This window comes from Brassica napus, chromosome A4 (assembly GCF_020379485.1).
Source record: "Brassica napus cultivar Da-Ae chromosome A4, Da-Ae, whole genome shotgun sequence".
NCBI lineage: Eukaryota > Viridiplantae > Streptophyta > Magnoliopsida > Brassicales > Brassicaceae > Brassica > Brassica napus.
Window position 1 is genome coordinate 11,612,062 of NC_063437.1, and position 60,948 is coordinate 11,673,009.

Consider the following 60,948-nt stretch of genomic DNA (forward strand, 5'->3'; position numbering starts at 1 on the left):
TTGTAAGGATCTGATAGCAATGGTAGTGGATCCACAAGCATGGCCAAAGTTCGCAACCGAGCTAGAGGTCATTCAACTACTGAAGATGTGTTATCCGGACTTCAAGATCGAATACTTCCCAAGAGTGCAAAATGGAATTGCTGATTCATTAGCTAGGAATGCCCGATCTTTTCATAGGTCTTTGTGCTTTGTTGGTTGTTCTATTCCGACCTGGTTACCCAGGCCACCTCAAGTTTGAGTAATAGAATAGCCGTTTGTTGCCAAAAAAAAAATAAAAAAAAAAAAAAAAAAAAAAAATAACTTCTTTAAAAAATATATTATAGCTTCGATTAATAAAAATGTGCAATAACCTACGGTTCTGCTTTTTCTAAATATCTTCTTTTTGTTATTTGTTTTCTTCAAGTTTATATTAGCAATTCGCAAAGAATAAGGATCATTGATAAATGTTTGCAAAAACTGCGTTAGAAATCGTCTTCCCCTCATTTACCAATTAAAACCAGAAACAATGGAACATTTTGTATCCGTATAAGCTATCTGACTTTTCTTGTGGAATAGTCTTCAAAGAAAGAACTATATAAATTACCTTTAGTGATGTGACATTGTATACCGTTCTTCCCAAAATCTCATGTATTCACATTTACATTTGAGGAAATTGCCACGAACCTTCCTATAAATTTTCCCTTTCCCGTAGCATATTAAGAAAGGTCGGTGGAAGCCTGGAAGGGATGAAACCTTTTGTTTACTAAAAAGAAGAGGGGGGAGGGATGAAACTTGAAAATGAGATAGGCACTATTGTATTGAGTTTATATTAATAAAAATATATATGATAATCTCTGTTTGTATATATATAAATAAAAAAACAACTCTGTCAATGCCTTTTTGAATAAAAAGAGCTATTCAATTCATGAAGATATCATACATATTACAAAAACAAAAAGATATCATACATATTTCTAGGAAGGTTTTCCTAATTTATTTTTTTAAATCGTTCTTTAAAAAAAAATCAAAGAAATAATTTTCAGAAACAAAAATTCAAAAAGTTCAATTTTCATTCAGAAAAAAAAAATTCGATTTTTTTTTAAAAAAATACTTATTTAAATATTTCTAATATATCTATAAAGTATGTCGTAATTTTCATTTACTTCTTTAATAAAATCTATTTTGGTTATTCTGATACATGTACTATTTTATGATAAAACGGTTTTAGGACTACTATAAGGTTTGTTTTTTGTCAGCGGACTATCATAAGGTATTTTGCATTTATATTTGATTGTATATTTGTATTTATTTAATATGTTTCATTAAGAAACATATATTCGTTTCTCAAGTAATCTTTGTTAAAAAGCCTTGGTAAAAAATAATCTGTGTTAAAAGCAACATGTGAAAACAATATTGTAGGAGATAGATTTTGCTTTCTTTTCGAAGTGCATTAGACAATGAATATTTATAGTTTATACTATAAAAATGACATTTCATATTCATGTAAACATATCTTAATTTTTGAAAATGACAAATTTCATTTGATATTCACTTCTAAATTATGACAATGCTAAATGAAATTTCATATATATATATATATATATATATATATATATATATATATATATATATATATATATATATAAATTCAGATTTTAAATATTAAATGATACGATATACATGTAGATGCTGTGTCATTACCCATAGTGAAAAATGTAATAAAAAGGTATCTAGAAGATACTCAATAAATGATACGATATACATATAGATGATGTGTCCCTTATTAATATATATATTTTATTGAATTAGGGTAGAAGGAACATGAAAAATTTATTTTTGATAAATTCTCTGAACCTGAACCATTCATATGTCTGATTTCCTGAAACACTTCTGAGCCTGAACAATTTATATGTCTAATATCCGAGAAGACTCTTCTTTCCATTATAATCTTTCATTTTTATTGTAACAATGTTTTGTTTCTTTTTTGATAAGTAACAATGTTTTGTTTCCTTTCTAAGGATAATATTAGTTAAATAAAAATAAATGAAAGTGTGAAGAACCATTTTAGCTAACTTTTTCTGGTTCTTTTTTTTTCTTGGCAACACTTTTTCTGGTTCTAAACATGTAGTTATTGCATGAAAAGAAAACCCTAGGCTTATAATAATTAATAACGCCCTTAACGTTGACGCTAGTACAATGCTAATTAGGATGGGTACTTTTTGTATATATATATAAACACTAGCACGTGTGGTAAACCAAACATTATCATCCAGCGAAATAAGTAAAGGAAACCATTACGATAATATTTTTTTCAAATATATAATGGGGGCAACGTCAAGTGTTTGTTTGTTTTTAACGTCAAGTGTTACTCCTGAAACGAGCAAAGATGTAAACAATAGCTACAACTAGGAACATAATGATAGCAAAGTAGGGAGGAAACATGGGCATATTAGCTAAGTAAGCGGAGATAACGATTAGAAAGAATGAGAGACGATCATTATTTAAATTTATAGTTAAAATAGATTTGTTATTAATATCTTTATTATTATTTAGAAATGTTATACATTAAGTAAACTAATATAAACAATGAAAAAATTATTTGAATATATGGATCTAAAATTCTAGTATGACTATTTTGTAATAGATAAAAATGGTACTTCTCTTTTAATAGAGAAGAAGTCTCAGTGTTTATGACTCATGCTCGATTCATTTATGGCTTAGTTTTTTATTTAGTTTTTTTTTAAAATATATATTTTGTGAGTTTATTAATATATATATATATAAAAATATATATATATATATTATTGAATTAGGGTAAAAGGAACATGAAAAAATCATATTTGATAAATTCTCTAAACCTGAACAATTTATATTCTAATTTCCTGAAACTCTTCTGAGCCTGAACAATTTATATGTCTAATATCCCGAGACTCTTCTTTCAATTATAACCTTTCATTTTTATTGTTACAATTTTTTGTTTCCTTTCTTAGGATAATATTAGTGATACAAAAATAAATGAAAGTATCCATTTTTGGTTAAGTTTTTCTTGTTTTTAACATGTAATTGTTGCATGAAAAGAAAACCCTAGGCTTAGAACAACGCCCTTAACGTTGACGACTTGACGCTAGTATGTATAATGATAATATGATGGATTCTTTTTTGTATATATATACACTAGCACGTGTGGTAAATCAAACATTATCATCCAGCGAAATGAAGAATAAGTAGAAACATAGTGGACGATAAATAAAGGAAACCATTACGATAATATTGTTTTTTCAAATATATTTTATCAACGTCAAGTGTTTGTTTGTTTTTAACGTCCAGTGTTACTCCTGAAACGAGCAAAGATGTAAACGATAGCTACAACTAGGAACATAATGATAGCAAAGTGGGGAGGAAACATGGGCATATTAGCTAAGTAAGCGGAGATGACGATTAGAAAGACTGAGAGACGATCTAAAACGAAAGCCAGAACTGGACGTGTTCGGGGAAACACCGCGTTCGCCAAAAGGAAGAGAGAGAAAGCTGCCTGGTTGAGGAAGCATTGGATATGGATGCTGGTGCTTAGGTTTTGGCGTTGAGACCACGTCGATGTGTAGCTTGGTCCAACAGCAAGGAAATAGGTTAGAACGCATAAGCTTAGACGGTCCATTGCGTGGAATTCACGTGGAAGTGGGCCAGGTGATGCAGAAATCCTAATGGAAGGAGATGTTGGTGGAAGTGAGTGAGCCGCCGACTGAAAAAATAGCTGAAACATCTGAAATAGAAGAGTCTGAATACTCTGACTTGGTGGGTCCGACCATTGAAAACGTTGCTGGATCATCGGACATGGCAGGGTCAAGTTCCTCTGGCTTAGTAGATCCGACCAGTGAAAAAATTGCTGGAACATCGTAAATGGAAGGGTCAGGTTATTTTGACTTGGTGGGTCCGACCAGTGAAAGAATTGTTGGATCATCGGAAATGGAACGGTCTGGTTCCTTTGACTTGGTGGATCCGACGACTGAGAAGCTCGCTGGTACACTAGAATCGAGATGGTATCATCGAGTGGAGGTGGGTGACTCGGAGACTGAGACTGAGGAATCGTGTTACTATGTTGTTCTTCCTGAGTTGGGTGAGACGGAACTGAATGAGACTGATTGTTACTCCAACCCGGTGGAGGTGGATGAGCTGGAAATGGAGGAACCCTCATAGGAAACTGAGGGTTCAGGTAGTTCTGACCGGGAAGAGTTGAGTGCATGGGCGAATGAGTGTTTTGTTCTTGCTGGGTTAGGTGACTAGGAGGTGGAGGAACCCTCACCATAAATGGAAGAATGGGGTTGAGTGGATGTTCTGGCTGGGTTGGGTAAGCCGGAGATGACGAAGTCTGATTGCTCTGACTCGGTGGAGTTGAGTGGCCCAACAACTCAGAACCCATTTCGTTCACCGGAAATGAAGGGTTTGGATTGCTCTGATTTGTTGGTGGTTGATGACTAGAACAGACACGACCATGCGAACCGAGGGCAATGAATACCAAAATGATAATACGAAAAATCATGTTTGGAAAATGTATAGAGAGAGTTGATTGAAATGAATATGCAATATAGTTTTTTTTCCTCCTTCTATATATAGCCGCGTGGGGACACGCAGTAGCTAGCACATACGAAACTTCCTACCCCTTTCCTTCACAAATGTTTGTTATTTTTGAGAAAGGGCTTCTTTCCTGCACGAATGTTTGGATGATATGTTCTTCTTTTCGTTAATTGAAACGAACGCTGCAGTTTCAATTTTAATAAACCTACTAGATTGTCACCCGGGTTTTCAAAACACAAAATTATTTTTTTACAAAATTTATGTTTAATAATTTTTTTTACATTTCTGTTTATATATGTAATTTTTTTATTTTTTTGTTCATAAATATTTTATCTTTTATGAAAAAATATTAATTCTAAAAATAAAATATGTTCACTTCGTTGGATTTTAGTAACGTGTTACAATACTAATTTGTTAGAACTTAATAACATGATTACTAGGTTAAGATCCGTGCTTTGCGAGGAATAAATATTATATAAATTAGTTTTACGTATTATATATTCTTTTACATATTATTAAAATAATATATATATATATATTGATAATTAAAAACTCAGTGAATATTACGATATGATTAAATTAGTGCAAACACAGAAATAAATTTTATTAATTCAAACAAACACTTTTTTCTATTTTATATGATATAAAATAAAGTTTTAATGATATTAACATAGATATATAGTACATTTTTAATATTGACATCTGTTAAATAATAGTTTATGCTCATATTGTTTTTTGATCATTTGTATTTTTTTATAACAAAAATTTTGAATCACCGATAACAATTTTTTTGTGGGATGTTTAATAGTTTTAGTCATTTATAATTTAAAAAACATTATGAAAAGTTTTAAAACAAATATTAAGTTGTCAATATTTGTTCAAAATTTTATCAAAAAAAATCAAAGCAAATTTCGAAATTAAAATACATATGTATTTTTATATGGTAAATAATTTATTTTAAACAATATTAATATATTAATATTTATTAAGAGAGACTTCTTATTATATAATTTTGTAATCATTTGTATCTTGTTATAACAAAAAAATTTAAACCATGAAAAATTCAATGTGAGATTTTTGACAATTGTAGTCATTTATATTCGTTTTTAAAAATTTAAAATATAAAATATACAGAAAAATCTAAATTTTTACTATATAGTTAATGTGGTTGTTTAATTTATTTTAATATGTTAAAATTTTAAAAATGATAGAGAATATACTAATTTTTATCAAATCTTTATTATTCAAAATCATTAGTCATATATACTTTAACCCTATTTGATAATTCCCTTATTTTTATTTAAGGAAACAATAAAGAACATTAATAATCAATTTATAACTAGTTTAATAAAAAACTTATTATATATTTTGATGGACCAACATATTTTTTTAAGGATTCAATGATTGTGGTTATGACACGTGGCTACAAAAATGTTATAATGTTTTTCTTTAAATATATATGGGATGTGATGTAAAAGAAGATGTCAAAAAGCAACATGATTATGTGATATTAAAATTTTCTTTCTCTTGATATATTTTATATGAAGATGTCAAAAAATTTATATGAAAAAGACAATTATTTGTGCATACAGTAATGTAATGATTTCTCTCTCTTGCTATGTTTTTTTAAAAACAGAATATCAAAGTATAAATAAATTGTAACTTTATATTTAGCAACAACTTTGAATTTTAAGAAATATTTTTAAAAATATTTTTAAGATCTTGTTATATTAGAAAATAAACCATGTATTTATTTTTGAAATGTAATTTTTTAAAAATATATTATGAGTAAAATCGTTAACCACAGATTTGACATTATTATTTTAAAAGAATTCTAAGAAATCAAATAGTAACGTCATATTTCGTAAACACTTTAGGTAAACATTAATTATATATGACGATTGTTTTGATAAGATAGATATTTTTTAATTGGTTAGTAAATTATAGTTTGAACTGACATATTATTTATTGAACTCTTATTTGTTCAAAAGAAAATAAATTACAGGTTATTTGCTTAAAATAAAAAGAACTGACAATTTATCATTTAGGCACTAAAGTTAGCTTCCTACATGAAAGGACTGCTTCCTGGTAAATGACAATCGGCCATCTGGGAGATTTAAGGTCAAAAGCTGACTTATTTTTTCTTCTTCGAAATCCCCCGCTATTATGCATATGATATACCAATATTTGAATATATTTACACAAAATAACGATAAAAGTATGAATAGTAAAGCTTTATGACTTATCTGTTATACGAGCATCCACATGGCCTACAATCTTCAACTAAGTAGGAAATCTAAAGAATATAAAAATCTGAACTACTTGAGCGTGCAGTATGTTAAGTGAGCTTCTTAACTCAAAAAAAAAATATTTTAATAAAGTTTAGTTATTGAGTTAATTTTAATGTTTTGAAAAAATTGACACATGATACTTTAAATTCAGAAGAGTATTTTAAGAACACTCTTTTAAAAAAACTTTTTAGTGTCTTTTTCCTAATTTCTATATTTTTTCTTTTTTTATTACTTAGATACTCATTAAGTATCAATTAATTGAGGTGCTCTTAGAATAAATGAAGTGAAAATACAAAGATGAGTTCTTAAAAAATAAAGCTAAATAATACAATAAACAGAACAAGAAAGATAGAGGAAAAAAAAGTTGAGAAACAGAAATTTTTTTTTTTTTTTTTTTTGAAAAGATTCTTCAAATTAAAGCATGAGAAAGAAAATAATACAAGCCCTAGGCCTTAGTGTTTTGTTAGTATCTAATGCTCAAATATTTAAGAAAGGCCCGAAGTTTTTGAAACACAAATTAAGAAGCCCAAACTGGTAATTAGGAGAAGATGGAGCAGTAAACGACGATATGCAGTAGCGAAGGATTGTAACGAGGATCGGTGGTGGTTCTTTCATGGAGTTGGGTGGAGAGAAGAAGAAATCCAGAATTGGAGCATGTTGGACGCCATAGTTGGGTTTGCTTCGCGAGAAGAGTGGATCTTGTTCCTTAAGGTTCTGTCAATTGATTTGCTTATTGTGTCCCCTGATTTGAAGATTTGATGATGAATTCTGCTGTTCCTTTCCTGCCAAATAGAATACATCACCAACTGCCAAACCAGTAGAATCAGACGACGCTGCCAAGCCGGAGAAGAGACGGTGAGAAGAGATGATATCGTGTCTGTCCAGTTGCGAGATGGAGTAAGACCACAACGGAGTGCAAGCGGTTTCCAGAGTTCCCAGCTGTAGTCGCAATTGAAGTAAAGATGATCACGAGATTCAAATCCAGAGCTACAAAGGATGCACGCCGGGGTTGCTTGCAGTCCCCAGGAGATGATCCTGTCCTTTGTTGGCATACGGTTAAGCATTGTTATCCAAGCACTGAAGCTATGTTTTGGTATTCCTCCTTTATTCCAAACCAATTTCCACCAGGGTACAGTGGGCGCATGGTTTTTAAGAAGGTAATAGATTCTTCCTGTTCTGTACCTTGTCCATTCTTTTCCCTCGATTTTCCAATAATAAGAATCATCAGTATCAGTAAGAGTGATAGTAGTCATAAAGGACTGAACCTCGATTTGAATATCTGAACGTGCAGGGCGAATGTTCCAGGCGCCATCAGAGTAAATGTCCGCTAGTGTCGCCGATAATGGTATTCCCATCGTGTTCGTGCGGCCAGGAGAGATGACATCCAAGAGCTTTCCAAATGGGGACCAATTGTCATACCAAAATCTCACTGAGGTACCTCTTCCAACTCTGATCTTTATCCACGTGTAAGCAAGATTGCTAGATTTTAGGAGCTTGTTGGTGAGCCACGATAATTTACTCTTGGTAGTTGCTGACCAAATGTGACTGAGAGAGCCTTTTAGTACTTCTTTTTTAAACCAGGCTACCCATATCGACCCAGAGCAAGTAAAGAGCATCCATATTAGTTTTAGAATGCAAGCAGTATTCCAGTTTACCAGGTCCCTGCAACCTAACCCTCCTTCTGATTTATCAAGAGTGCAGGTTTCCCAAGAGACTTTAGCCGAGTGACTACCCTCTGAAGAGCCATGCCAGAGAAAGGCGCTACAAAGGGAGTTTATTTTGTTAATGCACTGCTTGGGGAGAACGAAGGAGGAGGTCCAAAAGTTGGTGATGCCTGCGATTACTGTGTTGATGAGGAGGAGCCTTCCTGCAAAAGAGAGGGCACGAGAGCTCCACGAGTTGACCTTTGATTTGATTTGCTGGATGAGAGGGCCACAATTATAGAGAGAAAGCTTCTTTGTTGTAAGCGGTACACCAAGGTAGCGAACAGGTAGAACACCCGGAGACAGGCCCGTGGCTGAGGAGATGAGGTTGACCTGATCTTGGGAAATACCTGATGAGAAGAAGGAAGACTTCTGAACACTGATTTTTAGGCCCGAGTGAAGAGCAAATTCCTCCAGAATCGCGAGAACAGCCTGTACTGATTCAAGTGTACCATCAGTAAAGATCAGGAGATCGTCTGCGAAGCATAGGTGGGTTAATCGAGTTGAGCGGCACTTAGCATGATAGGCAAATTTACGCTCTTCTGCTCCCCTATTAAGCATCAATGACAAGCAGTTCATAGCTATTACAAAAAGGTAGGGTGAGAGGGGGTCACCTTGTCTTAACCCCCTACTCCCTTTGAAATAGCCTTGAACTGTCCCATTGTATCCGACCGTATAATTAGGAGTGCAGACGCAAGCTCGCAGCCAGCTCAGGTAGCGGGATGGAAAGTTGAGAGAGGCGAGGCAGATGAAGATGAAATCCCAGCTTAGTGAGTCGAAAGCTTTAGCAATATCTACTTTTATTGTGATGCGAGGTGGCCCTTTCGCAGAGTTGTACCCTGAAACAAGTTCAGTGGCCAGGATGGTATTTTCTACTAGCAGTCTACCCTTGATGAATGCCGTTTGGTTCGGGAGAATCAGTGGTTGGAGCAGCGGCTTCAATTTCCTGACAAGGAGCTTTGAAATTGCTTTGTAGAGAGTTGTACAACACGAAATGGGACGGTAATCAGTTATCGCTGAAGCTCCAGAGTGCTTGGGAACAAGAGTAAGAATTGTTGCATTTACCACCGACGGCAAGAAGCTGGTTTGAAAAAATTTGAGGATTGAGACGGTGACCTCCTGTCCAAGTATGTGCCAAGAAGCTTTGAAGAAACCCGAAGTCAGCCCATCAGGTCCTGGTGACTTATTTGGGTTCAGGAGGATGATGGCTTTTGAGATCTCTTCCGCAGTGGGAAGGTGATTTAGAGTAGTAGATTGAGCCTCTGAAACCCTGAAGTCTGTGAGAGAGTGAAACCATTGTGGCGTTGAGATTGATGCAGGCGGGGAGCAAGGCCCGAGCATGCTCTTGAAATGGTTTACAGCTAGCAGTCCCATAGCAATTGGATCAGTGACCAAGATTCCTGAGGGCAGAATGAACGAGCGGATTGAGTTTATGGCTGTTCTGACTTTCCAAATCCTGTGGAAGTATGAAGTGTTAAGATCGCCCTCCTTAAGCCAGTTTATACGTGATTTTTGTCGGAAGTAAGCTTCCTCAATTGCTTTTAGAAAATCAAGCTTCGCAATCATATCACGCTCCTTTTGAAACCAGGCTTGATTTGGGGTTTGTAGAGCTCTTTCCTGCACATCTAAAAGTAAACGGTTAGCAATAATAACCCTCTCCTGAATTTTTGAGAAATTTCTACTGTTTAGTGATTTTAAAACTCCCTTAATTGATTTCAGTTTCCAGCATAGCTCTCCAAGTGATGTTGCAATGCTTCCAGCAGCAACCCATGCTTCCTCCACCGTGACCAGGAATTTAGGGTGTTTGGTTAGGTAGTTGAAGAATTTGAAGGGCTTGGTACCAGAGATAGGGAGGGGCATAGCTAAGTCTAGAACACATGGGGTATGATCCGAGAAATCATGAGGGAGAAAAAGGGCTGAGCTGCTAGGGAAGGAGTTTATCCAGGATTGGTTAACAAGTAGTCTATCAAGTTTCTTGGCAATTGGGAGGTCAGGCTGTTTATTCATCCAAGTGTTGAACAGCCCTTGATATCTAAGGTCAAATAGTCCCATTTGCAAAAAACAATCACTGAATTCTACCATGTCAGAAGAGAAAGTGTTCACAGTGGGGGAAGAGTGCTCCGAGGGGTGGAGGATTTGATTGAAGTCTCCTCCAACAGCCCAAGGCAAAGAGTCCAGCGCCATATTCTGCTGTAAGTTTATTAGGTCAATCCATAGCTCTGTTCTTTCCTCTGAGAGATTTGAGGCGTATACTGCAGTATAAACGAATTTTTGGGTCGGAGGGATGAATACTTCACACGTCATTAACTGAGAAGTCTGGCTTAGGATGCGAACTGTTGCAGGATATTTCCAAAGTAGGATAATCCTTCCATCATCATCAGAAGTGTGGTTGCTTGCAAAATTCCAACCATTGCAAAGTTTCGCCATAGTGGAGACCAGGTTAGGCTCCTTAATATGTGTTTCCAAAATAGATCCAAATATAGGCCGATGAACATTTAACCATTGGGAAAAAGGCAAATGCTTGTCCGTTTCATTAATACCACGGACATTCCAAAAAAATGTTTTTGTATTCATAGGGAAGGATCTAGAGAATCTCCATTTGGGAAGGAGTTCTCTTCTAGAGAAACAAGAGGCAAACTATGGTGGGTTTGAGTTTGGTTTGGATTTGGATTTGGATTTAAGAGGGAAGAGGAGGCAATCCAGGAGGGAGAAGCAGTGTCAACATGGGCTAATGGGAGGGTAATAGTGGGGGCATTTGAAAGAGAGGCTTGTTCTTTAGAGATATAGGAACCAGCTCTGGGAGCAAAAACAGCAGGGAGGGCAATAATAGTGGTAGCAAGAGAGGTCTGGTCAGAGAAGGAAAGAGGCATATCTATGGTAGGAGAGCTAGGAGGGTCTAGAGGAGGAGATATGAGAGAAAAAGGGTTTGATAAAGTGAGGTTTATTGCAGGTTTGGGAGTGGGCCGAGAAGAAGGGGTTTTTTTGGTGGTCTCTGGAATGGATAGGGCAGTTTGAGGGGCGGAGGTGTTTATAGGAGGAGATGGGGAAGGCAGGGAACCAAAAGTGAAAACTGGTTGAGAAGAAAGACTGGCACTAGAGGGAGCAGGGGAGATGGGTAAGTTTTGGTGGGACTCTTCCACTACATGATATTTTATTGGACTGATTTTCTTTAAATTTAAGTTACATTTATTAAATAAATTATACCATTATAATATACTGAGGATACTATATTGAGAAACCACACCGATGATGATGTTCTTACATATAATGATATAGACACAGTCTTTTTTTTTTACATATTTAAAAAGTATCTAGCTAAGTCAAAGCCAATGTGTATGAATAAGACATTCCTTTTCCCTTTTTTGCTGTCTTCTGGTTACCAATGTGTTCGAATAAGACTGATGTCTTAGTTAGAGTCTATGACGTGTTTGTTTACGTCATCATCCTAAACAGATTCAATCAAGACTGTTTAGGAAGATTGACTCCGGACACTACGTATAAAACTATCTGATTTTTTTTTTTGAGTATGAAACACCTGTGTAATCACAATTTTTTTTATGTTTTGTATTTCTTCAAGGTTTGTTCTAACTGTTTTTGGATTATTTATTTTGGAAAAAACGTATATTAATTTGTAATCAATGACGTCTCAAGCTTTACATAGACTTTGTTAAAAATAAATACATGATTAGTTTAATAATTTTGTAAATTAATAAATTTTAAAATAAGTTTTTAGAAAATTAAATTGTTGCATTGTATAATTGAAGATTTCTATTTAAACGATAACATTCTTCTAGCTAAAGTTACTCGATACTATATTTCAAATGACAAACTAAAACTGAGAATTGATTTTTTCGCTTTATGAGAATAATACGTGTTCGCCTGATTTTTTAGTTGGTGAAGAAAATGTTTTAGTATATATTTATAATAAAATCAGTTAATAACAAATCCGAACATTTAATCAAGTTAAAATGTAACTTTAAAACTAGAGTCTAGCCCGCATAATAACATGTTTTAGTTCTATTTATATTAATTAAATTATATTATATTAAATAAATATTAAAAATGTTATTTGATTTTTGTGCTGGAATTTCAAGATAAAATGTTATTTCACATGAAAATGTTCTTTAAATTTATAAAAATTTATCTTATTAAAATAGAAGTACTTTTAAAAACACCCCCTTAAAACTATAATTTATAAACCAACCTAACTAACTAATCCTAACTTTAATCACTTACTGTATTTTCTCAATTTAATACATAACTAGGTAACTTTCCTGTGCTCATGCGCGGATAAAAATTTATAGTGTAAAATACATAATAATTGTTTTGTATTTTACTTTTATTTTTATAATTTAAACTGATTTATAATACATATCTAAGGAAAATAAGTAAATTTATTTTGAAATTTTAATGTTATTATCTTAATTAAACACATGACTATGATATAAAAAATTTGATTGGTTTAACTATTATATATTTGATTAATTTTGTTAATTTTTTTTGTTGATTTTTTTACATATATAAATATTTCTATAACTTTATGTATAATTCAATAGATGTAGTTTTGGAAAACAAATAGTAAAAATGAAAAACGAATTTTGTAGTTTGATTTTTCTATTTATAAATTTAAGTCATTTTGTAGCTTACATGTAAAAGATTATATATAAAATTATTCTAAACATGTTTCAAAAAATATTATTCTAAACAATAATGTATTGTCGACTTAATTAAACTTCTGGTTTTGATTATTAGAATTTAGATCAGTTTGATGATCTATAACCAGGTTTTTATGATGATTTTATATATTAATTATATTTATGATTTTGATAGTCTGATGATTTATTTAATTTATTTTTAAATCGTAATAAGTTTTGTATGTTAACACTAATTGGAGTACAGAGTGACATTAACTAACATAAGAAATAATTTTGAAGTCTCATGCATGAATATGCATATTTATAAAATGATTGAATCATAATTAGTTAATATTTTGCTTTTATTTTTTATAAATTAGAAGCCATTTTGCAATTTATTTTTATGAAAATAAAATATAAGATTATTATGTTATTTAAGATATTTTTCAAAGGGGACTTCTTAGTATATATATAACTATTTTCGGCGAATTGGCTCTTTATATATATTGTGAAATTTGCAAGAAGTCAATTAGACAAAAAATCGTAAGTCATAGCAAATCTCAACATTTTTGTACGTATGTGTGCTGGATAGTACCTAAAAGTTTGATACTAAAATATTATACAGATCTTTTATATAATAGATAAACTTACATATTAATAGCAAATAAATTTAAATATTCAAAATAAAATTTAGCTTCAAAATTTAAAGATTCCTGAGTCAATTTAATTGATCATCAAAATTTAATATGTTTTCAAATATTCAAAATATTTATATATTTTTGAAATATATATATTTATCTGGGATGAAAGGTATTTACATTATCTTCAAATGAATAGTTTAAATTAAATTATATACTTTAATATAAATATAATATACATATAGATCAATAAAAGTTTTATAGAATAATTACGTATGTCTACGTGTAAATATGTATTAAAATATAATTAATGATATTTCAAGCAAAATATTTATAATTTATGAAGATAAAGGGAGGAGTTTTGAAAGCAATACCAAGATACAAACATTGTATGACTATGTTGATTCACTTGGAGTGCTAGAAACGGAAGAGTATAGATTAATCACAAACTTTCCAAGAACAGTGTATGGAAGAAACAAAGAGTCAATGTCACTGTAAGATGAAGGTTTGCATCCTCAAGCAAGTCTCTTCGTTGAGATAAACTAAGTTTCAGATTCTTCTGTTTCTTTTTCCTTAAGCCACTCTTTTTCAGTTTTTTTCATCTCTTTTAAAATAACTAGTAGTGTTGCTTCAGTGATCCGATGAACAAAATAACATATATACACATATATTCAGAAGTTGTGTCACATATTTGATATATTTAGTTCTTAAAATGACGAGGTTTCGCATTATATTTTTTTTTCTTGGTGTCGTAGTGAAGACATCAAGATCAGTCTTTGTTTCTAGCTGCAACAAATAATTATTTAGCTGGAGAAATTTTGTAGATAAAAAATGTGTTATATATTGTGAACTGGAAGAGAAAATGTATGAAAAATACAATCGACTAACATTTTTAAAAAGGTCAAAAATAAAAATATTGATAACAAAATAAAATACGTATATATTGATGGTAAGCTAACTAAATTAATGCTAACAATGATAATATAATAAATAGTAAAAATTATAAGAGAAAATAGTGAGAATAATACGAAATGATTTTTTTTGGATAAGTCATCATAACTTAATTATATCATTAATCATAATAAAATAAATACTATTATAAGTTCTGACAATTTTTTTTGCTGCTATCTCAACAAACGAGAAAAGAAAACATGATACATCAGTGTAAATTTTTAAAATTTATAATAAAATTTGCATTTTTAACATTTGAGTTTTGAACCATATATATTACCAATACATCAAATACTCCATAAATAATCTTTATAGCTAACAATACATCATATAGTTATGGTTGTTTGTTATCTTTTTGGTTTAGCCTAAACTTTAGTAGTTAAAAAAATAAAAAGAATTGAAGAAACACAAATAAAAAAACATGAATATATACTATAGTGGCTTTTCATTTTCGATTTTTTAAATTATATAATTTGAGAAGAAATGTATTCAAAATCCATTAAATTCAAGAAAAGCAAATATAGTGAACAAAGTAAAATATTTATATTTTAGTGAATAGTTTAAATATAGTTACAAATGCATAATTTCAAAAACAAAAGAAATAGTAAAAATAGTGAAAATTATATTAAAATAAACTAAATTTTTATTAAAATTTAAAATATGTTTATATTGTTTCGTTCATTTGCTTACCCGCCCGTAGGACGGGTCCGGTCCTAGTATATATATATATATATATATATATCAACTATAAATAGTTCAGTGTTTGAGTTTGTGTTCTATCTATTCTATTAAAAGAGAAGCAGTCTTGAAAAATCTACTTACAAAAGGTTGTTAGACTTATTTGTTAGAAATTTAACATGTCTTCTTTTATATAGTATCAATAATATTAACAGAGAATAAAACATTCATTAATAGCAGAATATTCTTTTGGTTTTTGGGATTTAACTACATTTAAGCTAACAATAAAATCAACCAAATTAATTATACTTTACCCCACAATAATAGGTTAGTATGGTATTTTACTAAATACAAGAGCGGTTATTTAATATTTATTCATTTCGAATTTTGAATCAAATAACAAAGAATAAATATTTTTTCTAAATGTGGATTAAGTAAACATACTAAAAATGCACTAAGATTTTTATACTAATCAACAACTTATCTATATTTTTTCTGTAATTCAAAATCATTCAGAACTAACAGAAATAAAAGGGTATAGATTAACAAACAAAATAACATCTAATTACTTTTAAAAAACCTATGTATCAATATTCAAAATAAATCATTCAAATATTATGCATATATTCAATATAACAAAAAAATTCTAATATAAACTAAAATACTATACTGTAAACCATATATCATATACATATTTGAATATCATTTATTTTAATTTTCATCCATCATAAGTCTTTTTTTGAATATTCCGTAAAACCAAATAATAATTTTACCTAAAAATTAACATAATAAATTATTAAAGAAAAATATTATTAAATTAACTTTTAAACCTAAAAATTAACATTTCTTTTGAATATTCCGTAAAACCAAATTAAAATTTTACCTAAAAATTAACATAATAAATAATTAAAGAAAAAATATTATAAATTTAACTTTTAAACCTTAAAATGAAAACATAAACTTATACTAAGTTATTTATAACAAAAATAAACTAATAATGTTATATCAATAATTTTTTTTCTGTTGACATTTTTTCGAATGATATAATAAAATTTTATTCAATTTTAGTTTTCTAAATATATGAAAAATTTAATCAAAAAGTTTTATCATGTTTTTTTGAGTTTATATGAGATCAATCGGTATCGTATTACAGGTCAATAGCAAATTTTTGGATTATTATTAGATTTATTATATTTTTTATAAATGCGAACTGGATTATATTCTGGGTCGTCGAGTTGCAACCATGAGTCGGGATTGGATATAAAAATGATGCTTCAAACTCAAACATTATGATAAAACAACTTAAAAATTATTTATTTAATAAAAATTAAATTCAAGAAAATTTTGTCAAAGGGATCAACAAAAAAATATCCGCGCTTTCGAAGCGCGGGTCAAAATCTAGTTGATATTATTAATAAGCCATCTAGTTCGTTCTTAGACATAGTCGCACATATATAATTTCAATATTTGTAGATTATAAAAAAATATGAAAAAGATGCAGAAATAGAGAAAAAAATAAAGACAAAATTATATGTAAGATGCAGTAACTCCTCTATTGGGAAGCAACAATCAATCAACATACATAATTTTTAGAAGAAAAACAGTAATGAATAAAAACTAAACATAAATATTGTTAGAATACAGTATTCAGTATAATATATGACAAAAGATACTAAAATTGTCAAAAGGAAGAAACAAATATCTTTTCCAAAATGGATTGGATCTTATTAAGATCTTCAATTATATCTCATTTGTTTTCTTATCAAAGATTCAAAATGAAAAAAATGAAACAAATAAATAAATTAAAAGAGCAAGGGTTCTAACCTACAAACTATAAGATAGAGACAAAACTCAGAATCCAGTATACTAAAGCAACTTATTAGCGCCCCTAACTTTTATATAAACATGGTGCCTAAAGCCCTTGGTTTACGGGCTTTCGCACAGGGCCGGCCGCAATGGAGGTTGGACCTTTTACTCAACGCACCCTGACTGTTGGTAGTTAATAGGTGGAACTAAGAGCAACATTATTGCTGGGACAAATTTTAGGTGTCTTAGCATTTTTTATTATTATTTTTAGAATAAGAGATATTGTTAAGAGACAATGTTAAATATGCAGATTATTGGTAGAAACTTTTATGTTGTCTCTTAGTAAAAAACATATAAAAGAACTCTAAATTAAGAACAACAAGAACAAGAACAGAACAACAACGTTTGCTTATATAAAAGAACAACAATAACAGAACAACAAGAACAAGAACAGGCCACACGGTTTCAACTTAAAATTAATTGAACAACAAGAACAACAACAGGCCACTCGTTTTAATTGCCAACTTGCTTCAACATTAAATCTGCATCAACATACAGATATTACATGAGCGATAATTTCGTATGGGAAAAGAACCTGCAGACATAATCCAAACAAAATCGATCAAACTTGCATAATCACGAAAAAAGTATTAAAATATCAGATGAGCAAAAGATGAGACGTTACGTCTCCTGGCTTGATGATAGCCTTGATTTGGCTCAGCTTAGGAGACAATGCAGTCCTAGACGCAGAGCCATTCCCAAACAGAGAAGCTTTGAGACCGAGATCATCCTTTCTCACGAGTGACCGAGATCAAAGCTGCCGAGAACCCATATAACCTGATTAAGTAGAACCTCATTAGCTTCAATTGCATCAATGGCTCCTTCCAAAAGCAACTTCGTCACAACCTCATTGAAACGAGCAACAACCTTGAAAGATAAAAAACGAATCTATGAGAACTCAAAAGCCTGAAAAGGTGAAGACTTTGCGAAAGTTGGAGAGCTCAGGATGCCGAATCGAAGCCCTTCCCCTCTAATCAGCGACCCGGTGACATGTCGAACAGCGTCAGTTACGAACGACGAGCGTAGCTCCTTCTCTACAATGAGTGGTGACGCGAAACCTAAGGACAATGAATCCCCAGAATCCAAAATCAATATAAATCAAAAATAGACGAATTTGGGATGATGCAGAGTGCAAAAGTGATTACCTTTAACAGGATCGCCATCGATACAATCCAACCCGCTTTCACTACCGGAAGCTTTCTCCTCCGCAGCTTCATCTCGTCTCTTCGTGCCGTCGTCGGATTGGAGGTTCCAACCGGGAGAGAACTTTCGCGCGAGAGAGAGAAGAGAGAAACGACGAAGAAGGAACACACCTCCTCTGACCTTTCAAGTGCCTACACGTGTCAACAAGAAACGCCTCATCATGTCCCTAATTAAAAGACGTTTCTTCCATAATTATGTATTTTTTATTTTTTTTTTCCGTCTCTTAAGGAAGGCGATAATGGTGCTCTAAAGGTGTTTGTGGGACCAAAGAGATTTTCTAAGCGCCAAAGAGTTTTGTTTTGCATTATGTCCAAAGGAAATGTAAGACTTTGATCTATTCAACAAGTCGAGATTTTTCTAAAGCATTCTTATAAATAAACAAACATAAATCATATACTATTTTGTAGAAATGTAACCTCATCAACAAAATGCAAGTGTAAAATCAACCAAACCCTTGAACCACTCTTTTACATAACTTCTGGAAATCATTGGGGGGCAAGGTTGATGTAGCCACAATCGCGTAAATCAAGGGATTTGAGGTGAGGACAATTCTCAACAATGGCGTTTAAGCCGGTGTTTGTTACCCTGTTCCCAACAAGCTGGAGGTGGTGAAGACCAGGCATTGTTTTAGCAATTGCCAAAGCATCATCATCAGACTCGTCCTCCAAGTAGTAGCAACCCACATTGTTTAGCTTCAGAGTCTTGAGAAGCGGGCAGGAAAGGCCTATAGATTCCAAATCCAATTCCATAAAATAGAAGTAAGAAAGTTCAAGGTGTTCAAGCAATTTGAGCTTCATGACTGCTCCCAAAAGTCCCACATCCGTTATGCCATTGCACTCAGTAAGTACAAGCTGTTTCAGGTTGCTTGACCTGTATCCATACCAAAGTCATATAAAAACACAAACTATTATTTGCAACCAACACATAGAATCAGGAATCAGAATTTTAGGGTTCGTTTCACCTGTCGGCTATGTAGGCGAGGAGAGAATCGGTGCCGACGTACTCAATGTTGATCTCCAGCAAGCCTCCCTGGCTTAGATCAACGGCGCGACGGCACATGGCCTCCGCGGCATGATAATAATCCTTGGCTTCATTGTATTCTCCCATGTCTCGCATCTCGATTTTCCGCCACATCAGGGGGTCTTGACAGACGCGTCGCCACGATCTGCACACGTGCCGAGCGTTTCCTAGTCTATCGGGCACGCTAAGACGGTGAAGAATCGAATAGATCAGCTCCGATGGAAGCTCCGCCCAATTTATAAGTTTTGCGTTTTTCATCTCACCGGAGACAAAGAGGACGAATCAGTTTCTGAAGGTTAAAGTAAAGATTGTGTGACTCTCCGGGTCCCTCTCTAATTAAGTTCCTAGTGATAAACTAAATTTACGAAACAAACCCAATATTTCGAGTGAATATTGGGCCTAAGCCCATGACTGTTTAACGTAGTTAGAAAGATGGAAATAGAAGAAGATAGAAAAAGGAAGCATCACTCGTTGGATGCAATCATCTCGTGGACTAATAACAGCAACAACAGTTTCATCGTTTGGGATGTCGCCCGGTTTTGCACAAAGATTCTTCCCAAATCTGTAGAGTTCGGCAGGAATTTCTCAGAGTTTGTGTCGGAGCTTCGCCATCATGGTTTTCAGAGAATCGGTTGGTTCGAGTTTGGGCATATAAACTTCGTGAGAAGTCGACCTTGGCCTTTGAAGAGGATGGTGCCGAGCAAAGCTTGGGACGAAAAACTCAAAGCGAAGAGAGACAAAGCCAAAGCAAAGAAAGCTAGAGCCAAAGTTGTTCGTCTCCTGGAGAATTTACAAATCTGATTATTCTTTACGTGTAATGAAACTTGGAAATTTCCGAAACAATATTAGTTCTGTTCTATTTTCGAATTCAGTAGATGTTTGTATGATGATGATCTCTGCCTTATCTTGTCTCCAAATCTTTGATTCTTAATAGTTTTTTTTGCCTTGCGGTTGTATTTTGTGCCTCACTCAAGTTTGGATCGAGTTGAGAAGTAGAGAATGATAACTTGTAAGTTGTAATGATAAGAATTTCATTAGTGCGACTGAGAGAACAAGTAGTCAGTCTCAAATTGTGATCTGAAAAATCAAGTAAAGAAATGTAGAGAAATCCTGAAGTTGATAAACAAATTAACTTATTAATAAAAAGTCTACTCAAACACACAGATTCAGGATGATCATATATACTAACTCTGCAAACGCTGAGCAAAGAAGTAATGATAAGTTTATGTAAGCTTCGCAGAGATGGCACATGATGTGGAAGAACGATGGAGCTTAAGTTTTTTTTTGTTTTGTTTGGAAGTTGTTGCAACTATGGAGTACTCATGAAGCAATTTGGTTCTTATACATTATCTGCATCAATATTGATTTAACCTCTATGGAAAGCGTAACCTGCATCTGCTTCTAGATCATGGAAAAAAATATTATTTATTGCTATAAATTATGTAGTGCAGAGACTGTGGACCAAATTTTCTAGAAACTAAAAAGAGAGTACAGACATGTATACCTCTTTTTTTTTTATAAGAGAGAGAAACGAACCGGCCTAATTCTATTGATAACAAACATGATGGGTTCTAATTATATTTAGATTTTAAAGCCCAAACTCGTTATATTTTGGCAAGGGGCCTAACTTTAGGCCCATGTTTCTAATATACAGACACAAACGGCACAACCTATCGCCGTTTCTTACACCCTAACAATTACATCACCATGATCCCGCTTATAACCCCTAGCAGAGCTGCGTCGAAACAGAGTCCTTCTCTTCTCTGAGTTTATTATACATTTCACAGGAAAAGTTCACTTTTCTTTTCTTCCTTGTGGGTTTTAGAGAAAGATGAAACCTTCTCAAAAGAGAGCTCGCAAACTCAAAACACAATCAGCCGAAAACGCCACCGGCGAAGTTAAAGAAGCTTCCGTCACACACCTGAACGAATCTCCGTCCCCTGAGCCTCCCGAAACCAACCCCTCTCCGCCGCGACTCAACCGTGTGAGAGGCAAAAAGCGCCGACAGAGCAACAACCCATCCGAAACCACCGAGCAGCAACGCGGCGGCGTAGTCAGCCAGAGGTCGTCTCTTCCTCACCACCACCACTCTGATTGCAACAACAATGGGACGACTGTTTCAGCAGCAGCAACAGCGGAATCCACACCTGCTGCTCCGAGCTGGGAGACTGTCGTGAAAGTTGTGCCATCGATGGACGCTGTGGTGAAAGTCTTCTGCGTCCACACTGATCCTAACTTCTCCCTGCCGTGGCAGATGAAACGGCAATACAGCTCCGGTAGTAGCGGTTTCATCATCGGAGGAAGAAGGGTCTTGACGAACGCTCATTCCGTTGAGCATCATACTCAAGTTAAGCTCAAGAAGCGTGGCTCCGACACTAAGTATCTAGCTACGGTCTTAGCCATTGGAACTGAATGCGACATTGGTAAGTTTCTTGTTGTTTTTAGTTTTGTGTTGCAATCAGCCCTGTGAATTTTGGGTAGTTCGGGTAGGGGACTAGAGGATCCATTTATTACATGACCTATGTTCAGTTTCGGTTCAGGTAATTTGGGATTGGGTTCGGCTAATTTTGGATTTGGTTCAGTTCGGATAGTAAAACTAGGAATCAGAAAATACTCGGAATAAAAACATTTGGATACTTTCGGGTAGTTTAGATATTTAATATAAAAATATAGGAACCATTCTGGTATTTATGGGTTTCAGTCCGGTTCTGGTTTTGGATATTTAGGTTCGGTTCGGTTCATTTTTTTGCCCAGACCTAGTTGCAATGGTACAGTTTCTTGATTGTTTCTTGGGATTATTGCAGCATTGTTGACAGTTAGTGATGATGAGTTTTGGGAAGGAGTGTCTCCTGTTGAGTTTGGAGATCTACCAGCTTTGCAAGATGCTGTAACTGTTGTTGGTTATCCGATTGGTGGAGACACTATCTCCGTCACGAGCGGTGTTGTTTCTCGGATGGAGATACTGTCTTATGTACATGGATCCACAGAGCTTTTGGGGTTGCAGATTGATGCGGCTATAAACTCTGGGAACTCTGGTGGTCCAGCGTTTAACGACAAGGGGAGATGCGTGGGCATTGCGTTTCAGTCGTTAAAACATGAAGATGCTGAGAACATTGGATATGTCATACCAACGCCTGTGATTGGACATTTCATTCAAGACTATGAGAAGCATAATAAGTACACAGGTACATTTTAAAGTCTCTTTGGTGTTTCTTTCTATATCTACTACTGTGTCTCATTACTTGTACTTGTTTTAGGCTTTCCTGTGATTGGGATTGAGTGGCAGAAGATGGAGAATCCAGATTTGCGTAAGAAAATGGGAATGGAGTCTCATCAAAAGGGGGTGAGGATAAGGAGAATCGAGCCTACTGCCCCGGAGTCACAGGTTTTGAAGCCATCTGATACCATCCTTAGCTTTGATGGAGTTAATATTGCTAATGATGGAACTGGTAATGATTTCTTCTTACTACCAATTAGTGAGTCTGAGACATTCTTGGCTTTATGTTCTTGTTTGGATTTTTTTGTGTATAGTTCCATTTAGGCATGGAGAAAGAATTGGGTTTAGCTATCTTATATCTCAGAAGTACACTGGAGATTCTGCTCTTGTGAAGATCCTGCGTAACAGAGAGATTCTTGAGTTCAACGTAAAACTTGCAATCCACAAGAAGCTAATCCCTGCACACATAAGTGGCAAACCTCCTTCTTACTTCATCGTTGCTGGCTTTGTTTTTACTACAGTCTCTGTTCCTTATCTTCGCTCTGAGGTCTGTCTTTGACTCTCTCTATATCTTTCTATCTCACACGCACTGTAACCATTTCCCATTCTATGTTTTTGCAGTATGGAAAAGAATACGAGTATGATGCACCTGTCAAGCTTTTGGAGAAACATCTTCATGCAATGACTCAATCCGTGGACGAGCAACTTGTTGTAGTTTCACAGGTTGGTTTCTTTTGCGCGATCAAACGTTATTCTTTGCCTTTGATATCGAAATCTCATCATCCATATCAAATGCAGGTTCTTGTTTCTGACATTAACATTGGTTATGAGGAGATTGTCAATACCCAGGTTTGTATAAATTTGCATAATCATGTGTTGATGATGCTTCCATCAACTCTCTATATGGTGGTCTGTGTAGGTTGTTGCTTTCAATGGCAAACCTGTGAAAAACTTGAAATGTTTGGCTGAGATGGTGGAGAATTGTGTGGATGAATACATGGAGTTTTATCTTGATTATCATCAGGTATGAATGATTCTCTCTGATGATCTGTAGACATAATAACCTTTTAGCTAAAATCTCTCTGGGGTATTTTGTGGACAGATTGTTGTTCTGCAAACTAAGACTGCAAAAGAGGCAACTTTAGATATTCTGACCACACATTGCATACCTTCTGCTATGTCTGATGATCTTAAGACTTGAATAAGAAACCGAAACAGTGGCAGCCATAAACAAAGCATGTAAGGAGGAGAGATTTTGCACCATGGAAGGCACACAAAAGCAAATACAGTCATGGAAGACAAGCTTTAAAAGCTCAAACCATATCTTTTGTCTTCTTTGATTTTTGTTTTGAATTCGACTTATTTGATCAACAAAAGATGAGAGTCAAAATCGTAAAAGAGTAAAACGCATGCAAAAACAAAATGGTCTCTAATCTCATTTGGTTCTCTGCAAAGCGTACAAGTTTGTATGACACCCAATTGTCTACAATGTTATAAAAGCATATTAGGTAGAATAGATGGGGTGAACCATACTATCTTATGCCATCATGCTTGCTACACGTTATCGTTGAGTTCGAATCAGGTCTCATGTCTTTGTCTAAAAAGAAGAACAAAATCTCTTTAAATTCTACTCGAGCATTAGAGTTTCGAATCTTTCGATATAAAGATCTTCCTTACGAGGTTAATGAATCAAGTGGAACAAATACAGTATAAACTTTATCAAGTATATTAATATTGAATAAACACAATAAATTATAACTTTCGTGTAAAATATGAAGTAGTTCGGTAAGATAATAAACTAATAATATTAAAAGTTGTTACCTAAATATATGGTTATATTAATAATTAGTATATGTTTAAATTTTATATAACATATAACACAACATTTTATCATTTTTTTCTTCAAGATAAATTTCATCTCTAATTTTATTTGTTCATTTTAATATGTTGATATTACTTTATCGAATTACATATAAAACACATTTGTATTCTACCATCTGCATTACACATATATAAAATATTTAAATAATCTAATAAAAATAAATGAAATTCAAATTTATCAAATCTAACTAATGGAGTATATATTATTGTGAAATAAATATCTTTTTTTAATTTTAAATAAAATATTTTAAAATATGTAAAACTACTTTTTCTGTAACAATTTTATAGATTATTAAATTGCATTAATCCCATTATTATTAATTTGTAAAGTTTTTAATGTGTGTCTCATTTTAAAATATATCTCTCTCTCACTTAATGATGTTGGTGTTGGTGATGTTATGACTTGCTTTCAGTTTCAGGCTAATCCATTTAGAGAAATTTCGTTGTGGTACGTAATCAATTTTTTTGTAGTTAAACTATAGATTACAAAACCTAATTTTAAGAAATTAAACACGGATGTTAATAGTGTGTAAATCATACGGATCGTTGGGAATAGTTCTATTGCTTAAAGTCAGTACTTAAGTTTAAACAAAAGTTTTTTTTGCCGAAGAAATTTTTTGTTAAACAACGAGGTTTTCCTAGGGCCGGAGAAAAAGGCCGATTACTTAATAATCTTTTCAGGTTGTCAAGCATACTCAAAGTAGAATTTTTTTTTTTATAATCCTTATCGGCTAATCTGGTCAGCCTCAAGAGGAACACACTTAGTGATACATAGTGCACTGACTACCACACTGCATGACCAGAATTTGGAATACTTTCCGACTAATGTCAGGAAGTGAACCGATCATCTATTATGATCTACTATGTAAATCATTTGGGCTGAAACTCAGACTGACCAAGTAATGATTATTTAGTTCCCAGAGAGAATCGAACCTAGAACTAATGTGGATACACACGAAGCTCCAAAAGATTACCATTAGGTTACCACCACTTGGTTAACTAGAAATTTTTTGCACAAATGTTTCTAATCCTTTCTAACTGAGCCAGCTCATCTGGTTAAAATCAACAAAAAAATTCTAATATCATCTACATAAAATACATGGTTTAAAACTCTAACGATAACGACTATTCACTTAACGACTATTCACTTATCCTAATTCTACGGTATGCAGTTCTGAACTCGTTGTAGTTCTCCTACTTAGGGTATGACTGATTTCCTCGCTACCACCCACAAACACAGTTTTTATAATTGGTAGCGGTTATTAGTGTTTTGCAACAAGTAAACAGACTATTAATTTAAAATATATAAATTATTTTATTTGTGTATCACACATGACCGAATGTAGTAATCAATAGTCCAAAACTTAAGCATACATAGTACACGATATTTGTGTATCACACATGAACTAATTTAGTAATCAGTAGTCCAAAACTTAAGCATTCATAATATAAGATATTTGTGTATTCACACATGACCTGATGTGTAATCAATAAAGTCCAAAACTTAAGCATACATAGCACAAGATAGACAGGGACGGGGACCAGTTTTCAAATGGATACAAATTTTTTTAAATAAATCTACTGAAACTATGTTCCAAAAAAAAAAAAAAAAAAAAAAAAAATCTACTGAAACTAAAAGACTCAACTAAATTCTCGGGACCCATCTTCAAATGGATACAAAATTAGTTATGACCTATCTTCAACTGGATATAAATCAGTTAACGAATCTATGAAACTAAAAGACGGAATCTAGATTCTTGTTACCTTCAAAACAATGCAAGAAAAATACATTTGGTCATGCATATACAAGATGTTGATACGAAAGAAGAAGATATATGCAATATATAGGATTTCACTTGTATCCAACAGAATGCATATCTTCATGATAAGGTTTCATCTTCTCTGTTCTGTGTAGGAAACAAAAGCGACTGCTCAGAATCACTTATTGTTTTGGTAGTATCCTCTCTTGCTTTGCCCCAAATCACAGTATAAAATCCAAAGCTCAATATCACTGATCCAACCACACTGCCACAACACATAGATACAAAATAATATGTACTAATCACTGAATCTTATTATCCAACAACCAAAAATCTAGAACTATGTTTTTCAATATAGAGACACTATAGTTGAAAGTAAGAAAGAGAGAGATAATGGTACCTCCCTAGGTGGAGTGCATCTCCAAGGAAAATAGAAGCCATGGCAACTGCAATGGCAATAGACAAGGGCTTGAACAAGGATACATAGACCGGTCCCTTCAAATGCAGACCCCACGTGTGGATAACTGAGCCCAATGATGTATCAAAGAATCCCTAAAACAGAGTTTCAGCTTCAAAGCTTGAGATAGAAGATATATAAGAATATGTACTTAAAGAGAGTTCTAAGGTTTGATTACTCACCGAGTATATGACTGCAACGAGTGAGACTCCCGGTTTAAGCTTCCAGGAATTCAAGTCTCTTTCTACAAATAGACATACTAACGCTGAGATTAGCGTTGCACACATGTTGTAGAAGAGGACTACGCTTATTTCTTCAGGGTATATCTCCATGATCTGAGTCTGAAATCATGTACAGCTGCTTACTTTAGCTCAACTTTAAGCATTACCATCAAACGTAAGGCTTTAAGTTTATGTACTACCTGAAGAATATACCAGACTGAAAGAAGCAAAAACTGTAAAGCTAGCAAAAGGCCTCCAATGATCCAACTTGGCTCGAATGAAGTAAAAGATGTAGCAACAAGAAGCTTTGGGCCTTTATAAAGCACAATAACAAGAGCACCAGATATAGATACTATCGTGCCAATGATTTTTGCCTGAGTTGCAGAGCTTCTTAACATCACTTGTTCCATCCTTTACCGTCACCCGAGAAGCACAACCATATAGCAACACACAAATCTCATTTTTCAAAAAAAAAAAGGAAATAGAAGAGAAGAGAGTGGAACCTGAAGAAGACGGCAAGCATGAAGGTGAAAGCTGGTGTGAGGTTGCTTATAGCAGAAGAAAGAGTTGGGGAACTATATTCTATTCCTTTACAACCAGCTATCCGCGAGGTAAGCCTGTTTTACGCCAAGTTAGCAAACTAGAAAAAAAAACCCTAAGAATACTCATAGATCTTGAAACAGTTACCCAAGAAGCGTAAGTAGGAAAATCTTGAAGAAGAGAGGAGACTTGGCTGAAGGTAATCTTCTCTTCCTGCTTAAGTAAAGTAAAATTACATAATCTTGAAAAGTATTATATGATATTGAGTAAAGAGTTAGTTGAGAAGATCAAGCACCTTCCAAAGATGAGGGAAAGTGTAAATAGGACAAGCGTAGCAACAACATAAGAGTAGAAGACAAAGACATAAAAACTGAATCCTCTCAAGGTCGCAGCTTTGAACAGTGTGGACGATCCAACCGTGGTACACTCCACTGCGATCATTGCCGCAAAGGGCACAACATCTCGGCTGAAGTACCTCCACGCCACTGTTTCTCTCATGATATCCAGATTCTCAGAAATTCTCTCAAGTTACCTAAGGATTCATGAACTTGGTTATTAACGTCACCAGGGTTGTTGCTAAATTGTTTTTATATAAAACCAAGACATTTTCTCAGTGCAGGAAAATATCCCAACTTGACCATATACTTCACACCACAAGAATAATATCAGAATATTACAAGGACCCACGACAAGGACCTTCGCCCATTATATCTTTCAGCTAAAGAAATTTCTAACTTCCATTTATAAAATTTTAACCAAAAATATATCAGAAACCCCCTCGCATACGTTTTTTTTTTTTTATTCAAAAAACCCCTTCGTATACGTTAGTATTTATATATACATCTTACCAGAAATAAGAAGACATATTACTAAACATGTACAGTACAGGGACCATTTTCTATAAGGCCATCATTATCGCTAGGAGAATTTTAAGTCCTTAAAATAAAAAAAGTAAAGGACGCAAGAGATATCAAAGGACGAAGGACGAGCTGGGACGTTTCTTATATAACGACTTTTCCCCTCGATCCTGGTGTTTTTGTGGGTCCCCTGCCCTTAAGGACCAGCTGGGACGTTGCGATAATGTTGCCCTAAGAGATCCATATTTACAAGTGAATGGTGCAAGGACCCCACCTGCATCAATAATGCTCTTGTTGCATGATCTCATGCTTTTTCCCAAATCATACAGTAGAATCTAATGCACAATATAATTGAACCAATCACATTACCCACAACATCTATATGGCTAAATAATCAATATCGGTTACTACTGTCTCAAAAAACATATTGCAGTTTATACAGTGACATACCATAAAAATGTGGAGACTTTAAGTGTTGCTCATACCCGAAAATAATACAGAACTATATATGCAAGCTTAAGGAATATTGACTGGCCAGTCTTGGTGGATATTGAAGCTTCTCATGGAAAGATGAAATCTTTTAGCTCTGCTTTCGCCTATTGCATCAACTGAGTTTTGTTTTCATATGCTTGAAAATTCAGCTATGCACCATTTGCATTATTCTATTAACTTAAACCAATCCTTTTAGTGAATATTTTAAAATTAGGTGTTTAGCCCGTGCATACGGGCATATGTATTTATAATTACTTATTAATATATATATATATTATTAATTAAAATTATAATAATAAATTATCATAAGTCATGTGTTTTATGCTTTTTAATTTTTAACTTTTCTATTAAAAGATATTTTTTGGATAACAGCATAATATATATAGGAATTATCTTTTTATTTTAAAAAGTACTTTTAGATTTTGGATAACTTTTCTTATTAATAATTTTAAATCACTTATCTTATAAAAAATCTTAAGAAAATTTCCTAGGATAACAACTTTTAAGTTTTTGTTACAGAAATAGTCCTCAATGAAGAAAATCACCAAAATAAGTTTTATTAAAGGGTAAAAATGTAGAGTTAACTAATCTAGACGTAGGGTTTAGAATTAGGGCTATAGTTTTAGGGATGAAGTTTTAAATTAAAAAGAATAAAAAATTAAAATTAAAATTTTTAAAATAAAAAAGATTATTTTGGTCATTTTCTTTCTTGAGAACTATTTTTATATTTAGCTATTGAGAGGAAAGAATTGCCCCAGTCTTAAATTCATTTTTATTTTTAGCTAATTTATATATTTTATTCACTAAGCATATAAACGATATTAACCGCTCTAACCTTTAACCTGAGAGATTGTAAAAAAAAATAATTCGCAAATAATATTATAGAAGACTGGTATTGTGCAAATTTTTACAAATCAATAGTATTAAGGATTATCACTTGCATTAATCCAACAAGTCTTAGTCTCCAACGACGTGCGTAAGCAGCAAAGGTGAATGCTCAGAACCAGCTACAGTTTTGGTTGAATCCTCTCTTGCTTTGCCCCAAATTACCGTGTAGAACCCAAAGCATAATATCATTGATCCAATGACACTGCACACAACACAAAAATGGTGAAATTTAAATCAGCTATTATTTATCAATAAGCTTATTATTTAGATAAAATATTTATTACATGCTAGAAATGAAGAATATGGAAGATATGGTACCTCCCAAGGTGAAGTGCATCACCGAGGAAAATAGCACCCATGGCGACTGCAATCGCGATAGACAATGGCCTAAACAAGGATATGTAGACAGCGCCTTTCAGATGTAGACCCCATGTGTGGGTAAGCGCGCTGAACAATGAAACGAAGAATCCCTGAGAATGAAGTGTTAGTTGTTTAGCTTATAACATCATCTTCAATTGTTAGTTGATGCTCACCGAGTATACGATTGCAGCGAGGGATATATCTGGTTTAAGCACCCATGAAGTCAAGTTTCTTTCCAAAAATAAGCACACTGGTGCTGAGATTATCATTGCAAATAAGTTGTAGAAGAAGACTACTCTTATTTCTTCAGGGTATGTCTCCATAACCCGAGTCTGAACCAGATACAGCTACCGAATTTAGTAAGAAGTTCATGTGTCAAGAACAACTTAAAGTCTCTGTTTTGAAAAAAAATTCAAGTGATTATACCTGAAGAATATACCAGACTGATAGAAGAAAATACTGTGAAGCAAGAAATAGGCCCCCAATCATCCAACTTGAATCGGACGAAGTCAAATTCTGGTCAACCGAAATGGGTAGAGATGATGAAGGTGTAAAAGATGCACCAGAGAGAACCTTTGGGCCTTTATATAGCACAATTACTAGAGCACCAGATATAGATAGTATTGCGCCAATGATTTTAGCCTGACTCGCAGAGCTCCTTAACCTTACTTGTTCCATCCTTTATGAGTCACCCAGGGAAGCAGAACCAGTTAGAAACAGATAGTAACAAACAGACCTCACTTACACCCAACTTGTAGCCAACCACAAGGTTAAACTTGTACTGTAGACTCTGTGACCACTAATACAAGAACTTCAAATTTTACTTTGTATTTCATAGCAGTATATAACATGAGAAGTTATCTGTACTTTCTCTTCTATTTTATTGCATCCACTGGTGTCACGTCTAGACTACTAGTCTTGAGATTTCGTATGGTTAATAACTGTGGGAACAAGGTAAAACCTGAAGATAACGGCGAGTGTGAATGTGAAAGCTGGCGTGAGGTTGCTGATAGCAGAAGCGAGAGTAGGAGAACTGTATTCTATACCCTTACAAGCAGCTATCTGCGACATGAACCTGTTTCACACAAGTTAACAAAACAAAAACCAGAAATGCCCTTTAATCAAGACGCAGGTGTAGTATCACTACTACCCGAGAAGCCCAAGTATGAAAATCTTGAAGAACAGAGGAGATTTGGCTGGAGGCAATCTTCTTGACCTGCATATTTCAAAGTAATTTAATATTCTTGAAAAGAGCATGCATTAAAAAAAAAAAAAAAAAAAAAAAAAGAGCATGCATAGGGGGTAAAGAGTGGATGAAGAGATCAGTTACCTTCCAAAGATGAGGGAAAGTGGGAGAAGGAGAAGTGTCGAAACAAGATAAGAGTAGAAGACAAAGACATAGAAGCTCAATCCTCTTAGAGAGGCAGCCTTGTACAGTGTGTTCGCTCCAACAGTGGTACACTCCACCGTAAACATGGCAGCAAAAGGCACAACATCTCTGTTAAAGTATCTCCACGCCACCGTCTCTTCTCTAGCTCTTCTCATCACAGATCTCTTGGTATCTCAGAAACTCCCTGGAATCAAAATGAATGTAGACGCAATCATGGTGTTTGTTGGTTAACTCCACCACGTTTGCTAAATGGTCATTATTTTATTTAGAAACCAATGATATTTAATATTTTCAGTGATGACATCACTATGGAAATAGTCTTTTTTCCCATAAATAAATATCGCAACTTGACCAAGTACACTTCACACGGCAAGAATCGTATTTGAATATGCTTGGGACCCACGATAAGTAAGTTTTGCCATTTTAATATCTAAGTACCTTCAGAAAAAAAAATCTTCAGAAAGGTAATATTTTGATCAGTTTCTTTTCTTTACCTTCAGCGGCAAGTAATTTCATAATACAGATAAACAGAGGAGGACACATCATCGAGGGGACGAGCTGCTGAGTGCCACGTCGGATAACAACCTTAACAGTTTAAAGAGTAAAAACACTGTTAGTTATAAAAACATAGTACATAACAAAATCAGATTCATTAAGAAAATTGTAAGCATTCTATCATTGTGACTGTTGAATCTATCAGTTGACTCAAATAGAGAAGAAAGGTGAGTCTTTTGCTCTTGTATTGATACTTTCTTAACAAAAAAAAAGTATTGATACTTTCTTAACTCATTATTACATCATGATTGATACATTTGTAGCATGTTACTAGGGTTTAGGATAGGTCGTCCTCGATTGTAGACAGAAGCTGTCCTGGATGTTGACTGCTTTGCTTTATCTTTTGAGGTAATTTCCTCTGCAACTTCCTTTGTACCAACAATGCCTAGTATGCCTTTATCTTTTGTGCAGGTGGAAATCGACTGTTGAGAAGCTTGGTTTGAAGAAGAGATTTCTGGCTTCGAGCTGGGCTTGATGTGTTAAGGGCTTGGACTGTTGTCACTGATAGGCCCCCTCAAACTTGGTGAGGTTAATGAACCGACACCTAGTTTGATCCTGAGTGTCTAGAAAGCTTCAGCTGGAAGCGACTTCGTGAAGATATTGGTGATCTGCTGGTTGCCGGGAATGTGCTGAACTTCAAGAGAACCGGGAGCAATTCTGAGCAAATTCTTTCTCTGGCATAGTGATAGTCAAGAGCAAACATTATGTTTGGTCTTCGAGTGGAACGAAGGGATTGCAGAGAGCAGCACAGCAGAAAGGTTGTAACAAAGAAGAAGCAGAGTGGTGCGTAGAGGCAGTCCAAGCTCACAGAAAACAATACAGAGCCAGGTAATTTCCGCCGTTTCAGATAGTGTTCTGTATTCTGCTTCAGTAGAGCTTTTATACGATTGCAGCGATAGAAATATCTGGTTTAAGCACCCAAGAAGTCAAGTTGCTTTCCAAAAATAAACACACTGGTGCTGAGATTAGCGTTGCAAATAAGTTGTAGAAGAAGACTACGCTAATTTCTTCAGGGTATGCCTCCATAACCCCAGTCTGAAACCAGACACAGCTACCGAATTTAGAAAGACCTAAAGTCTCTTTTTTTTAATGAACTTTCCAAGTGTCTGTACCTGAAGAATATACCAGACTGATAGAAAAAAATACTGTGAAGCAAGCAAAAGGCCTCCGATCATCCAACTTGAAGCCGGCGAAGTCAAATTCTGGTCAAGATTAAAGTCTTTTCATTTAATCTTTAGATACCCACTGACAATCTCTCTAATAGAGAGAGAGAGAGAGAGAGAGCATTCTTGTGATGCATTTATTAAATGGGAACCACATTTTAAAGGAAAAAAAAATATAAAACAACTATTTTTGCATATTTATTTAAAATAAAGTTACAAAATAATTGAAACTAAAATTTTTATAAACAATCTAATGAAACTATGTAATATGTAAATAGTTTTTAAAAATTATTTCAGTTAGGTGTTTGTTTTATAACATGTATAATGATTATAATAAATAAATTTTGCATAAATTATTTAATATATTTCAGTGATATTAAAATTGTTATTTTTAGTTTTGTATAAGGGCGTTAGAAAACTAACTAATATCATTTAGAAGTGGACATGTGGATGAAAGGTTTCTGAAAAATATCTCAACAGTTTTCTTTGCAAGATTTTAAAATTAAATGAAACTTAGCAAAAGGAAAGGAAAAAGAAAGTGATTAAAAAGGAAACTCGGATTTTTTAAAATAAAGAAAGAAAAAAGAGCCGACGTTGAACCCCTCCTCTATATGTATATAGGTTATTAGGACAAGGGCACAGCTGGAGTCATCTGTTGAAGACGGAGTAATGGAAGAGCTTCCGAGCATGACCGTGAGTCAGCGCGACCAGTTTCTGGTGTTAAACGATGTCTTCCGGATATACAGTGACTTTGACGCCAGCGACATTGCTACTCAGATATTCACGTAATATCGATTGTTTCTAATTTGTGCTTGATTTGATTTTTTGGGGTTTTTTACTTCACAATCTGCTTAACTTTTGTAGTGATTTATAAGATGAACCCTACTGATCAAAGTTGTTGTTCTAGGGTGGAGATTCAGCGCGACAAGCAGTTGGATTATCTGATGAATGGCTTAAGGCATCTAGGCCCTTCGTTTTCGTCCTTAGATGCTAAGTACGTATATTTTCTTTGTGAGAAAAGCTATGCTTTGTAGTTGGTGTGTTGCTTTCTTGGCTAGTGTTGACGGTCAAAATTTGCTCATGTCCCTCGTTCTCTTCATTTAAACAGTCTCTGTGTATTCGTTGAGAGAACTTAGGTGTTCTCTTTGTAGTTTATGCACTATGTTTTGTTAGATACTCACATGTTCAAGAGTTTTTTTTAGTAAAAATTTCGGATGCCAGAAGATTGAGTTGGATTTTTTTTTTGGACAGTCGACCATGGATTTGCTACTGGATTCTTCATTCAATTGCTTTGCTTGGGGAGTCTGTGGACGATGAACTAGAAAACAATACCATCGACTTTCTTGGACGCTGTCAGGTAATGGCCTTTCAGGTTCCTTTGCTTTTTTTTAGCTGTCTAAGCCAATCGTGGAAACCTTCCGATTTATCTCATTCTTTATTTTTGTTTTGTTTTCTGCTCCTCAAGTTCATGTTTTTTTCATAGTTTGCTTTAATGCGTTGTTTGCCAGGGCCCTGATGGCGGATACGGCGGTGGTCCTGGCCAAGTAAGTATATGTCTATTTCTTGAAAACTTGTGGATCAATATCAGTTAGAAACTTGAAAGGAAGACCAGATCGTTATATTCTGTCAGATCTCTCATTGTTTAATATTTTAGCCGGTTTGTTTTTAATTTTTAATTTTCTCTCGTCCACTAGTAATGAATTTCTTTTCTTTCGTAGCTTGCACATCTTGCAACAAGTTATGCTGCAGTGAATACACTTGTTACTTTAGGAGGTGACAAAGCCCTTTCTTCAATTAATAGGTGGTGCATTCGTTTTTTTTTCCTATGATCAGTTTCTTTTCTAAGGGAACTGATATAGAAGACTTACATGTGTGACATAACTTTTCAGAGAAAAAATGTCTAGCTTTTTAAGACGAATGAAGGATCCAGACGGAGGTTTCAGGTTTGTTTCTTGAACTGACAACACTCTTTATGTATTATTATTCCTGTTAATATCTTAGCTTTAGTCATTTTTGTTCGTCAATTGTTGCTCGTCTCTTTTTCTATTATATGCAATTTGTTGACACCACTTAGTCCCTGCTCGTTAGGGTGCATGATATGGGAGAAATGGATGTGCGAGCGTGCTACCTTGCGATTTCGGTGAGTTTTATCAAAATTACAGTTTCTTGTTTTCACTTTTTGGGGACACCAAAACTTGTTAGGCTCAGTGATACCAACAACTCAGGGCTCATTTCGCTACGTTTATTTCATGGCTTGCATTTGTATATGGTTAATGGTCTAGTTATTTGCACACTTGCGCTTAAAAGTCTTGCATCCTACCGTTAGTTTTTTTTTCCTTTGATCTTCTGACACAGATTGCAAGCATCCTGAACATTTTGGATGATGAACTCACCCGAGGCTTAGGAGATTACATTTTGAGGTAGCTATTCGTGTTACTTTTCAAAGATGCAAAGTCGTTACACAGTTGTAAGTCCATGCAAAGCTCTTTTAACTCGCTTTATTTCAAGCAGTTGCCAAACTTATGAAGGTGGCATTGGAGGAGAGCCTGGCTCCGAAGCTCACGCGGGGTATGGTCTCCTACCTACTTCCTTTATGTTGAACCCTTTATCTAAACTGACATTTGCTTCTCTCGCTTCCTCGATGACGTGGTTATTCATGGCTTACTATAATTTAGTTTCCTTAAATGTTGAGTTGCTACCTTCACTTATTACCACGTACGTTGTTGTTTAGGAACACATACTGTGGGCTGGCTACTATGGCTTTAATCACTGAAGTCGACCGCTTGAACTTAGATTCATTAATGGTATAACATACACAATCTGCTTTGAGATGATTAATGAAATAACTTTACTTTTTATTTATTTTTTTTTTTTTTTTTTTTTTTATTAGTTATCAAAAAAAAAACTTTACTTTTTATTACAAATTAATATTCTGATGATACTAGAATTGGATTGTACATCAACAAGGAGTAGAAAGGGGATTTCAAGGTCGGACGAACAAGTTGGTTGATGGCTGCTACACTTTTTGGCAGGTCAATCTTCTATTTATCTTTGATCTTTCATAAGCTTGTTTATGTGTTTCCATGAATACATGTCCTATACTCATCACCTGACGCTATTTTTTCTCGGTACATCTTTAACAGGCAGCCCCTTGTGTTCTACTACAGAGATTTTATTCAGCCCATGATCTGGTACTTCAAGGATCATTACATATGTCCCAACCGAGAGATGAAGATCACGAGGAACATGCTCATGATGAAGATGATCCTGAAAGTGATGACAATGACTCTGATAAGGACAGCAATGAAGGTTTGCTCTTAACTTTCTCCTATCATCTGTCCCATCTAAAATTCTAAAAGGCAACTGAATTTAGTAGCTTTGTTTGAAGATTGTAGGAGGGTGCAACCTGTTTTTGACAGCCTCAACTTGCAGAGATATGTGATCTTGTGCTCTATGGTTAGTTCTTAGTTGCTTTAACACCAAAACAAATATTCCAGCCAAATTTACACATGCGCGCGCGCGCACACACACACGTCTTCTGAGTTACTTGCACATCTATGTAATTTTTTAATATTTTCTGTACTGGTTGTTAGGTTCCTGAAGGTGGATTCAGAGACAAGCCGGGGAAACCCCGGGACTTCTACCACACATGTTACTGTCTAAGCGGTCTCTCCGTGGCTCAACACGCTTGGTCAAAAGACAAAGATACTCCGCCGTTGAATAGTGACATTTTGGGTAGCTATGCTAATCACCTTGAACATGTTCACCTCCTCCACAACGTTGTCATGGATCGGTACAACAAAGCCATCGAGTTCTTCCATAGAGAAGCATAATCTGTGCTCGCCACATTTGGGAAACTCCCAAGCCAGTATTAGAGAGTTCTGGTTGTGTTGTATGTGCAACTTTTGAACAAAAGTTATAGTGTTTTACTGATTTAACCTTGAATTATTGAGTTTTATTTTCACTTTAATGTGTATTTACATATATATTTGGTCGTACGAATAATTCAAAAAGTTCGATGATTGTTGAAAGACATGCGTCCTTCGTCATTTGTTTTCAGGATATTGCCATGTAGATGGTGTGGATGGTCGACTGGATTTGGCCATCATTGGAAAAGAGCTGAACATCGACCAGGAAGGTAGAGCCAATCACGACCAGGATGGACGACCATAGGCTCTACCAGGATGGACGACCGAAGCTCGATCAGGATGGACGACCAGAGCTCGACCAGATTGCAGTGTCGACGAACCGATTTGGTTGGGAAAAGAGATGAAAATGGAGGACATGGACCAGAGATGGACATGGACCATAAGGAACACTTTCATCGACCAAATGAGCCTTTTTTTTTTTTGTAACACATACGATTATATTAAATCTAAAAGAGTTTAAACCATTATATCCGGAGCTAAGCTCAACGGTAACAAGATAAGAACCGGAGGGATCCTCTTACGGTTTGATGATCATAAAACATAACATAAAACAAGTGATAACAAAGCTAAATGAGAGAGTCTTACTCATCCATTGGAGAACCGTGGGAAGCATGAGATGTATCCCTGAATAGGTTACTACAACAAGCATGAAGTAGTCAAAACCGACGTTGATTATACCAAACTGCAAAGTTTGGAAGGAGGTGGAAAGAGCATGAACAGCTCTAGCTCCAACATCGAGGTTCCACGAAGAGACTAGGTGAATCTCAACAGAACCGGAGAATATAAAAGTCCTAGATTTTACTCTGACGAACAAATATGATGGACCATGAAACCGAATAGCGCCAGTGACAAAATGAGAGCTAATGAAAACTCTACTGACCTGTGATGGATGTACAAATAATGGCAATTTAAGCACAACATCACGGTTTTGGGCTAGGTGAACCCTTTGCACTGAGGCGCAATGGCAGACTGTAAACAGACATGATGCTTCGGAAAAAGAATATTGGCTCAAGTTTATAACAATCAGCAAGTTTAAGCTCCATAAATAGTTTTGGTTCAGACCAAAGCATGTGTCGTTTGAGTACCAGCGGCTCTCGGAAGGGATTGGGATACGGAGGCGACACGGCAGAGGTGAGGCGATGTTCCTGAAGATCAACCATGAGGGAGTGCGAACTAAGCTCCAGCTGAGAAAGTGAACTCCGATATTACCGTATCGGGATCCATGAGGGAGTGTGAACTAAGCTCCAGCTGAGAAAGTGAACTCCGATACAGTCATATCGACCAAATGAGCCTAATTTAGTGTTTCTATGATATTTATATTCTCCTGGATTTAGAGATCATAATTACGCTTTCTTATAAATAAATGGTAATTATATAGATCTGTTCATAATTGTTTTTCATAAACTGACCACAAACTATTTATTTTATAAATGTTAATATGTTTTGATGATAAATCTATAATAGTTACCAAAGAAAGCGTACGTACATATGCTATTGCAACAACCTATGCTTCTCATAACCAACGTATTCTATAATAGCAATAATACAACTTGATTAATATCTTAAAAGCATGATTATTCGATATTAAAATGGAATCTACTAATTAAATTATTCCAGTCGTCATCTTATTCTTGAAGTACAAACACGTACGATAACTTTTAATTTTCAAGGAACTGAGTCCAAGCACCAGCAGTAATAGTCTGACCGGGAAAGGTTGAGCAACTCATCCTCTGACATACTCTCAAGCTCGCTCTGTCTCCAGGACGCATAGTTATTTGTGTTATGCGTGTCTGAGGCCAACGGATAAGCATCCGTCTTGTGTTTTTGATATCGCATTCTTTTGTACAGCCTCATCGTCGCGACACAGTCCTCATAAGGATCTTGCATCCCCACATGAATGTCATACCTTTAGAAGGTCGGAAAAGATAGAAATGAGATTCAATTTAAACAGTCTTATTTTAGATCAAAATAAGGAAATAGCATAAACTTTTCTAAATTAATAATGTACTGTAAATCCAATTCCTAATATTATTTTATTTTATAACCTCAAAGTTTATTATTTATAAACCCTAAACCATAAAAATACCATATGCACTGAAAATGAAGCCTATATCAGAAACCATAACTTCTAGAGCCTACCACTAATCAATGGCGGAGAGTGTGTTATGAAGGGGTCAAGTGACACCCATAAAGTTTATGAAAACAATTTACTTTTACCAAATAAATTATGTTGACTCCAACCAAAAAAGAATATTAACCCCTATCAAAATTTTATTAAAGTAGTCTAGTTGTGATGTTATAAGTTATTTTCTTCCACTAATCCGAAATCCTGAACAAAGATGAAACATATGTGTTTAGTTTAAAATATACAGAACTTTTTTACTGCATTGTATATTTTAGGAAAAATAATAATCTAATTTTGTAGTTTTGTGTCTTTAGGATAACTTTTTATAAACGAGGGGAGCAAATTAGAAATTCGAAACTTTTGGTTATGAATAAAAGATACAAAGTATGAGGTAGAGACATAGAAATCGTAGAGATATCAGTTATTCGAAATATTCCTAGGATTATCATCGGTTGATTTATTCGAATTTTTAAGAAACGTTTTAGCTAATCAGCATATTGTACTTTACACGGATTAAAAACTTTTAATCAAGTCATAAGTACATCGGATATCTACTTTATAGTTGTTGCGTCCGAATATTACAGACGGCAAATTAAAAAAAAATTATAGAAACGTGTAATCTGTATAGATGCATGGTTTAGTAGACAAACCTTTTCCGAGTTGAATAATTGTTTTATGAGTTATGGAATCTTTGATAGTAGGTTTGATCAGATGAACTACAGAATTCTGTTTTTTTTTTGCTTAAGTAAAGTTATATTTACCAACTTGTGACGAATATTTTTAAAATTATATACAGATGAGCTGAAATTAAATTTCAAAAATGTACCCATTCATGTTTATGGGTCTTTCAATTTTGTAAAATTGAAAAAAAAAAAAAAAGAGATGCAAAAAAGGAGAAGAATATTTACCCCAGATAGGCTTGGGTTAAGTACTTGAGCGAGTTGCTTAGCTTGCTTGTTTTCATCAATGGAGGGTATTCCGCAGTATCTCTTTACAAATAAACATAATATGTCTTATCATACATATTCTATTTATTAATGATCATATATTATGAATCAAATTCGGACTAATCTGCACCAGTGGTATGAGTGAAAATTGTCGTTACCATCCAAAAAAATTGTGTAGTAAAAGGTATATTTACCTTATCATGAAAGAAGAATATTCAAGTTGAAGACAGTCAAGATGGCTATCAAGTCCATGTCCCACGAGAATCCTCGCTTTTCCACTTCTTGGACGAATCTTCCACATTGGTTCTCCATAACAAAGAAACTCCTTAATCTTTCTCTGTGCTTGTTTCAATGGCATCGCGTCCCTTATATTCTCAGGTCGTATTCCTGTAGTCTCGTACCTGTAATTCGTTAAGGGCAATGTTGGCTTCACGTACGTGTGAAAAATCACGTTTTCGCTCTCATCTGTTATGCAAACTCTCGCGCATAGGTCAAGCGATCCATCACTCCCTCCTCCAACCATCTTGCATGAGAGTGCGACCACTCGTGGTGACCTGGAAGAAGTGTAATCAATTGTAGGATTATCTCTTAGGCCTAAGACCGCCATACGAGCAGTTAGTCCCTGAAATGTTACTTAGATATTAGTATCAAGCAACAAATAGAAAGAATATACTGTTTTATTTCATTTATGTCTAATACAGTAGTGTGTTTTTATTTAAGTTATAATTTGCAAAATTATTTACAAAATAAAATATTTCATCACAAAATGAAATCGTTGGTTGATGCTGTAAATGTTCTAGACAGCCAAAATTTAGTCTAGATTCATATATGTCAACCAATCGAGCTTTCATTTCTTTCAAAAACTCACAACAAAAAAATTTCTGCAAAATTAAAATATGGGTATATAAAGCTTTATTTCCAGAGAAAAAAAATGCTTTACAAATATACAGCAAAATAATCTACATCAAATAAATCTACAACTTAAATTTTATAGCCAAAAATATAAAGCTAGAGTTCATCCCAATCACCTGAGTAAACACAAAAAGATGCACAAAATGCTTGTTTTGTGTCTGAAATCGAGACCTATAGCAATATGCTGTAGTTAATTCATTTATGCAAATATTAACTTATGTGTATAATTACATAATTGACGTTTGAGAATTGGCATCTCTCCTGATGGATCCTACGAGCGTTGGGGCTTTCAAGGATCGTAAGGCAGAATCTGCAGCCGCAGATGCTGAAAATGTTCTTACATTCCTGTTTCGGCAATGGCCCTACATACAATATGATTTTAAATGAAATTAGAAAGCCAAATTAGAGAGTCAGAGAGTAGATATATAGAGGTTAGAGATATACCAATGAGATGTTCACGGAGGGAATCAAAAGATCGGCAGTGTTTGTTGCAAATGCCACATGTAGGTTCATGAACCGAATGGTAAGACGTCCTCATGTGTTCCACCAAATGTTCTTTCTTGTTGAATTGCCTATAACACCCTCCACACTTGTTCCTGCATCCATGCATACTTTTTTATCATTGTTTATCTCGCAATTTTTCTTTTTGATAACTAGAGGATTTCCAAATCAAAATCCAGATGATTTGATGGGGTACATTAACAGTCTAGTTTTCCTTCCTACTACTTAAAGCCTCTATATGGGCGAATATGATTAGTGATATTTGTTTCACAATTATTTTATTTCACACTAAATACACAATTTTATAGTATTCTTACGGTACATTTAGTTTTTCTAAGAATGTAAATATAAGTTTAGGTGTTACAGATTTGTGTATTGATTGTCCTATTTCTTTTACCTAACTTAAGTTACTTATAGTTTATGTTCCAAATTTATTGGATGTTGATGGTAGTAGTAAAACATACATGTGAGAAAGGAAAGCTTATTCAATCTTTTTTTTGGTGTAAATAACCTTATTCAATCAGCTGATCGAAGATGGTATAACTTATATCCAAAGAAAACCAAAATTTAACACAATAGCACAAAAAAGTACCTTTGGGTTTCTGAGAGCTCCCCTGACAGTCTGTAGTCCATTGTAAATTGAGCAAACAGTTTTTGTGTCAATAGAGTTTGCTTTGATGGGTTTATTTTTGTTTATGCCAACTTGTGCATGTGGAGATTGGAGGATAAATTAGAATGTGTTTATATAGGCAGATCCTGAGGAATAAAAAAAATCTCAGAAAAAAGTTTAACTAAAAAGGCAAAGTCAGATGATTCCCCTGACTAAAAATTTAACTAAAAGTCACAGTTTTTTTTGTGGTTACGGGGTTCAAGTTCTTATTTATTGTTGTCAATACGATCGAATCTAAAATACTCAAGAAATTTATTCAGTTCACGATAGTGTCGCTATATCTTGGGAAAGACAGCGCTCTCACCTGGACTAAACTTTCACTAGAAAGCTTATCTGGTGTAGATTAAAGTCAATCACAAGCTTAGTAACCTATAAAATAGTCTAAGAGCAGCTCTAAAGGGAAAACTTGAGTGGGTATCATCTATCTTATTAAAACTCAAGTACAAATTAGGATTGTTTGGAAACTTAGATATCTATAAAAAAAAGTATTGTTTGTAAATTTGGATATCTATAAAAAAAAGGAGTATAATGTTGTTTGGCCATCGGTTTAAATTAAAAAGTGGTTATCGACAATTGCGCAGTCTTTTTAAAAAAAATATTCCGTAAATATCTTATGCGATCTAACAAATAAAAATACCTTCTCTTTGTATCAACTCTTTTTCCCATGTAAAAGCCACAATCCAATTAAATATGCTTTTCCTCTAACAAATAAAAAAAGACCTCCTCTTTGTATCAATTCTTTCTTCCCACGTAAAAGCCACAACCCAATTAAATATACTTTCCCTAATTTGAAGCAATTTCTTTGCATGGAATTTTAAAAATATCTAATATTGATTAGCATATATTACGATCTCATCTATTTTGTTCTATAACATTGCTTAGCAAGATATTCTTAAAATCACCAACAATTGAATATAACTTCCCTAATTATGTACCATATAGTGCGCACACAATTTTAACAATATCTAAGATTGAATAGCATATATTACGGTATATTCTCGCCATATATACAATTTAACCTAGATTATTCACCCATATATATATATATATATATATATATATATTGAGTGTAGAATTAGGTATTTCCATCAAGCTCTCACGGCAAACATGTCAAACGAAAGAAAATTGTGAGGATATCAAACCTTACAAAGACGAATGGCGTCTAACTCTAAAATTGCTTCTTTCTTGGAAACAAAACAACAGTTTTGGAGGAGATACTCTTGAGGGTGTTCTGGTAGACGAAACTGTAAAATACATTTTCTTTCACTATATATATATATATATATATCGATTCTCAACCAATACTGAATCATATTGATCATCCTCTGCTTTCATTGCTGGTTGAATGTTTCAATCTACCAATTAGTCTCCAATCTACAATGATCTCTCATAGTTAATATATTTAAATATAAAACAAACAAGAAATCAATACATCTCAGTGATCAAATCTCATAAGCGTGATTGTAATATATGTAGACTCTTCTTTTTTTCTCGCAAATCACTTCAGTATTTTAAGGTATAGCTGAGACCTTAGAGCTTCATATGAACTGAATATTGTGTCGATTTTTACTATCATGTCCCTTACATGAGCACAAGAAAAGAGCGATTCAATTGTAATCACCACAATACTGATCTGTTTAAAGTTAAGATATTTGAAGCCACATAAGAAATTGATGTTTTAACATTAAACTTATCTTTGCAGGTCGACTGCGACTATCTATAATATTCTTGGATGTTCTATGATCATCTTCTCCTCTGAAGCATGTGTGTTAGGAGGTGAGTTTGACCAAAACAGATCTTCTACATGAAATTTGAAAGCTTGATCCGTGCTCCAGCTGAGTCGTTGTACATGATTTATACCTACAAATCAATATACAAGAATTAAAACCAAACCTCAAGATCATCGAAAACCAGAAACTGATTGTAATTAAAAACTTATCTTTGCAGGTCGACTGCGACTATCTCTAATATTCTTGGATGTTCTATGATCATCTTCTCCTCTGAAGCATGTGTGTTAGGAGGTGAGTTTGACCAAAACAGATCTTCTACATGAAATTTGAAAGCTTGATCCGTGCTCCAGCTGAGTCGTTGTACATGATTTATACCTACAAATCAATATACAAGAATTAAAACCAAACCTCAAGATCATCGAAAACCAGAAACTGATTGTAATTAAAAATAAGCAAGCTGCAAAGAATTCAATAAACTTTCCTTATTCACCAAGGATCTGCTATTGTAGATGACAGATCTAAGAAATATTGAAACAATTTTACCTCTACGATTTAAAAAATCCGGCAAACACTTAGTTTGAAATTATAGCAAACAAATTAAAAAAAACACTAACCTTTAATTCAACAGATCAATGGTATTTACAAATAGATTGAGAGTGAACATGAAGTCAAAGTAGTTCAGATTCTGTATTTGACTTAGGTTTTTGAAGGAATCTCCACACGTGCGTTTTTGACGAAGAGTTAAGAAATAGAGAGAGGCAGCCACATATCGAAGGTAAGGAGAAAGCAAAATAAAATTCTTTACTTTTTTATTAGCACAGAATATAACAAACTTTTTTCCGGATTAATTGACATTGAAGATAATATTAATATGGGCCAGATTAATTTTAATGATGGGTAAATCATTTCGGAATTATATATTGTATAGCCCAATTCTGTAAATAATAAACATTTATTTTTTATATAAATCAAATTAAACAATACTATATTTTATGTAGCATTTTTTGGTTGTTATTTTTTTGTGGTAAAATTTAAAACCCTTAACTGAAATATATTATATTTAAAAAAACACTATTTTGTAAATATAGTCTCATCTAAATTAGTTTAGTCACATATAAATATGTAGAGGATACAACTTTCAATAAATAAATTTATTATTAATAAAATTTCATATAATTAATTTATTATGAATAAAAATTCATATAAAACAATTTTTAAAATTTTAAATATTAAAATGTTCAATATGTTTTCGAATTTAGAAATAAATAAATAAAAAGCAACTGGTAAATATATGATTAGTCCAATTTAATACAATTCTGATATTATAAATTTCTAGAGGCAGTTTAAGTCGGACTATCCTCTGTCCGTCAAAGTTTGTAAGAACCTAAAAACATGTAAATAAACTATATTTCTAAAAATGTTCTTAAATAGTTCAAAAATACAAAAATAACATTCAAAACCCGCGCGGGCGCGCGGGTCAAAATCTAGTTATAATTAAAAATAAAGAAAAAAAATGGAAATGAAAAAAGAGAATATGTAGAAGTTTTTAATTAGGAGATTTAAAGAAACTCAGAATTTAAATGTCAATTGTTTGTTAGTTTAACTTTAAAAAAAATTATTTATAATTTGACTTCAAAAAAATTATTTAAAATTTAGGATATTTTTTTAAGAATCTAAATGAGGTTTTACCATTGAGACTGCTTTTTTTTCTAGTGGTTATACCGATGCGGACAAGAACGCTAGGCTAGACTATCGAATTCTGGAATCTCCTATGATTCTTTCTCTGTTTTTTTTTCTGTTTGTAAACCCATTAATGTGTGACAGCTTAACATATCAATAGTCATCCTTCTTTAAGCTACCTTAGATCCATTAGCCCAAACAGATCCATTCTGTTGTAAACGCTTAAAGTCCAATTTAGGCCCAATAGAGTTTCGGTATAGACACGTTAATTCCATAACCTCTACCTTGTTTTCATCAAAACTTATCATTTCAGACAACCCTCCAAAAGCTTAGTGAATCTCTGACGAACTCCTTTTGTCTTCTACTCTTTTTCGACTTATCTTGACGTCTCTCTTTCATCACATATGATGAAACTGAGCTACACAACACAGCTACACCTTCAAGATATCACATTTTATATTCTTGTTTCAATTTCTTTTCTTCCCAAGTCTGAACCGCCAAACTGACAACCCCTTCTTCCGACTTCCCTAACCCTTTAGGATGACAAAGTTGCCGCATATAGGCTCAAGCTTCCGCTTACACCTCTGGTAAGAGGTAAACACTTCTTCTTACTTATTTCTCCAAATCTGAGGTAGATCTAAATATGCAAACCGATGATCTTTATTTTATCAGTAGAACTCAACCTTTTGCCTTTTAAAACTGACTTATACCTTCTTATTCGCTGCAATATGAGAATCATCGAGACATCTCATCAGCCGCATGTTGCATGGAACCTGCGAACTTTGACAAACACCAAATCCTTCTCCAGTGTCTTCCCAAGTACGGTCTTTGTTAGGATATCAGCTAGGTTTAGCGTAGTATGAATCTTTACCATTATCCTGCTTCCATCGGCAATTACATTTCAAATAAAATTGAACTTTGTACGTATGTGTTTAGTTCTTTTGTAAAAGCCTCTATTCTTTACCAAAAATATAGCTGACTGTGATTCACGTTAACTTTAACTGCTCATGTATCATGGCTTATATCATCACACATACCCTTAATCCATAAGAACTAGTCTTCGTACTGAGACTATAACTCTTAAGGAAGAAAATCAATTCTAATGAAATCATCGCTGAAATTGATATCTCATTTAAATAGAAAGATTTCAAATATCTGAAATTTATTTTTGTATATTATATGGATGATCCGAACCGCAAGGAACACCTCTTCAGTAGCTTTAGTTAAGGTCATCTACTCTGACTCTATAGTAAAGAAAGAAATTATTAGTTCGAGCTCCAATCTCAAGCTAATAGTATTACCTCATACGTGAAAATATAGCCAGTAATTAATCTCATTTTGTGGAGATCAGTTGTATAATCTAGATCACAGAATCCTTCTACCTCAAAATTTGCTTCTTTCAAACAATTCAAGGAAAAATCAGTTGTTCCTCAAATGTACATTAAAATCCATTTCACTTTCTCTTAGTGTTCTCTATCTGAATTTCCCATAAACCTGCTCACAATCACAGAATCCCTCCAACTGCACTTGCATACATAATTTCTCTCATTTACTCTGGTTCCTCTTTGCTTCTTCTTAGCTCATACTTTTCAGGTTGAATTGATACCCTAATGGAGTAGAAATTGGTTTGCAATACGCAATGTTCAAAGTTGAGAGCACATGTTCTAATTATTTTCTTTGAGAAAACTTCAGTGAACCTTTTTCAGAATTTCTTGTACTATATACACACCTAAGATCCTTGTTGCAGCTCACAGATATTTCATTTCTTACTTGTGAGAATCATTTGGCAACCAATCTCGTCGTGAACCTTTGTTGGTCAACTCATGAGATGTCTAGTTTCTTTCTATAAACCCACTTGCATCCAGTTACCATTTTCTTTCTTGTCTTTTCACAATATCTCAAGTAGCATCTCTGTCAAAGCGAATCAATTTACTCTTTACAGGCTGAACCCTGCCTATATATCTTAAGAGCTTAGACATGGATTAAGTTTTTGTTTCGATAAGTTTACAAAGCGCAATAACATTAATTCAGAATTGGCTAAAGACACGTTGCTCACAAATATTATTTTCAAGTAATCAAGTCAACTCCTTTGCATTCAATTCACCTAATATATCATGAAGTAGGTGATCATTAAGGTTCAAGCAATAAGAACAATCCAAGTGAAGAACTCTAATGAAGATTTCCTAAAACAAACAATTTTAAACATTCATTTTTTTGAATTTCTTTTCTCACACAAGTGATACAACAATGGTGACTCTGGGGTATCAGAGAATAAGAGTACAAAAGTAATGGATCATAATGGTGACGTGATCTTTGGCAAGTATCAAGTGTCTTTAAAATCATATTTAATGTCCCGACCTCCTTTATGTTTTTGCTTTGACCGTGTCAGTTCAGTGTGGCTTGTCTTCCTAGCTCGGGACGGACCTTCAACTTCCGTGGGCATATTATCTCCTTGTCGGGCTTTTGTGATACTGGACCGGATTTTTGAACTTGGTTTGGACACAGTTAACAGAGGAACCAACTTACCGCCTCTGTGCAAGTTGGTTACCGCTACAAAAAAAAAATGAAAACAACAAGATTTGGTTTAGAGAAAAACAAAAGGAAAAATTCGAAAAAGCTTTTAAGTAGAAAAAGTGGAAAGAGAGTTGTGCTCTAGTTCTCTTACAATCGCAGCCACCGATGTGTTTTTCACCTATGAATACATTGGGAACGGTGCGTTGTCCTGTCCATTCTGCAAGAGCTGATTGAACTTGTGCACCATCACCTTTATTATAAATAACAAGAGCAATGAACAATGGTTGAGTATGGGTTCTCTGAATCAAATTAATATACCCATCTGAGTGTAATGATCCCAGAACGAAACCTAATGGAAAACATAACTCAAATCTTTAGAGAAAAGAGATAAAATTATGAATGATGGGATCATGAGCAGAAGGATCAAACCAAAAAAAAAAAAACTTAAACTGTAAGAGAAAGCAGAGAGACATTTTAGATATATATACTTGGATTGGAATCAATAATGTTAGATTCAGGTTTATTATAGTTTTCCAACTTATAATCAATTGGTGATTAATGGATTGGTCATAATTCTTTATATATTAGTTAATAACCCTTAGAATTCCCGATGTGAGATACATATCCCTAATAAATAACTAAACAAGAAACTCCAGAGAAAGCGTATAGTTGGATGAAACAGAGGATAGAAGAGAAGAAAACAATCACAAAGTTTCTGGAAACGGTAAAAGCAGAGAAGCCTTCGATTTTGAGATCATAAACAATGAAATGATTATACGATGAAGATTGGGGATTATTACTTTCTTTGTCGAGCTCAACTGCGATGAATTTAGCTCCCAGTTTCTTCAAAAGATCTTTCACTTTCACACAGTATGGGCAATACGACTTGCTGCAAAAAAATATAAAACCCATCAAAATACAAAGACTCCCTTTGGTACACAAAAGCGTCTAGATCATACATCCATGGTTGATAATCGTAATCATACACACAATCAAAGCCTTCACAAACAAACAAAAACGTGAGTCGAGAAGAGACGGACCTGAAAACAACGACGGCATTGCTGGAAACGATCTCTTTAGCCTTCTTCATCGCCATCTTTAACTTTAGATTCGCTTTTCTTGGTTTCTCAGGAATGTTGGGAGAAGAAGCGAATCAATCCGCTTTATCGAAACGCAGTTGCAGACTTTTGTCATCAGTCAACTATATGAAACGCTTGTTTAGTATATCAGCCGTCGATTTTGAAACGTATTTTCTTAGGAGGGGATTAATAAAAATAAAAAATAAATACTTTCGCAGTTTCCTTTTAAAAAAATGTGGCAAAACAAAATCAAATATTTTTATAATTAGCTAAATAGCCTCCTTGAATTTATTGGTTTGTTGTTCCAATCTTTATTGGTTTGTAATGCGTGAAGTTGGTCCGGACCAAGCAAATTAAAAAACAAATTGGGGAGTATTGGAAAACCAGTTTTTTTTATCAAATTAATAATATTAATATTTTTTTATTAAAATACAATTCGATAAGAATAAAACCATATAAAATAACTAACCTCTTACATATAATCAAACATTGTGTAACACATTCACAACAAAAACGACAGTACCCGCTTAATTATCACGTTGATCCATCAAACAATAAGAGCATAGCTCCAAACTATCTCTTTCAAAATCAAACCATATGTTCTGTTATTAGATATAATCAACCGTTTTGCAACACATATATATTCACAACTACAACAACATTACCCGCTTGTCAGATAACCCATTTATCCAAACAGTAGCAGAAAGGGTTACACCATGCCATGAGTCATCCATCAAACAGTACAAGAGATAGCATACATAAATTCGTAAGACTTAGGCACTTTAAGAACAGCATCAAACCACTCGACTTCCCCCCGAATCTCTTCACAGCTGCGCCGTTCAAGCTTAATCTCTGCACACCAAATAATCTCCTCCCTAAACCCCCTTGCAGGGGCATACATGTCCCACAAAACCAACATCTTTCCACCGTGTTCCACCAATTTGACACAACTGTAACCTGCAAACTCCGGTAGCCCTTCTAAACCTTGTAATTTCCCAAAAACATTATCATTCTTGGTGTCAAACCATTCAAACTCACCACTGCAAGCCCTATAATAGTAGGCTATGTTCTCTATCATACAAGGAGAATCCCAATCTGTATTCGATCCTAGCAACTCCCCTGTCCTTTCCTTTGGCTTAAAAGCCAAACCCTTCTCACCACTAGTTTTATTGACGCTCGCTACGATCATTTTTCCTTCCATATTCTTACCGTGTAGCTCACGTTTTCCGGGCGGCACGGGCTTCCAAGTTCTTGTCTTCGTGTTGAACACTTCAATACAGTTCAAAGAACTTGGATTCTCACCGATTCCTGCTAAATACATCTTACCGTCATGTTCACTATCAGTGTATGCAAGCCGCAAGCTTGGAGCTTCGAGCCAAGTGTGAGTTCGACAGTCAAGGAACGGGACGTTAGAGCAGGGAGCCTTTTCAACGTGTCCGCAGATGGCGTAGATGTAAGGACCGACCGCGACGAGAGTTGTCCAATCGACAGGAGGAGCGTTAAGAACTGAGACTGGAACCAAAAGATTGCCACTTGACTTCTTCTTGTTGGCTAGGGTTTTGTCAGGCTTCCGACAGAGAGTGAACCAGCGCGTGTTGGGGTCAGGAGGGAACCGTAAGCAGAGATAGAGGCAACTCTCGGTGCGGCCAATGAGGGATCGGGTCTCGTAAAGCTCAGGCGAAGAAAGGAGAGATCGAAATCTTTTGGAGACGAGGGAGAGAGTTGGGTAGTATGATCTAGAGATGCGTGCGAAGCAAGTCAATAGCAAGTCATCAGGAAGCGACGAAATCGGTGTCGACTGCTGCGGTGTCTGTGGGAGTTCAGGGGACAGCTTCTTCTTCTTGTTGTTCTTCTTCTTAACTAGCAGTAAGATTCGTCGGTACAAATTAGCCGTTGAAGACGGAGGCATTAGAAGTAATATGATTAGCCGTTGATCAAATTCTCTGTTTTGAGAGATACACCACAGAAGTAATATGATTAGCCGGTGATGGAGTTTTAATAGGCCTCGATTTGTTGATCTTTTCTTGTTCATTATTAGTTTTTTAAATAGACTCAGTCCATACTTTATAAACTATATATTATTAAAGGAGAAAATTCCAGTTGAATACACCATTTATTTATATTACCACAAATATAAAACTAGTAGAAACTGCGATGCCCTTGACCAAATGTCGTTGAGGATTAGAAAGACAACTCGGCAGATCACAATACATAAATATGTGAATAAGAGTTGATGAATTCTCTTGTGCTCCGAATGGTGACTGCGGGTTAAGCGGTGCGAAACAAGCGGTTTAATTGCGGTGCTGTTCTAACAGTTATAAAAATATGTATATATAATGTATATATAGAGATTTTTGTTACTCTTAACTGCGGGGCGGGGCGGGAAGCTGGCTACCATTCGAAGCCTTAATGTGATTATTTATTTACACCATCTCCAATGGGGTCCCCCCTAGGCATGAGACTTTTATCCAAGATCCGGATTCGATCCGAGATTCGATCCGGATCCGATCTGCACATCCGGATATCTGGAAAGACCGAATCCGGATCCGAATAGTAAAATGTTGGATCCGTCAAAGCCGAATCCGAATCTGGATATCTTGATTTCTTAGTCCGGATATCCGGATCCGTAAGTTTTATTAATAACTATTATAAAAAATAGTAATATCTATATTAAAAACTAATTTTATTTAATATATTTTCATTTTTATAAGGGAAATACCATAGGATAGCACTAAAAAGTTTCTATCACAAATATAGACTATAAAAATCAGAATGACCAAAATGTTTCATTAAAGAGGTAAATATACATTTATACTCATGGGGTTTACTAATCCAAACCTTAGGGTTTAGAGTTAATGGATGGGGATTTGGGTTTGAGGTTTAAAATTTTAAAAAATAGAAAATAAATATTAAAAATTTGAAAAAAAATTTTGAAAATAGTTTCAAAAAGTATTTTCGAATTACAAAAAAAAAATTTGAAAAAAAAAATTATCTTATGTTTAAAACATGTTTTTATTTTTGAAAATTTTACTATATTTATTTATAGTCAAATTATCTAATATAATATTATTAATAGAAATTCGTTTATAATTATTTATATTTTAGATAATTCTTATTCTTATTAATTTTATTCACTTATTTAATCAGATAATTTATTTTTAGTTTTTGACTAATTTATATAATTTATTTATTAAAGGTATAAACCATTTATTATTAATTTTAATCATTTTTAATCATATAGATTTGAAATTCGTTTTTATTTTTTGATTAATTTAGATAGTTTATTCTTTAAGATTATAACGATATTAACCGCTCTAACTTTTAACGTGAGAGTTCGATTCCAAAAAATATACTTCTCAAATAATAGTATAGATTTAATCTAAATTACTGCCATATCTACAAATAATTCTGCATTTTTATTTATCTTTTATGAACTTTTTTGTTTTAAACTTACACATTTATACATATTATTATATTTATATATATATATATATATTGCAAAATTTTCAAAATTTGAGATCCCCATGAAATGGGGGCCCTACTCGATTGTTTCAAAATAATATGATGAAGCCCGGCTCTGGGCATAGAGTACTTTTTTTGTTCAAACACTAACCCAATTAATTACCAAGGAACATCTGAATCAAGAGCAACAACTTCAATTAACATACTCGAAGCCCATTTCATGGCAGTCTCCATAATCTTGTTCTCTTCAACTACTATCTTGTTCAAGCATCGTGACTTGAGAACAAAAGCCTCAACTTCATCAGCCTGAATCAATATACAACTTACTATATCTAAATTCCTCAGCTTCACACAGCTTTTGTTCAGAGAAACCAACAACACTGAACCTGTCAAGTTCTTACATCCTCTCAAACTCAACTCAACCAAACCATGCAAGAAGCTTAACATCGAAACGACTTCTTTGTCGAATAACAACTCGTTAAACGAAAATTCCGGTTTCCTTAACCTCCCCAAATGCTGTCCTAACGTCGCCAATAAACCGGGTTCTATCTCAACCGCGTCAGAGCTACGCAAAGATAGCTCTTCGAGACTCCAACTAAAGCTTAAAGCTAAGAACTTTAGACTATAACCAGTCACAATGTAAGAGCTTGTAAGCCTCAGAGTAGATAAAGATTGATAAAAATTGAGTTGTGATGTGGTATGAAAGTTTCACTTATAGCATTAATTATATCTGGTTGAATATAAAGTTTTACTCGTGCTTGTTGAAAGGGATCACAACATCAAGCAACTTCAGCAATCTGGTTAGTGGTTAGACAACAACACAAATCACACAGTGCCCAGAGATCTCATTCATATTGGACTTTTTATTCGTACAAATGTGCACAAAAGGTCTGATTTTGGATTCATTCTTGTATCTCTCTTTGCCCTTTGGAATAACTAAAAAGGTGTTTTGAAGTTTGAACGAAAAGAGACAGAAAAAAAGGACAAAAGAGACTAATGGCGGCGATAAGTAGATGAGAAGGGTCAGAAATGTAGATCAAAACCCACTGACGATAGGGAGATTGAAAAAAAAAAAAAAAAGAAGGCAAACCGAATCAACCCAAAATGCTTTTACCGAAACCGAACCAAAATTTGATTGCAAACCAAATGGCGATCCAGTCCTTTTCGTGGCGTGTACGTTGCAACTTATGATCACTGATATAAGAGGTTATAATATTGTTATAGCTCCATTAAAGTCTTCTTGTCATGCGTGATAAGTACATCGACGTGTGTGATAAGTGATTTCCACTATGTCGACGACTTTATTAAATTACAATACGCAGTGAAACCTTTATAAATTAATAACTAGAGTTTGATTCGCGTATCCGTACGGATATTTATTTTTGGTTTGCAAAAAAAAAATATTTATCTTATATAAATAATGATATATGTTTTTAAAATTTATATATATATATATATATATATTAAATAATTATTTAATATATTTCTAAACATAATCATTTTAGAATTTATAATGAATAATTTTTTTTTTATTTTTTGATCCGTCAACTGTTACAATCATATTTTTAAAATATAACTCGTGTGTTCGTGCAAATGTATTTTTCATGGATCAAAATTTTAATTGAAAATAAAATGGTTATCTATTTTTATATTTGATTTATACGATTAAGTAATTCAATATATTATTTAAAATTTTGTGGTTTATATTATGTATTTTTATAACACTTTTATGTTTTTTTAGACGTAGTTAATATGCCAAAATAAAAAATAACCACCCCGTAATAATAAAATCTTGTTACATTAATATTGATTAAGTATAATTTATTGTTTACCTAGATTATAGGAAATATTTTTTAAATAAATAAACATAATTTGTTATACTTTATTTTAGGAAAATGCATTAATTAAACTATAAAAGACAAGAATACTAAAAGGTAGGTAAATTTATTACTTCAGTGGCATTCAAATGTAAATAACTTTGAAAACTAAGGGATAATTTATATTGGTACTTCTCTTTTAATAATAGAGATGTTTAGAATACGCCAAAACTATAAAAAAAATTTATTAATTTATAGAAATATTAATTTATCGATATACTAATTGAACCAAAAACTCAATTTGGAACTATAAAATTATATTATTTTATAGAGATTTTTAATGTATTAATTTATAGAGTATTAATTTAAAGAGGTTATACTGTAAACTATTGTAATTATTTGTACGAACAATTATTATGATTAAAGTAATTATTCGTGATCAACTATTGCGATCCTATTGACCACTGTAATGTTTAGTTGTTACATGTTACAAATCTTAGCTCTTATACACTAAGTTATGGAATCCTGTCGGGCACTGGGGGCAAAAACTAACATTTGGGCTCCCTCAACGCCCGGTGACCGAGGCATAATCCGACCGATGATGTAGGCTATTACGGACATTCACTGCTAGTCTGAGTCTATCTTGGTGGAGGCAAGGATACACCAGGTTATTCAAAAAAAAAGATTTATGTTAGATATGACCACGTTTTGAGAAATGATAAAAATATTATATCTATTTAAAAAAAAAATAACCTGAAAACAGGAAAGGATTACGACCTAGAAGCTACTGTAACCTAGAAACAAGAGGTTGACATCCTGCTTTTTGTAAAAAGACCTTGATTAACTATTCCTCAGAATTTGCACTTTATTTTTCGGGTTCATGTTTGAAGTTAGAAAATAACTTACGCTTTTTTGGATGACATGAATCCTACCTTTGGAAGCAAGTTCCTTATGGTTTAGATAGTATGACGTCGACTTTGACGGACATTATGCCATGGACCATTTAACAGCCTTACTAGAGGCGTATGGCCTCAGGAAAGACTGGGCATGTGTGACCAAGCGGTGGTTTACATGGACTTTTGGTCCTATGTTGGTGTTTAACCATATGAATGCATGGCCTTATGGGCATGTGACCTCATGGTCGATTGGAGTTATGTGGTCTAAATGGTGCATGATCAAACTAGATGGTAAAGTTGTCGATGTACTTCTTGAACATGATGACATCGTGCTTATAAGTAAGAACTCGTACCCTGAGACAATATATTGTGTAGTGCTATCATGAATAGAACCTTGGTTTGGTGGGTAATAATTACAAAGATCTACCTATTGTGACCATGTCAATCAAGATGATGTCTTAGGTTTATCTTCTAGCTTATGAGCAGGAGGTTGCGACCGAGAGGTGGAATAGAAGTTCAGGGAGATGCCATCCTAGATAGGTGTCTAGCTTCGGGTGGTGATGATCACGAAGATCTAATGATATAACTTTGTCGTTGAAAACATCATCTGGCATCTTGGTTAACTACTTCAAAGATTTTTCATATTTTAACTATGTCCTTTGGATATCTTACCGTTGTAGTTAGTAAATCATGAGTTTACCGTTGAAAAAATTCAGATTTTGAGAATTAAATTCTTGTTCTTTAATTCAAACCAACTTTTTTTACCTGTGGCGTATCCAAGATGAGAGCAATATAACTCTTTTGCCCCTTTTTTTTTATATTTTGAACTTTCTCAAATTTCTTTTCTCTCACTTTATCGAATATCCATATTTGTTTTCCTCTGCAGCGGTCTCTTTCTGCAAAAAGTAAGATTTTATTGATTTAAAAAAGAGTACAATACAATGGTGTAAAAATCCTCGTTTTGTCTAACTATCTCTTAGTTAAAAATGTTTCAAGTCAGATTTCAATCTATTATCAGATTTCAGAGTCTATTATATATATAACTGTAGGCGAGATTAATAGAGTCCCACATTGTTTATGATGATGTTCCTTGGGCAATATATATGTGTATGGGTAATCATTCATTTTTGAGATAGCTTTGAGGTGTGAGTTAGTCTCATCACTAATATGATATCAAAGCCTATGATGAAAATCCAATATAACATATGATTTCCCACATAAATATTTTTCTATCTATATAGCATGTACAAGTGGCCTAGGCTACATAAATAATTCTCAGATAGTAAATGATTTTATTTTTATCTAAAATTTTATTTTTTATTTTATTTTGGAGATCGAATACGCAACCGCGTAAACCAGAAGTTGGGATTACGAAACAGAAAATCAATGTCTTAGGCTTTAAAGAAATTACGCATATGGATTAATTATCCCTAATAATACAGTGATATATAATTTATAGTCAAACTCAGGGGTGAAGGCAGCGCTAGGTGCACCCATACAAATAATAAGATTCAAATTTTTATTCTTAAAACCATTAAAATTTGTTAGGTAAAATGGTAAAAACCATATTATGCACCTAAGTTTATTAAGTTTAACTCTCTTTTGTTTTTCTTTTTATCAATAATGCATCCATAGAATAATATATCTGGCTTCGCTCCTGCTCAAACCTATAAAAATATAATAAAACTAAAAAGATAAGTTTAACACAATATTTTATCTAAGTTAAATAATTAAAAAACGTGGGTGTTGGGAGGTCCCCATTGATTTCTTTATTTGCACATAAAAACTGATGATAAAGAAAAATGGTCGGTGGGTGAGCCTTCCCAAAATACGAATATACCCATGTTTAACCGTTAGGTTCAGATAGTGGAATCTTTTAAGCAGCGTAAAAGTCTCCAAGGCCGTCATGACACGACATCATCATATTGCTTCTGTTGTTTTTAAGCTTTATTAAGCGGCTCTCGTCCAATCTCCTCCAAAGAAGAAAAAAGTCGTCAAAAGATTTTGATCGAATCAGACGGAGACAAATATGGCTTCGTGGAATTCGATCCCCCTAGAAATCTTGTACGAGATCGTCGGATGGATCACGTTTGCTTCCTGGTCCATTAGCTTCTACCCTCAGCTCCTTTTGAATTTCAAAAGGAAAAGGTATCTCTCCCTTTGTATCCTCTAAGAGATTTCTTTCTTTCTGGGCTTTGTGTCGGAATTTGATTTGTGTTTTGTCTTTTCAAGTGTTGTTGGATTGAACTTCGACTTTGCTCTTTTGAATTTCACAAAGCACTCATCGTATATGATCTACAACGTCTGCCTCTACTTTAGCCCCTTTATTCAGAAACAGTACTTTGACCTTTATGGAGACAAAGAGGTCTCTCTCTCTCTCTCCTTCTCTCTGCTTTTTATTCCTTCCCTATTAGATTTTTGTTTAACTTAAATCATTTTCTCCAGATGATACCTGTGGCTGCAAATGATGTTGCATTCTCAATCCATGCTGTCTGTATGACAGCTTTTACCCTCTTCCAGATCTGTATCTACGAAGTGAGTAGTCTTCTCCTTTTATATTTTTTTTCTCTCTTTAATCTTATGATGGTTTTCTAAGTGACTTAATATTGTCAGCGCGGAACTCAAAAAGTATCAAGATGTGCTACAGGTCTTGTCATCCTTGTCTGGGGATTTGGAGCTACTTGTTTCTTCATTGCTTTGCCTACACATTCTTGGCTCTGGCTCATTACCCTCTTCAAGTAAGCATTTGATTAGCGAGTTATCCTATTAAGAAGTTTCGAGAAAAAACTAACAAAACTCCTTGAGAAACCGGAACATTCTACTATTCGTTTATTAGAGGAAACGATAACTCCTTGTTTTTTTTTAATCTGTAATGGATACCTTTCATTCATCTTAATAACAGAAAGTCTAGTAATAATAAAATAAACTAACAATAAAGATGTAAATATTTGTGGATATACCTTGTGATGATAACGTTCATTGTTATAATAGCTCGATTCAGGTATGCATGACATGCGTCAAGTACATTCCACAGGTGAGAAACGATTATGAAGCTTAGTTAGTTTTTTTTTTTCACAATTGGTTTTGAAACTGTGTTAACTATGGATTCATTTATCTGTCTCTTCACAGGCGAAGATGAACTTTACTAGGAAGAGCACAGTCGGGTGGAGCATTGAGAATATTCTTCTCGATTTTACTGGAGGAGTCTCTAATTATCTCCAAATGGTTGTTCAATCGATTGACCAAGGTAACAAATATCTTTTTCATCATTTGCTTTAATTTGTTTGCTGCGCATAAACTAACACTGACTATCTTCTTTTGTTCGTTTTTTTAGGTTCGTGGGTGAATTTCTATGGGAACATTGGGAAGACTCTTCTCTCACTCGTAAGAAAACTCCAGAGCCTTAAGTCTTCCTTTCTCTGTTTTTTCTTTCTTATAACTGACCAAACATATCTTTCTGCAGGTCACGATATTTTTCGATCTCATTTTCATGTTTCAACACTATGTGTTGTACCCTCCGAAGAAACCCTCAAAATGTCTTGAGGAATCGAACGAGCCTCTCATAGATCCTTCTCATGAATCTATTTAGAATTAAAGTCGGTGAAACAAAACCCTTCTTAGTTCCACAGCTTTCCCTTTTGTACAGAAAGTAAAGCCTTTGTTGTATTGTTAAGTAACTACAGTGTTTGTAGTTTATCACAATGTTAAAGAAAAAACCGAATGCATACTACAACGGTCAATTTTGAGTTTCTTGTAAGATCGAGAAAACTTTTTCTTTGAAAATTGTCCAAACCTATTTCATTAAATATAATTTATTTCTATCAAATAAGTTTGTGAGAATCTTTCTTGTCCGTGACAATTAGATATATACATATATTATCATATATTCGAAGTAGAAAGTATTACACTAAGAGGCAGTTTCAAGTTTCAATATTACACTATAAGACAGTTTGGGCTACTAAGGCAGTTTTTTCTAACCAAACTCATTTTCTAGTCATAAACTAACTAAATAAAAGAATGTGGGTCCCATGTATTTTCTTCTTCGTTTCTTTTGCTTCAGTTCTTCATCTTTTTTTGTAAAATCAATGTTGTTTTTTCAGAACATTCTTTTAATAAAATATGTTTATAATCAATATCTTTATTATTCAATCTATCTTTTGAGATATGTCAAGCTATGTTTATTATACACCGCAAATCACAGCCACAACGAGTTCCACCGCCGCAGTCTCCTTTTTTCCACGGGACTTATCTTTTGCGGTGTCTCAAGTCCGGTGGATGCCCTATGTTACGGCTTTGCCGTGATCTTAGCCTCTCTCTGTTACCTCCGGTGGACTATAAAGCGAAGCCGCTGTTGCATCGAGATATTGATCGCTATTGTTGAACTTTGAGATGAAGTTTCTTTTATTTTCACTTTTGGTCCTTGTAAAATAGTGTACATGTGGACAATGAATATATGTGTACACATTGATGATTTTGATATACAACTTTTTATAGATTTTCCATCTAAAAAATTAAGCTTATACGACGTTTGGAATTCACACTAATATTAACATAATGTAGATAGTGTTAACACAATATAGACATTGTTTGCACGATGTACATTTAGATTCTTTTCGTCTTCTCATGTACACATGTACACTGAACAAGATGCCAAGGTCATATTCATGTGATTAATCAATATACTCGTGTACATGAACAAGATGTACATAACAACAGAAATGCAACATGAAGTTTGTTTACTTTATTCGAATAAATCATATATGTACACATGAACAATTTTGTATGTACACATCGATGTACATATATGAAAAACATACTAGTATACACCGGTGTACATGTGAGTCGTTGTACAAGAAGACAACGATATGTGTGTACATTTGAATGCTATTTAAATTTGCAAATGTTATAACTTATAAATGTATGTTATATATCTTTATGGATTGCATGAGGAAAACCATTTAGGTCTGCTCCTCCAGGAAACCATAATCAACGTGGAACCATAAACAAGGGATGTCTCGTTTCATGTACATATGAATCGTTGTACATGTGGATAGTATATTTGTATGTACAACATATCATGTACATATAAATCATTTTTTAAAGAGGGGTATTTTAGTAATTTTAACTTCATCTTCCCCAAAATCAATTAGGGTTTTCTGCAATTTTCCTCTATGGCCGCCAGCCATTATTGTCATCTTAATCATCCGTTTTTTTTTTATTTTCTTGCCTATTATACCTGTAAACATGTATAATATCATATAAGACACGATTTCAAGCTCTAATTGATTTTGTTTCTACAATAAAAACGTAAATCTTGCTTCTTCTTTTTATTACTGTCACAGAGCGAAGCGGATTAGTTGGGGAGCACGG

At 33.9% G+C, this 60,948-nt stretch overlaps 10 protein-coding genes and 1 long non-coding RNA gene across 18 annotated transcripts; 5 read left to right on the forward strand and 6 right to left on the reverse strand.

The window, feature by feature from the left end:
- Positions 1-17,641: 17,641 nt before the first annotated feature.
- On the reverse strand, positions 17,642-19,914 carry LOC106450557 (putative F-box/LRR-repeat protein 23). Of its 4 annotated transcripts, none has more exons than XM_048777566.1 (5): positions 19,477-19,851; positions 18,458-19,385; positions 18,180-18,370; positions 17,938-18,089; positions 17,642-17,794 (listed from the first exon to the last, which is right to left on the reverse strand). In XM_048777566.1, the coding sequence occupies exons 1-2, from the start codon at positions 19,791-19,793 to the stop codon at positions 19,001-19,003; spliced, it is 702 nt and encodes a 233-aa protein (XP_048633523.1). In that variant the 5' UTR covers positions 19,794-19,851; the 3' UTR covers positions 17,642-17,794; positions 17,938-18,089; positions 18,180-18,370; positions 18,458-19,000. The 4 variants fall into 4 exon arrangements, with proteins under 4 accessions (XP_048633523.1, XP_048633522.1, XP_048633524.1 ...); XM_048777565.1 differs by having other exon boundaries at positions 17,642-17,847; XM_048777567.1 differs by having other exon boundaries at positions 17,642-17,847; positions 17,938-18,370; positions 19,477-19,914.
- A 53-nt stretch (positions 19,915-19,967) lies between these two features.
- On the forward strand, positions 19,968-20,336 carry LOC106453291 (heat stress transcription factor A-8-like). The gene has a single exon (XM_013895556.2). It carries the CDS (start codon positions 19,968-19,970, stop codon positions 20,334-20,336), a length of 369 nt encoding a protein of 122 aa, XP_013751010.2.
- Positions 20,337-21,221: 885 nt separating this feature from the next.
- On the forward strand, positions 21,222-24,266 carry LOC106450554 (protease Do-like 9). Its single transcript, XM_013892234.3, has 8 exons — positions 21,222-21,958; positions 22,340-22,720; positions 22,793-22,984; positions 23,067-23,299; positions 23,374-23,475; positions 23,551-23,601; positions 23,672-23,776; positions 23,855-24,266. The coding sequence occupies exons 1-8, from the start codon at positions 21,367-21,369 to the stop codon at positions 23,951-23,953; spliced, it is 1,755 nt and encodes a 584-aa protein (XP_013747688.2). The 5' UTR covers positions 21,222-21,366; the 3' UTR covers positions 23,954-24,266.
- A 2,103-nt stretch (positions 24,267-26,369) lies between these two features.
- On the reverse strand, positions 26,370-28,241 carry LOC106450552 (WAT1-related protein At4g15540). Its single transcript, XM_013892233.3, has 7 exons — positions 27,907-28,241; positions 27,759-27,824; positions 27,575-27,688; positions 27,272-27,482; positions 27,033-27,191; positions 26,794-26,945; positions 26,370-26,658 (listed from the first exon to the last, which is right to left on the reverse strand). Exons 1-7 carry the CDS (start codon positions 28,107-28,109, stop codon positions 26,514-26,516), a joined length of 1,050 nt encoding a protein of 349 aa, XP_013747687.2. The 5' UTR covers positions 28,110-28,241; the 3' UTR covers positions 26,370-26,513.
- A 1,576-nt stretch (positions 28,242-29,817) lies between these two features.
- On the reverse strand, positions 29,818-31,850 carry LOC106389122 (WAT1-related protein At5g40240). 5 transcript variants are annotated; one of them, XR_007339014.1, is made up of 7 exons: positions 31,539-31,850; positions 31,359-31,424; positions 31,170-31,283; positions 30,635-30,887; positions 30,382-30,555; positions 30,133-30,295; positions 29,818-30,050 (listed from the first exon to the last, which is right to left on the reverse strand). XR_007339014.1 is itself a non-coding variant. In XM_048777570.1 (7 exons), the coding sequence occupies exons 1-6, from the start codon at positions 31,751-31,753 to the stop codon at positions 30,136-30,138; spliced, it is 1,005 nt and encodes a 334-aa protein (XP_048633527.1). In that variant the 5' UTR covers positions 31,754-31,849; the 3' UTR covers positions 29,818-30,050; positions 30,133-30,135. The 5 variants fall into 5 exon arrangements, 3 of the variants coding, with proteins under 3 accessions (XP_048633527.1, XP_048633526.1, XP_048633525.1); XR_007339013.1 differs by having other exon boundaries at positions 30,167-30,295; positions 31,539-31,849; XM_048777570.1 differs by having other exon boundaries at positions 30,133-30,318; positions 31,539-31,849.
- Positions 31,851-33,792: 1,942 nt separating this feature from the next.
- On the forward strand, positions 33,793-37,302 carry LOC106385767 (protein farnesyltransferase subunit beta-like). Its single transcript, XM_013825670.3, has 14 exons — positions 33,793-34,101; positions 34,224-34,310; positions 34,568-34,673; positions 34,825-34,860; positions 35,035-35,117; positions 35,206-35,259; positions 35,405-35,456; positions 35,672-35,736; positions 35,828-35,884; positions 36,048-36,120; positions 36,262-36,348; positions 36,460-36,625; positions 36,705-36,772; positions 36,910-37,302. The coding sequence occupies exons 1-14, from the start codon at positions 33,986-33,988 to the stop codon at positions 37,147-37,149; spliced, it is 1,290 nt and encodes a 429-aa protein (XP_013681124.2). The 5' UTR covers positions 33,793-33,985; the 3' UTR covers positions 37,150-37,302.
- A 700-nt stretch (positions 37,303-38,002) lies between these two features.
- On the reverse strand, positions 38,003-45,230 carry LOC106454451 (RNA exonuclease 4-like). Its single transcript, XM_048777571.1, has 7 exons — positions 44,745-45,230; positions 42,323-44,505; positions 41,674-41,825; positions 41,461-41,591; positions 40,512-40,939; positions 40,279-40,359; positions 38,003-39,151 (listed from the first exon to the last, which is right to left on the reverse strand). The coding sequence occupies exons 2-7, from the start codon at positions 42,361-42,363 to the stop codon at positions 38,911-38,913; spliced, it is 1,074 nt and encodes a 357-aa protein (XP_048633528.1). The 5' UTR covers positions 42,364-44,505; positions 44,745-45,230; the 3' UTR covers positions 38,003-38,910.
- Positions 45,231-45,626: 396 nt separating this feature from the next.
- On the forward strand, positions 45,627-46,780 carry LOC111199436. The gene is made up of 2 exons (XR_002653349.2): positions 45,627-46,404; positions 46,544-46,780. It is a non-coding gene; the product is annotated as an uncharacterized LOC111199436 (long non-coding RNA).
- Positions 46,781-47,970: 1,190 nt separating this feature from the next.
- LOC106450550 (glutaredoxin) lies at positions 47,971-49,595 on the reverse strand. Its single transcript, XM_013892231.3, has 4 exons — positions 49,365-49,595; positions 49,125-49,213; positions 48,476-48,574; positions 47,971-48,360 (listed from the first exon to the last, which is right to left on the reverse strand). Exons 1-4 carry the CDS (start codon positions 49,418-49,420, stop codon positions 48,134-48,136), a joined length of 471 nt encoding a protein of 156 aa, XP_013747685.2. The 5' UTR covers positions 49,421-49,595; the 3' UTR covers positions 47,971-48,133.
- Positions 49,596-49,988: 393 nt separating this feature from the next.
- LOC106385769 (putative F-box/kelch-repeat protein At4g39600) lies at positions 49,989-51,435 on the reverse strand. Its single transcript, XM_013825672.3, has one exon. It carries the CDS (start codon positions 51,433-51,435, stop codon positions 50,137-50,139), a length of 1,299 nt encoding a protein of 432 aa, XP_013681126.2. The 3' UTR covers positions 49,989-50,136.
- A 6,013-nt stretch (positions 51,436-57,448) lies between these two features.
- Positions 57,449-59,404, forward strand: LOC106420782 (cystinosin homolog). The gene is made up of 8 exons (XM_013861626.3): positions 57,449-57,726; positions 57,811-57,943; positions 58,024-58,113; positions 58,192-58,316; positions 58,570-58,612; positions 58,708-58,825; positions 58,913-58,962; positions 59,042-59,404. The coding sequence occupies exons 1-8, from the start codon at positions 57,608-57,610 to the stop codon at positions 59,165-59,167; spliced, it is 804 nt and encodes a 267-aa protein (XP_013717080.1). The 5' UTR covers positions 57,449-57,607; the 3' UTR covers positions 59,168-59,404.
- The last annotated feature ends 1,544 nt before the right edge of the window (positions 59,405-60,948 follow it).

Bases quoted from the DNA above. Each gene is read 5' to 3' on its own strand.
- LOC106450557 (XM_048777567.1), bottom strand. From the start codon at position 19,793: ATGAAAAACGCAAAACTTATAAATTGGGCGGAGCTTCCATCGGAGCTG. The intron at 19,386-19,476 runs GTGAAACGAACC...GTATGGATACAG, and splicing joins CTCGCCTACATAGCCGACAG to GTCAAGCAACCTGAAACAGC.
- LOC106453291 (XM_013895556.2), top strand. From the start codon at position 19,968: ATGGAAATAGAAGAAGATAGAAAAAGGAAGCATCACTCGTTGGATGCA.
- LOC106450554 (XM_013892234.3), top strand. From the start codon at position 21,367: ATGAAACCTTCTCAAAAGAGAGCTCGCAAACTCAAAACACAATCAGCC. The intron at 23,476-23,550 runs GTTGGTTTCTTT...TATCAAATGCAG, and splicing joins AACTTGTTGTAGTTTCACAG to GTTCTTGTTTCTGACATTAA. The intron at 23,602-23,671 runs GTTTGTATAAAT...TGGTCTGTGTAG, and splicing joins AGGAGATTGTCAATACCCAG to GTTGTTGCTTTCAATGGCAA.
- LOC106450552 (XM_013892233.3), bottom strand. From the start codon at position 28,109: ATGAGAGAAACAGTGGCGTGGAGGTACTTCAGCCGAGATGTTGTGCCC. The intron at 27,483-27,574 runs GTTCCACTCTCT...GTGACGGTAAAG, and splicing joins ATGCTTGCCGTCTTCTTCAG to GATGGAACAAGTGATGTTAA. The intron at 26,659-26,793 runs GTACCATTATCT...GTGTTGTGGCAG, and splicing joins GATGCACTCCACCTAGGGAG to TGTGGTTGGATCAGTGATAT.
- LOC106389122 (XM_048777568.1), bottom strand. From the start codon at position 31,753: ATGAGAAGAGCTAGAGAAGAGACGGTGGCGTGGAGATACTTTAACAGA. The intron at 31,284-31,358 runs GTAGTAGTGATA...TGTGTGAAACAG, and splicing joins TTCATACTTGGGCTTCTCGG to GTTCATGTCGCAGATAGCTG. The intron at 30,051-30,166 runs GTACCATATCTT...TGTTGTGTGCAG, and splicing joins GATGCACTTCACCTTGGGAG to TGTCATTGGATCAATGATAT.
- LOC106385767 (XM_013825670.3), top strand. From the start codon at position 33,986: ATGGAAGAGCTTCCGAGCATGACCGTGAGTCAGCGCGACCAGTTTCTG. The intron at 35,118-35,205 runs GTGGTGCATTCG...ATAACTTTTCAG, and splicing joins GCCCTTTCTTCAATTAATAG to AGAAAAAATGTCTAGCTTTT. The intron at 36,626-36,704 runs GTTTGCTCTTAA...CTTTGTTTGAAG, and splicing joins TGATAAGGACAGCAATGAAG to ATTGTAGGAGGGTGCAACCT.
- LOC106454451 (XM_048777571.1), bottom strand. From the start codon at position 42,363: ATGGACTACAGACTGTCAGGGGAGCTCTCAGAAACCCAAAG. The intron at 40,940-41,460 runs GTAATTATACAC...GTAACATTTCAG, and splicing joins AATTCTCAAACGTCAATTAT to GGACTAACTGCTCGTATGGC. The intron at 40,360-40,511 runs GTAAATATACCT...TTATTTGTAAAG, and splicing joins TATTCTTCTTTCATGATAAG to AGATACTGCGGAATACCCTC.
- LOC106450550 (XM_013892231.3), bottom strand. From the start codon at position 49,420: ATGGCGATGAAGAAGGCTAAAGAGATCGTTTCCAGCAATGCCGTCGTT. The intron at 49,214-49,364 runs GTCCGTCTCTTC...ATTTTTTTGCAG, and splicing joins AATGCCGTCGTTGTTTTCAG to CAAGTCGTATTGCCCATACT. The intron at 48,361-48,475 runs GTAAGAGAACTA...TTTTTTTTGTAG, and splicing joins ACACATCGGTGGCTGCGATT to CGGTAACCAACTTGCACAGA.
- LOC106385769 (XM_013825672.3), bottom strand. From the start codon at position 51,435: ATGAACAAGAAAAGATCAACAAATCGAGGCCTATTAAAACTCCATCAC.
- LOC106420782 (XM_013861626.3), top strand. From the start codon at position 57,608: ATGGCTTCGTGGAATTCGATCCCCCTAGAAATCTTGTACGAGATCGTC. The intron at 58,114-58,191 runs GTGAGTAGTCTT...TAATATTGTCAG, and splicing joins TCCAGATCTGTATCTACGAA to CGCGGAACTCAAAAAGTATC. The intron at 58,613-58,707 runs GTGAGAAACGAT...GTCTCTTCACAG, and splicing joins GCGTCAAGTACATTCCACAG to GCGAAGATGAACTTTACTAG.